The following is a 72,089-nucleotide window of genomic DNA, read 5'->3' on the forward strand; positions in this document are numbered from 1 at the left end:
ATATAACATATGTATAAAATATATGTCATGTTATAATCTATGTAAATATAGAATATTATATATAATATATTAGATGTAAGAAAACTCATTAAAAAATTTTCCTCAATTTTATTTTATTTTATTTTTTTTTCTTGTTTTTGTTTTTGGGCTTTTTAAGTCACAAGTTCATTTCATTCATCAACTCCCGGTCTCCCTAAAATGACAGCTGAGTCCACAAATGGGCCACATGTCTTGGATGCACCTGCAACTGCAAGGGTCAGGGGACCAGAATCTCGCCGGCATAGAAACCCTAATTCCGGCAACGGAACAGATGAAATTCCGGCATTATGCTTCATGGGAAGGGTGGTTCAAATCCTCGTGCTCAAATGGGGTATAAATATAATATGAGGCTTTCTACTAAAATGCGCTTATGTACTTTGAAAACCCTACTTATCCTGTCATCTTTAATACTAGTGTATCAACGACCGATCTAGAGTGATGTTCTTGTCAAGTCATCGGAACCACACATCTGGCATCTCAACCATGCCTGTGGGCCCACAGTAGTAGAAAGTAGAAACACCTCATATGAGGGAGGACAATTGCCTCATCGCTGCTTACTAAGCTCTGTATATAAATATAACCCATGGTTTTCAAAATCGGACCAGAAAAACCGGAAATCGGTCAGGCGATCGATTCTATTTTACCTCAAAATTATTATTTCGTCAAAAACTGTTGATATGATTAGTAAATCACTGACCCGGGTGATCAAACTGTTAGAACCATCTAACGGTTTGATCAATTTTTATTTTTTTGTCAGAATGGACCATTCATTCGATTCAAACAATCGGACCATTCGACCCAAAAATCAAACTCTGACCGATTTATTGTCCAGTTCGATTTTAAAAACCTTGATATAACCATGGTTTTGAACGGATTGATTCTCTTCATATATGGCGCGTTTGTTGCGACATGAAAACCACATGATTTAACTGCCACTTCAAACGCTCTCAGCCGTTCTTCAAATGAGAGAGAGAGAGAGAATAAGGGTCTTGAGTCTTGTCTGAATAATCTTTTATTGGAAGTTGTTTCAGTGGGAGTTCTTGCTTGAAGAAAGGTAACATCAAGTCCATGTTTATCTTTTTTTTTTTTCTCTTTAAACAATATTTGGATCCTTAGCTCGTTTTAGAATTTTAGAGCTTGAACAAGTTGGTATTTATCATCTCTGCATCTCTACATCTGAATGAACTGAAACAGGCTTTCTTTTTAAACTTTAGTTTTCAAAGGATTTCATGTCTGTGTTGTTATTATTATTATAATTACAAAGTGGACATACGAGAAATACTAAAGTTAGCAAAATTAAATGAATCAATCAATCTTTGTGGACTATTTTGATCTAACTGATGCTTATGTCTTTTCCTGATACTGAAATTATAGTAATTATTCAGAGAAGTGGAAAAACAAGACATGTGAGTCAGAGTGAGAATGATAAGTTAAGGGCTACCCCAATGAATATGTGAAGAGAGTTTTTTTCTTTATGTCATTTAGAGGAATACTCTAGCCCTATTGCCCTAAGGCCCTAAGGGCTACTTCTATATCAAGAGAGTTCTGTTAATACATGGGGTTCAGTGGTTATCCTTATGACCCTGTAAAGCATAAGTAAAAAAGTAACTTCTACCTCTTTTCTAGGGTTGATTTGCTTTTGGAAGTAGGCTGCAAGGCTATAATTCAAGGAAAATGATACTGATAAGGCTCTGCATTTAAATCTTGGTTTGATGGACTCAAACAAGTTCTTCTGCCATCTCTGAAATGTAATCTTGCCTTAATGATACAATAAAAAATGGTTTGCTGAGCAACCCAAATGAGCATAGATGATCTTAAACCAAAAGCAGAGCTATAGGATTCAAGTTTTGTTAGGGAAAGGAATTAATAAAGTATCCCTTTTGGTTATGATAGTTTAAAGTTTAAACCCTACTTTTAGTTAGAAGGAAAAAAAAAAAAAAAAAAAGTGATATTTTCCTGAATAACCCCCCAATAAGCCTAAACGATCTTAACTCAAAAATAGAAGAAATCAATTAAGGTATCTTTTTTGGGGGGTGATTCTGATAGTTTTGACCCCAGCTTTTAATTAGAAGGAAATTTGTGATGTTTTCCTGAATAACCCTAATTTGGGGTTCTGGTAGTTTAATCTATACTTTTAATTAGAGGGAAACTAAAACAGTGATTTTTTTCCTGAATAACCCTCACCAACCTACAAGATCATAAGCCCAAAATAGAGCCTGTAGATCCAAAATTTGCTCTGTGTCATTGTGGTTATGGCCCAATATGTGTGGCCTAGAAATTATTGGGGCTCTTTGAATTAGCCCATGGCACAATTCCAGGAACAAGGTGTAAATGAATTTGGATTAACTGAACAATGGGCTGTAGAAACAATGATAATGCCCCGCGTCAGTAATAAAATATATGGGCCCACGGTGAGAAACTAAATAGTATCGATGTGGGGAATTATCATTGGTTTCACAGCCTGTTAAACAGCCATTGTGTTCAGCTAATCCATACACGGTGTGAATAAGGTGACAATTTCTCTCCTCAATCACCAACCGGTACAGCCTTTCTGGGTTTGTTCTAGCATTCACGTAAAGCCCGGGCTGCATTTACCATAAATCTTAGGGTAAATTACATATAGCCACCCTGTACCTAGTGGATGGTAACACTTACCTCCCCGAACTTTTGTTTTGCAACAAGGACCCCTGAGCTTCTAGATTCCAGCACTTTGCCCCCTAACCCATTAATGGGATTGATGGTGAAGGTAAAATTATTAAATTGCCCATATCAGCAACAAATATCAAAATGATGAAAATAACCGTTCTAAAGCACAACTTGATATTATTCCCAAGTATTCTCAAGATGAACCTTATTGAAAGAATGTTGAGAGGCAACATGTAAGAATTAGGGTTTAAAAAAAAAAAAAAAAAACAGAATCAAAAGAGTATTTTAGGGTTTTAAAAACATCTCAATCAAATATTTCAATAATTCATGTTAACTGATAGAATGATAACAATACGGGCAAAATGTTAGAACCCAAAAGTTGAAACAAAGTTCGGGGAGCTAAGTTTCATTGTCCCCTAAATACAGGGTGGCTGTCTGTAATTTACCCTAAATCTTGTGCTGCATTTTAACAGCCTTACCAAACAAATTCACAAATTCAACCAAACGAGTCTTGACCTTCGGGTCAAGAGATTTCCGACCCGACTAACCCGACCCATTATTAATACCTATATGTTCTCCATACTCGAGAGTCCATATCTTTTTCTTGAATACAGTAATTGCATGACAAGTCCTACTCTCACATGATATGTTCCACTGCACGTTTTGAGGTAACGATTTTGATGGCTATAAGACCTTGAAAGCTAAACTTAACCACATTTTTCCTTTTTCTTCTCTGCCTTGTGTAAAAGACACATCTCTAAAGAATAATAGCTATATCCAGTTCTAAGCTATATTTGTTCTCTCTTATTTCCATCCACATTTTCATATACATTTTAAGAATGAAAAGTAAATATAAAATAAATGTACATTACAAATAACTCTATGATGTTATAAATATGGACCCCTTAAGACTTATGAACTCATCTTAGTTCAACTTTAACTCTTCTCTTGATTCTTATTCTTTCTTCATGAAAACCCTCATGAAGCTAGTTTGTGATAGGCCGCTGCAGCTGGAAAAGAAGCCGGCAGCCGGTGTCCGGCAATCGGTATCAACAGTTTGGCCGTGGCAGCAGTTCGACGACGGGCCAAAGAAAATGCGGGTCAAGCCAATTCCTGGAAAGGCCATCTTTGTTCTCTGCATTGTGAGCTTTGTTGCAGGGTCACTCTTCACTAGCCGAACATGGGGCCGCAGCAGGTCAGAAAACAGAGAAAGGGTTCCAATGATCGTTGCAAATCATGTACAGAAACTCAGTACAGCCATGACACAAGATTGTGATAAAAAACCAGTAAGTTCATACTTTGTATTACCCATTCACCCTAGTCAATCTGTCTCGGGTTCAATCGAAATAACTATAAACATGATTCATGGAATTCTACATTAAGAGTAACAATAAACCAGCTGAAGTGGCCGAACTGAATCACTGCTTAATGGGTGAAGCTGAAGTTTGGTTGGTTACTTCAGCCATTTCAATGGTTGTTATCAAACAGACCCTTGATCTTAGCACCACAGAAATAGTAAAATGCTTTGAGAGCTGGGTCTCAAAATCTCAACTTTTGTTTTCTGTAACATTTATCTACCAGAAATTGGTTGAAGGAAATTCTGGAGATATTATGGGAGAAGTCACAAGGACCCATCAAGCCATTCAGTGAGTACTTTAGACCATTTACTTCATGATTTGCAGTCTCTAATATAATCTGACATCTGGTTTATATGATTCACGTTTTCTCTTTCAAATTAATCAAAAACACAGATCACTTGATAAAACAATTTCAACGTTGGAGATGGAACTAGCTGTGGCTCGTACCAGCCACATGAGTGGCCTGGGTTCACATGAAGGAGCAACCGATCGCAGTTTGCAGAAGGCATTTGTTGTGATTGGGATCAATACTGGCTTCAGCAGCAGGAAACGGAGAGACTCCCTTCGAGAAACATGGATGCCAAAAGGTCAGTTCATTCTCTTATGGTCTTACTTCATTTGCTCAGAATAAATTTGTTAATTAATCTTTTTCAAACTAAATATAACTTCTCGTTTGATTTTGTTTTTAGGTTTTACTTCACTTTGCTTCATGTCTTAATTTACTTCATTTGTATTGCAATCGAACAAGATAAGCTTAAATTTAAAACAAAAATAGGTCAAAATTTATACTCAAATCATTTGCACTGTCATAATTTTGCATCACTGTAAATTCATTTGCATTGCAACCAAACACAGCATAAGGCTAAGTTTGGAAGGAATACAAATACAAATATGTAAAGTGCAAAACCTTATAGTTTGTATTATTTTGTATGTATTTTCACTGTACATATTTGTATTTGTATTTGTACTCCTTCCAAACTGAACCTTAAAAAAAAAAAAAAAAAAAGCAATTCATTCAATTCAGCCTCTTCATTCGTTACCAAATGCCCCCAACTTCATGGATTCTTGAGGACACTTGAATGTAACATCCCTCCTATTAATAAATAACTGATTAAAAAAATGAATATAATTATTCATATTCCTTTTTCTCTTTGCCTAAGGCTACAAATGGGGTGTCCATGCAACGTCATATTAGGTTCTGTTTGTTTGCAATACAAATCTGAACCAGATACAAATTTTGCACCTATTTGAGTTTTGCATCCATTTGTTATGACAATGATTGCACTCCTTGTTAATACAAAATTTGTACATTTTTACATTCGAGTAATCTGCCTAAGATGGGGAACTTGGTCCACAGTCTGAAGTCAGTGACCTTTTTTTGTCGTAAAGTTCAATCCAAGAAGCCCATTTGCTTATTGGCCTGGAAAACTAGAAGACACCTCTTAGCTTAGCTATTATAATGAATCCCCTTGTTTACATCTTTTTAGCTATCAATAGTTTCTTGTTGGACTCATCTGCCTAAGATGGGGAACATGCATGGCCCACATTCTGAAGTTTATGACCCTTTTTTCTGGTAAAGGTCAATACCAAAAGCCCATTTGTTTAATGGGCTCCAAGACTAAGGACACAAGATTGCATCCATAGATGATAGACTGAAATGCTCAGAAGAAGGCCCAGTCCCCTTCTGAGTTGTTGAAAGAAGTCTGAAATGCAAACTAGGCCCATTAACTACCCTGCTCATTCCATGAATCCATCTTTCTGTTGTTGATCAGCTTCACACTTAGGCCTCGTTCATTTTGCAGATTCTAGTAGGGAGGAAAGCCGGTCATGGGATTGTGATTCCCATTGGTCGATTATCCCATGTTCTCTTTGACTTTGAGGACTTAGGTGGGACTCACAGTAAATATGTTTTTCCCAGGTATCACTTAACCTGGGAAGTGTTACCCTTCTCCCACTTGGGAAAGTTAATTCTCCCGAGCGGAGAGTAAACGCTCAAAATACAATATGCCAAAATTATCCATTAAAACAATATAACCCAAAAGACATGAACTTGGGCCCAAGAGTAAAAATGACAAAAGAAAGAAAAATTAACCACTTACCCGGGAAAGTGGGTGAAGCAAAAGAACATGGGAAAGTTGAGAAGTCTCATTTACCCGAGTAAATTTAACAAAAAAAGAACAGGTAAATCGGATAAATGGCCTCTTGGTAAGCAAACAATGCCTTAAGGCACAACCAATCCAAAACTGGGCCCACACACACCAATCAATGACTCTCCATGCATGCATGCAGGAGCCGAACTTAAGAAGCTGGAGAAGGAGAAGGGAATGGTTATTCGGTTTGTAATTGGGCACAGTGCGACACCAGGAGGTGTACTTGACAAAGCAATTGATGCTGAGGATGCTGAATACAAAGACTTCCTTCGACTGAAGCATGTAGAGGGTTACCATGAGCTCTCCACAAAGACCAGGTTGTATTTCTCCACTGCTGTCTCCATCTGGGATGCTGATTTCTACGTCAAGGTAGATGATGACATTCATGTCAATTTGGGTAAGCTCTCATCGTTCTCCTTTCCTTTCCTCCAGCATATATTCATTCATTCAACATGAAATCTTTTGGAAGGACTGAAATGCAACATTTTGTGAACAAGGCCATAGTTATGATTCTGGTGAGTTTTGTAGGAATGCTTGCAAGCAGACTAGCGCAATACAGATCCAAACCAAGAATATATATTGGGTGCATGAAGTCTGGACCGGTTCTTTCCCAAAAGTGAGTCAATACAAACAACCCATTTAGTTTTAAAAACTGACCTAAAAGCAGAACCATTTTGGTCACCGTTTCCTGGATCAAACAATCCAACTGCCAAAACAGGACCCATAGCCATGACCGATTCCCAGGTCAACGTCTGATTCGGTCCGGTTTTCAAAACCATGCTAAATATTGAAAATTATGACATGTGACCACTTTTGAAGGATAATACCCTTCCTAGAGATGTCCTGGCTCAATTCTTGAAGGTTGAAACTTAAGACTATGTTTGGTTTGAAGAAAAAAGTAGGGAAAAGGAAGGGAAAGATATGAAAACCTATGCAAGGCTTGTAAAGGTTTCCCTAAATTTCCTTTCCTTTCCCTACTTTTTTCCTTCAAACCAAACACAACCTATGTGCATCTGCCATTTCCAAGGATCTTGCTGCTTATGTATCTATCAATGCGTAAGTTCCCCCCTGTAAACCTATCTTAAATCTTAGGAGATCACATCTCCACCCCACAGCACATCCCCGTTGTGTATTGGGAACATCTGCCAATGATGACATCATCGGGACTGGTACTATCATCAGGAGATGTTCCAAATACACAGCAGGGATGTGTTGTGGGGCATTGTGGGGCAGAAATGTGAACTCAAATCTTAGTGCCCATTTGGGATTATGGTGGCTTTACCAGATGGGCCCAATCCAGACAGCCTACAAACCATGTTTGGTGAAAATCCCATAAAGCCCAACATAAGAAAGCCAAAAGTTAGAGGCTTTCTGCTGAAGCTTCTTTTAGTGGTTTCTCCAAAGCAGCTCAGTGAAAGCAGTTCAACCAAAGTTCCAACCCTCCCAAACGGATCCTTAGATGTATTTCTTTCTCACCTTCCTCTGATACTTTTTTGCAGACCCATTTTGCATAGATATGCCAATGAAGATGTTTCTCTGGGGTCATGGTTAATCGGCCTAGAAGTCGAACATATTGATGACCGTTCGATGTGTTGTGGGACCCCTCCAGGTATGGACAGTTCTAACAGTGTTTAAATTGAATTCCAAGCATGCTTTTTCTAATTATCCATGGGAGCCTAGAAGCAACAAAGACACAGAAAGTTTATGCACTCACACATAAGAACCATCCTTGGGCACAGAAACACAGAGTAAACATGTATGTAGTAATGTACTATGGGAAGTTTTCACTGTTCACCAATGAGTTTTGATTTTTTTTTCATCCAAAAAATGCCACATCAGAAATCTTGAATATATGCTTTCTTAAAACAAAGCGAAAATGTTCTGAGTTTTCTACTAATATGTACAGTGCAAATACAAATATGTACAGTGCAAATAAATACCAAAATAATACAAAATACAAGATTTTGTACTACACATTTTTACTTGTACTTCCAAACTGAGGCTAAGGCTCCATATGAAAGGAATACAAATACAAATATGTAGAGTGCAAAACTTTGTATTTTGTATTATTTTATATCTATTTGTACAGTACATATTTGTATTTGTACTCCTTCCAAATGGAGCTTAAGGCTCTATTTGGGAAGAGTGCAAATACAAATATGTTCAGTGCAAAACCTTGCATAGGGTATTTCTAAACCATGTATATGTACTGCACATATTTGTATGTTGCACATTCCCCAAACTGAGCCTTGATTTTAAATAAAAATAATCTTATTTCTAAAATTGGCAAAAGAGACACACACATCAACTAATATCCATTCAATCAGAATTTCTATCAGAAAATTGCACGCTTTCTGAAACATAAATATCAAAGCATGAGAGGAAATCATGCTAATCGCATTTCTAGTTTCAGTTTTAGAGAAAAGAAAATACAAAACCAAGAAAATGATTTTGTTTTAAGAAGATGATATTCCTAAGCCATTTGTGGGACCTAGTTTTCTCGAAATCACAATAAGAAAAAAAAAAAACAATTCATATGACAATATCCACTTAGCTTAGCATGTACTAAGAATAAGCACAAGAACATGGTACATAAAAGCATTTATTTTTCTTCCTCTAATGAAATGATCAATTAATTGAAGTTCTGTTTTACTTTTGCCTTTTAAATCTCCTCCTGTAGACTGTGAATGGAAGACACAGGCAGGAAATGTATGTGTAGCATCCTTCGACTGGTCATGCAGTGGAGTATGCAAGTCTGTGGAGCGGATGAAAGATGTACACAATACATGTGGGGAAGGAGAGAGGGCCGTTTGGAATGTCGATATTTTCACAAAGAATTAGAGAGAGAGAGAGAGAGAGAGAGAGAGGCAAGTTTGCATGCTTTTATGTGTTTTAAAAGTACTGATCAAAATAAGGTTAGAGTTTATTTCTTCCATCCTTCTGCTTATTGCTTATAAAAGACTGTTGGAGGTTGAGCCACTAGCTTTTTTCTTAGTGAGCCAAACAAGGCTTTGGATTACGTAACTGTTGTTCCTCAAGATTTTGTCTTTTTCTTTTTTTTTTCCTTGTCATGAACAGTGCTGCAAAGGAGAAAAGAACAAAGTAAAATGTTATACAGTGCTGCAAAAGATTTACGAGTAACGAGGACAAGGCAGAAGTATAAATTAAATTTTAACGAGCTAAACAAATAATGACCTCGTTCTGACCACTGTACATATAGAATTGTGGTTTGATTTGATTAGAAAACTAACTGGGCTGGAAATGGAATCAAAACTAACTGGTTTGAGAGATAAAATTTTTAACAAGTGAACCATTAATAACTTTATTATATTTAAATTAAAATTTTGTTTTTAACGATTTTTTCTTCACAAGGGGCAATGAGATATTTTAAAGATAATGGTTTTAATTTAGAATTGGATAACTAACAATTCCGAGGGGAAATGTTTAAGATAGGAGGAGACCCACAATCCGCATGACATTTTGTGTTCAGGCATCGCTGGCTACCTGTGAACAACATAAAACTATGGTTGCATTTGGATAAGATTCAAGATTTGTGCTTATTAAGTCTAAAAAGCACAAAACCGACCATTTAACTAATATTTTATTGTTCTTTAATGTTAAAAATAAGTAACTAACTAGAAAGAATAATCTAGGATAAGGATTATCTAGTTAAGGAAAGACTAGGAAATCAGAGACTAACTAATTCGGTTCAGTTCGGTTCGGTTTCGGTTTTTACATAAAAACCGAAACCAAACTGAATTACCGGTTTATCCCTCTTCACAACCCGAAACCGACCGGTGGTGAAAAAAACCGACCAAATCGGGTTGGGTCGGGCCAGTTTGGTCAGTTTGGCATTGTTTGTGAACAGCTCTACGTACCATCCCTTCAAAATGCAGGATGTACATTGATAGTTCTGTTTAAACTTGTTTTGATGGTAACCTTGAAGTCATTACAAGATTGTTAACCCCTTACCTTTTCACTTATACCACATGCAAAAAATGTCCCTTCCTGTTTATAAGAAGAAAATACTTGAGAGAAGATGGAGGAGCCAGGCCACTCTACCTGAATCAAGAAGTATAGTAATACAAGGTCTTCAATGGAACCAGGCCACTAAAAAAGACCCATGCAATGCACAGAATAGTGTCCAAAGATTCCTATGCTCCACGAGGGAGTGGTTAGATTCAGTCAAGGTTAAAAGTATCAATATGATATATCCAATAGTGTTTCATATCAATTTTCAAGGCCACTGGCAGTCTATCTTTGTAGTTGTGTTATCTTAATGTTTTTAAATGGTAAAAGACATCATATGGCAAACTGACAAATTGCCAGATCAAAATGATATCAAATCCTCTCTCTCTCTCTCGTAGGAGAGGAGTTTCCCTCAAAGAAAAACCCTAAGGTGAGCAGCATCTCACCACATTCCTTGTATAGCTACAGTAATTGCTAGATCATTTCCTCACATAAACTTGGCAGCTTCCTCGTATGATTTCTAAGCTCCCAAGAACCTTCTTGCTTGTTTCTAATCCATTCCACAAAAAATCACCTTCCAAGACTAGGTTGTGAAAATTATGATTCGTTGCTATCTTTAGGCCTTAGAGGGACTCCAACAATTCTGCTCATATGGAGGCCCTTATGACAATAGGCCTTCAGAGGCTAAAGATGTGTTCATTACCATCTCTCAACACCCCCAGTACAGAATTTCCAGGGTTGTTAAGGCTGCAAACATCAAAATTCAATTTAACTTGATCAGTCAATAGGTGGGACCCACATCATGGAAAGAAAGATCATCAATGAAGAGAAGTTGGCAACCACCTGCCACCCTCTACAAATATCAATAATAAACGCCAAAAAATATCCAATGGCTTCACCTGAGTGAGCAACCTTTATAGAGATGTATTTTTAATAATAGTCTCCTTTGAAAGGCTTTCATTCTTCTATTCTTTGAGTAATAAAAATCCTATTTTCCTTTTCTGAAATTGTTCACTCTGATGTACGAGGGTCAATGGTCATATCATCTGCTTTCTATAGGACTTTTTTTTAGACTTCTTAATACACATGGCTTCACTAGATGTGTTCTCATGATGAGGTATCCAAATTAATTTATCAATTTCATATGATGATGCTCACAAAAATCGATACTTGGATCAAAACATTCGAATCAAACAATGCTAGGGAATATATTGATAGGAGAATTGATGCATATTTATCAAATTATGGACATTATACATCACAGCTCCTATGTTACACCCATTAGAAGAATAGGGTTGCTAAGAGAAAGAATCATCACATTCTTGAAGTAGCCCACAATATCATATAATCCTCATGTTCTCATTTGTTTTTGGGGTAATATTGTGCTTCTTACTACTATTTATTCCATTAATAGGATTTCTTCTTATGTTCTTGAATATAAAACCCCCCATTAGTCTCTTGTATCCAATGGTGATCTATTTTCTATTCTGTCAAGTGTTTGGGTGCATTTGTTATGTCTATATCATGGTCCCCATTAAATCAAAGTTTGACCATAAGTCCAGGAAATGTGTTTTTCTTGGTTATCGTTGCTTTGATCCTATCAGTGGTATCTTGTCCACCACCAGTCACTACTAGGATGATAGATTCTGGTACTCTTCCATCTTATACAACTCATTTAGCTGATCTCCCATAGCCCTCAAGAAAGGTAAATATCATTCTTCCAATGCCCATTGCATCCCCAAGTACATTTCCTATAACCTTTTGTCTCCTACATACAAGTCCTTTCTTGTTTCTATTTTTAACGAGTCTATACCAGAAATGTATTGAAAGCACCATGTATGTCTAAATGGAGGTATGCCATAAGAACTGAAATGGCAACTTCTAAATGTGCTTTGCTCCCTTGAAACTTCCTATTCATGGCTACTTTACCAACTTGATGTGAAACTTCCTATTCATGGCTACTTTACCAACTTGATGTGAACCCATCCAAGTCCAAAGCTCTGAATTCGTCCATGCTAAAGATAGGTCTTCCTATCTCATCTTCCTCAAAAATTTTGTCTTGGGGCCTTTAGTAGAAGATATTATTCGCCTCTTTCTTTAGAGAAAGAAATTTCCTAATGACTAAATCACATTTCTTTCTTTCCTTTAATACATGTGTATTCTTTTCTTTTCTATTTCTTTCCTTCTTTTCACTTTGCTCTCTCCTTTCTTGGGGAGTTGTCACATCTGTCATCACATCTATGCTTTTTCCACTTCTAATCAATGTTTTAAAAGGCATGGGAGGTGTACACCTGTAGGTGCAACTCCAAACAAAGGCACCCTCAAAACACCCCAAGGCATATGTCAAAGGTATCGATGCCTCTAAGGCGTGCGGATGTGGCATACACCTCATACACCTTTTGCATGAGGCATGCTAGAGGCGTACTCCTCATGCATGCCTCATACAAAAAAAGGCAAAGAAAAAAGAAAAAAAAAGGAAAGAAAGAAAAGGGAAGGAATGAGAAGAAAAAAGAGAAAAGAAAGAAAAGAAAAGGGAAGGGATGGAAAGAGGAAGGAAAGAAATTTTGGGTTAGGGGCAGATGACTCACTTGCCCCAACTTTGACAAGCCCCCCCCCCCCTCCTCAACTAGTGTTGTGTATCTTCATTCTATGGAGATTCTGTAATGTTCTCGAGAATGATTGGGAAGCAGCAGGTGGTTAGTGGAGATTCTGTTGTAAAGAAGCAGGAGCAGTCCAAGGAAGTAGCAGGAATGCAGATTACAGGTCAAGCAGCAAAGGACTGTAGAATAGTCTGCAATGTTCTCAAGAATGATTGGGAGAAAAAGTCGACAGCCCCACCAAAAGACTGGAAGAGAATTGCTGAAGTGTTGTTAAAGAAGCTAAAGCTGAGCTGCACTATCATTTTAACCCCCTTTGACAAGCATAAGGAAGGCTCTTCTTGAGTTAGCAGGAGAGGAGATTGAACTCCATGCTGTGTGCTATCAACTGGATTTAGATTCAATGACTGTTTAAAAATGGACCCCGCATTCCAACTCAAGGGACTTGCATGCGAGAGACAATAATCATTCAGATCTTGGGTCTACCTTTTCGTCTTTGGACTTCAGAAGTATTTGATTCTATAACTTCTCTGTGCAAGGCAAGAATGGATGGTTTTTTTTCCGTTAAAGATCTCCACTCAGCTGCAGTTTATCTGACTAATGTGAACCTGGAAGATATCCCCCATTCAATAAAGGTGCTGGTTGACAGAGTATTCTACTCACCCTGGTTGGTAACAGCCACTGAAGTTGACTTGTGGAGAGACGGGAGTAGGAAGGAAGATGAGAAGGTAGAAGGAAAATTGTTATGTGGAAATTTGGGATTGACTCATTCAAATTTTGTCGAGGATTTCATTAATGTGACAAGCCTTGGGGAGAAGGAATTAAAAGGGAAGACACAAGCTACCAAATGGGAAGAATGAATAGGAAAAAAGGAAAAGGAGGCGTGTCACAGGTCCTATGCTCAGGTGCTGACAGATGCTAGCTGTAGGCAAATGTTGGGTCAGCAATTTTCACCAAAGAAGTAACCGAACAGTCAAGGAGGTCAAATAGAGCTAAAAAGGGATTAAACTATCATGGAAGTCAGCTGGTTAGGGCTATCATGGAAGTCAGCTGGTTAGGGTGGAGGGCCACATGGGCATGAGTAGAAAGGATGCTTGTTTAAATAAACTAAGGGGGTGTTCTGTAGTGTGGTTGAGAACACACCACGCCATAGCAGAATATTTGTTCTGTACTATGGTCAAAAACTGGTAGCCTGAACCACACCACACCCACATATGTGTTCTGCAAGGTGTTGGGTGTCGTGTGGTTCAGGCCACACCCTGTATTTTGATTCCAGGTATCTCATATACACAATGTGAGGTAATCTACGCCATCAATCAAGAGTGATATTTTTTGACGTTTTAAATTAATAATACAAATTAATTCAACATGTGATCAATTATTAACCATGACTAAACTCATTTATCAAAACAAAATTATTAACCATGACTAATACGAATTAATAAAAATTAGAATATGAATTGAAAAAAAAAAACTAATATTGATTAAAATTTAAAGGTGATCGACCAACCCCCTTTAGGTTTGAGAATATGTGGCTACTTCAGCCAGGGATCACTGAGAAAATCAGAGAATGGTGGGAGCACTACAATCCTTTGGTAATTTGGGGGGGTATGAGTTTCCACAAGAAATTACAATATCTAAAATCTCAGATAAAAGAGTGGAACCTCTTGAAGTTTAGGAGATTGGAGGAAAGAAAGCAAAGTTTGATGGAGCGGATTGAGGATTTGAATACGAAAGAACATAGGGGATCTTTTGGAGAGGCTGACAGGGAGACTAGATGGAATCTGAGAAGGCAATTGGAGGACCTTTTGCATAAAGAGGAAATAAGTTGGAAACAAAAATTGATATGCAAATGGTTAATGGAGGGAGACAAGAATACTAAATTCTTCCACTCTGTGGCAAATGGTAGGAGAAGAAAGAATTTTATTTCAAAATTGGAAGTTGAGGGTGCAGTTTTATCCAACCCGGTAGTGATATCCCAGGCCTTTGTAAATCACTTCAAATCCATCTTCAAAAGGCCTTTAAATGGAAGGGTTTGGATAGACGGACTAGAATGGCCGAATTTGGAAGAAGAGAGAAGGGAGTGGTTAGAGAGGAGTTTTGAATTGGAACAAGAAAAGGAAGCAGTTTTCTCAATGAACAAATCAAAAGCTCCAAGCCCTAATGGCTTCACAATGGCTTTCTACCAAGACTATTGGGAAATTTTGATATAGGATCTGATGTCAATTTTTTATGAGTTTCATAGAAGGGGGGTAATTAAACATGGGGTTGAATTCCACATTTATTACTTTGGTCCCAAAGAAGAAAGAGGCTTCACACCCAAGGGATTTTAGGCCAATCAGCTTGGTAAACAGTTTGTATAAAATATATGCAAAAGTTCTACCTCTTAGGATTGCAAGTGAGAGTCTGGAGAGCTTTAGGAAATCAAAGAAGGGAGTGATTTGCAAACTAGATCTAGAGAAGGCCTATGACCTAGTGGATTGGTCCTTTTTGCTAGAGGTGTTGAGATGTTTTGGGTTTGGGAACAAATGGTGCAAATGGATTTGAGGTTGTGTTAGAAGCTGCCATTATTCAATTTTGGTTAATAAAACTGTGGTTAACTTCTTCCCTGCCTTGAGAGGGATAAGACAAGGTGACCCTCTCTCCCCTTTTTGGTTCACCCTGGTTGCAGATGTCCTAGAGAGACTAATTCAAAGAGCTAATTCAAGGAACTCATTGAGAGGCTGCAGAGTAGGAAGGCAGAAAGTTCCACTCACCCACTTGCAATTTGCAGATGATACTATCCTTTTTGCGAAGGTGGGGACATAAATTGGATTAGAAGTTTAAAATTAGCAATACAACTCTTTGAGCAAATGTCTATCTTCAAACACTCGGTCATTCCTCTCCTTCCACAAGCACCAAATAAAGCCAAGGGCAGCAAATTCCAAAACACCTTACCTCTTCCACTAATGGCTCAAACATGCCAAGATGAAAACAAAGGAGCCTACATCAGGAGGGGTTACCCAACTCATTCCAAACAACTGCAGAGCATGAGACCACAGGCTGTAGGAAAAGCTACAAGAGACTGGGAGGTGCTCACTAGATTCCTCATCTGAACCACAGAGGTAGAAACAATTAACAAGGACCATACCTTTCTTCCTCCGCACATCAGCGGTAGGATTCTTTCCTTTTTAGAGCAACCCAAGCAAAGAAAATGGTCTTGGAGGGAGCTTTTGATTTCCAGATCCAAACCCAAGGGGGAGAGACAGCTTGGTCTTCGGCTAAGATATGAAGCAAAGAGTTAACAGTGAAGATACCAGATTTGTTGTGAGACCACCAAAGCTTATCTTCCTCTGAAGGATGAGGCTTGATCCTTTCCAGAGACAGCAGCAGGGAGCACAAAGTGTTCAAATCCCAATCATTCACATTTCTTCTCAAACCCAAGGGGGAGAGACAGCTTGGTCTTCGGCTAAGATATGAAGCAAAGAGTTAACAGTGAAGATACCAGATTTGTTGTGAGACCACCAAAGCTTATCTTCCTCTGAAGGATGAGGCTTGATCCTTTCCAGAGACAGCAACAGGGAGCACAAAGTGTTCAAATCCCAATCATTCACATTTCTTCTCAAACCCAAGGGGGGAGAGACAGCTTGGTCTTTGGCTAAGATATGAAGCAAAGAGTTAACAGTGAAGATACCAGATTTGTTGTGAGACCACCAAAGCTTATCTTCCTCTGAAGGATGAGGCTTGATCCTTTCCAGAGACAGCAGCAGGGAGCACAAAGTGTTCAAATCCCTATCATTCACATTTCTTCTCAACAAGGAATCCAAATAATCTGACTTGACCTCACCTCCAAGCAAACACAAACTCTTGCATTTCTGTCTGTGCCTTGGGCCAGAGCAAAAATGGAGGGAAAGTCAACACACATAAAGTTCACTGAACCTTTTTAGGGTAATTTCCATCCAAGTACTTGTACACCAGTTGAAGAAGCCAATTCTGCAAATAGGTAGAGGAATGCTATGACAACATAGATGATAGAATACAGGGCTGGATTAAGGGTGTCTTTTGAGATACAGAAGATGAGATATTAGCACTGTACTCGGGTCCTGTAGAGCAAGGAGACCCACTGACAGCAGAATTACTGGCTCTGCCTCAAGGGCTGAAATTTGCAAAGCAGTTTGGTTTTCAGTTGCAAGAAGTGGAAGGGGACTCTCAGCTGGTTATTTCCTGGACAAAATTTCACAGCCAAAACCCTTGGGTTTACAGGCACAGGATCAGGGAAATTGAAAGCCTAATAAGGTATTAAATGTTACTTTTAAATGGGTGAGAAGAATTGCAAATGGCATGGCAGATGCTTTAGCTAAAGAAGGGGCAAATAGGCAGCAATTATTTTGAGCTAAATTGTCAGGCTGGGTATAAGGACTGCAGTTCTAGTTGTATTTGATTATCTCTATGGTTGTGGGTAACTTACCCCCAGACTTGTAACCTCAAGTTTGACATATTGCTTACTAAAATTTATCCTTACTGATAAAAAATAAAAATAAAAAATAAAAAAACATAGATGATAGATACACTGAAAATTATGGATGTGAAACCTATCTACAGAGGTAACTGTAATATACCAGGCATTACATGTTATCCATATGGGGTGCTTTCAGCTGGAGAGATTCCTTCCCTAAATCTGTCCTACGAGTTTTGAAGGCCTGGCAGCTAGATGGAGCCACTGGACTTAATGAGAAGAGCACAATGATATGGATAATAACACAGTTATTTCTGCAATGAGAACATTTCCGAAGGCAGAGTAAATTTGATTGATGTGGTTGTAAACAGATTCAAAGGCACCTCGGGTTCATGGTTATCTACTCATAGTTTGTTTCAATATAAGTTTTTATATCGATACTTTATTTCAATAGAGCTCTGTTTTGTAAGGGGAAGGGTAGTTCATTGGTTAATCTTTTTTTGGTTTGTACAGGTCTTTGGTGTACAAAGGGTCTTTTGTATCCTTTGTTCAGTTCAATACAATACAATACTTGTTAAAAAAAATAATAAGTTATCCATAAAAATTAGGGAAAAAAAAAAGCAAACATAGAGAAAGAAAAGTGACCACTATATTCAATTAAAAATAATGCCAAATATAATCAATATTTAACCAAGAACAAAGACATAATTGCACTTGAAAATTATCATTGTATCTATGATACCCATATACCTGTACAAGAGTGCCAATATCATGTCAGATACTTCAAATTCTAGTGCAAATTCTGTGGGAAAGGGATGACGAGGATTATTCCTTGTGGAATCCGAGTCAGAATCTTTCCTATTTTTTTTAGTTATTTATTTCTTATTTAGGCTGTGATTATTTTACTTTTTTAGGCTGTGATTTAGTTTCCTTTTTTTCTGTAGGCTAAATTAGTGGGTTAGTTTCCTAGAATAGCTCCTAGATTGATTCTTAGAAGTTGTATATATTTGTACAGATCTTCTCAATGAAATTAGAACAGAAATCTTCAACCATTTGTTTCTGTTTTCATGGTATCAGAGCCTGCGACGATGTCTGGAACGAGCCATTCTTCATCAACAATGGACTCGACAGCAGTAGATTCAACCATGAATGCATCGAGATCCCTTGGAACCTCCTTCACCACCTCTGACATAAGCCATTCTCTACAGATTACCCAACACAAATTAAATGGGTCCAATTTTCATGAATGGTTTCGATCCGTTTTGTTAGTGATTCAAGGAAAAGTAAAAGTGGGTTATCTTACTGGTGAAATCCCTCCTCCAGCGAGCAGTGATGCGAGTTACAAGACATGGGAAGCTGAAAATTACATTGTCATGGCGTGGTTAATCAATTCCATGGAGCCGCAAATAGGATGCACATATCTGTTTTACAAGAATGCTCACGAAATATGGAAGGCTGTTCAGGAGATGTACTCAGATCTTGTAAACACGTCTCAGTGTTTTGAAATTCGTTCTCTCCTGCGCAACATAAGGCAGGGATCAATGTCAATAACAGAGTACTACAACAGGCTGATTGATCTATGGCAAGAAATGGATTTGTTTTATACAATTCCATGGAAGTGTACTGATGATGGAGTATTGTACAATCAAGTCCTTGAGAAAGATCGAGTATTTGATTTTCTTCAACGACTCAATAAAGACCTGGATGAAGTACGAGGTCGTATTCTTGGAATCAAACCCCTCCCTTCACTTTGTGAGGTGTTCTCTGAGGTTCGTCGAGAAGAAAGCAAGAGGAAAGTCATGCTCAACCCATCCTCACACGGAATCCTAGAGGAACAATCAAAAGGATCTGCACTTGCATCTACTTAGTCTCAACCTCAAAATAAAAAAGAAAACCACCAGTGGTGTGAACACTGCAAAAAGCCGTACCACACAAAGGAGACTTGCTGCGACATTCATGGAAAACCTCCAGATTGGAAACCACAGAATCATAGGAAAGGCAACCCTTCAGCTCATGTAGTCGAATTTGCTGAGACAAAGAAGCCTAACACAGCAACTCTCACACCGGAACAAATGGAGATTTTAAGGTCTCTTCTTCACCAGCAACAGATTTCTGAGGCATCAGGTTCTACACCTATAGCAGCAATTGCACAACGAGGTAATATCTCATCATCTCTGTTATCACGAAAAGATGATCTCAATGATTGAATTGTTGACATTGGTGCATCAGATCATATGACAGGACATCATACAACTTTTTTGAATTGTAAAAAATGTGATGGTGAGATAAAAGTCTCAGTGGCAAATGGGAATACAATAATTGTGGCTGGAGTTGGAAATGTTTTTTACCAAGGACTTTATTTGAAATCTATTCTTCATGTTCCGAGTTTAAGATATAATCTCCTTTCTGTTAGTAAGTTAACTAAGGATCAAAATTGTAAAATAACATTTCTTTGTGATTGTTGTATTTTTCAAGATCCGTCTTCAAGGAAGATGATTGGCAATGCTGAAGAACGACATGGTCTCTACTATCTCGCTGATTCTTCTCCAAGGCCAAAACCACATCTATCTCTTTTTCCGTCTAGTTCGTTGAATTCAAACTTATTTGAAACATTTGTATCCAAACTTATTTCTCAATAAAGATCCTTCTACTTTCCATTGTGAGTCATGTATTCTTGCGAAACAGTCCAGAAAAAATTATCCTATTCACAATTACAAACCTTCCAAACCGTTCCACCTTGTTCACAGTGATATTTGGGGAGCATCACGGGTTGTGGATTTAACAGGCAAGAGATGGTTCATCACCTTCATAGATGACCATACTCGTGCTTGCTGGGTCTATCTCTTGAAGAACAAATCTGATGTCGGGTATGTGTTTCAAGAGTTCCATAAAATGATAAAGAATGTGTTCCAATGCCACATTCACATACTCTGCACAGATAATGGAGGAGAGTACTTTGCACAGATTCTTGGAGATTACCTCATTCAGAATGGCATATTTCATCAAAGCTCATGTACATCTACCCCACAACAAAATGGGGTTGCAGAACGAAAAAATCGTCATTTGTTGGAGGTAGCTCGATCACTCATGTTTGCTAGTGCTGTTCCACATCATTTTTGGGGAGAATCTGTATTAACTGCTGCCTATTTAATCAATAGACTTCCATCAAAACCCCTCAAATTCCGTACACCAGTCAGTTGTCTCCAAAAAGAATTCCCTCATACTCTCCCACTAAAAAATGATATAAATGTTACAATCCAGTCACAAGAAAATTCTATGTATCCTATGATGTTACATTCCTAGAAGATCAATCCTTCTATTCCCATGATTCCCTTCAAGGGGAGAACTTAGTTGAAGATAATCATTGGGATCCTTCGATATCTCTTCCTGTGTCTTTGCCCCAGTCTCCATCAGTGTCCACTTTACCATCCTCTGAGTCTCCACCATTACCCCTACCAGATACAACCACAGGTCTCGGTCAAGGGGGAGAATCAGTCCAACAACAAAGTGAACTAATTGTTTACTCAAGGAGGCCCCGTGTTACTCAACAAAACCAATCAACGTAACCTATGGCGGATTCACCACAAGATTCACAAAGAGGTGTTGTTACAATTGATGATCTGGATGTTCCCATGGCTATAAGAAAGGGGGTAAGATCTTGTACTCAACATCCGATTTCAAATCATTTGTCATATTACCGTTTATCTAACACTCACAGGGCATTTGTATCTCAACTAGATAATGTAACAATTCCTGCAAATATATATGATGCCTTGAGAGATTCAAAATGGAAGGTTGCTGTTTTGGAAGAGATGAAGACACTAAATGACAATAATACATGGGAGGTTGTAAACATGCCTGAAGGGAAGAAGTTAATGGGCTGTAAGTGGATTTTTACAGTGAAAGTAGGCTTGGAAGGGAAAATAGAGAGATACAAGGCGCATTTGGTTGCTCAAGGGTATACGCAAACATACGGGCTTGACTACGAAGAAACTTTTGCACCAGTTGCAAAATTGAACTCTATACGGGTTCTCTTGTCTATGGCAGCCAACTTCGACTGGGAATTGCACCAAATGGATGTTTCAAATGCTTTACTGAATGGAACTCTTGATGAAGAAGTATACATGAAGTTTCCTCCTGGCTTCGAAGACAAAGAAAAACCAGGATCAGTGTGTAAATTGAAAGTCTCTGTAGGGTTAAAACAATCTCCTAGGGCATGGTTCACTCGATTCAGCATACTTATGAAAAGATTTGGATACACACAAGGACAGGCAGATCACACCCTATTCATAAAACAGTCAAGGGATGGAAAAAAATCAATCTTGATTGTGTATGTTGATGATATGGTAATCATGGGTGATGACAATGATGAGATTACGAATCTCAAGGGCCTATTACAATCTGAGTTCGAAGTTAAGGATCTTAGACAACTTCTGTATTTCCTTGGGATGGAAATTGCTAGAAGCAAAACTGGTATTTTCATTTCTCAAAGAAAATACATCCTAGATCTGTTAAAGGAAACCGGGAAGCTTGGTTGTCGTCCAACTAGCACTCCACTGGAGAAGAATTGGAAGCATAAGATCTCTGAGAATGATCCTCCAGCTAACAAAGAGAGATATCAACGTCTTGTGGGAAAACTAATCTATCTATCACTTACTAGGCCCGATATTGCCTATAGTGTTAGCATAGTTAGTCAGTTTATGCATGCTCCAACCGAGAGACATCAGTGTGCTGTTGATCAGATCCTTAGATATTTGAAAGGAACTCTTGGCAAGGGTATATTGTTCAAGAAAAGTGATAACCGGTTAATTGAGGGATTTGCAGATGCTGATTGGGCTGGTTCGGTTGAAGACAGTAAGTCTACTACAGGATATTGTACAAAGGTTTGGGGGAATGTTATTACATGGCGAAGTAAGAAGCAAACTGTTGTGTTCAGAAGTAGTGCAAAAGCAGAATACAGGGCACAAGGGATTTGTGAGTTAATATGGCTTGAACGACTACTGTCAGACTTAAATGTTCCACTTGATAATCCAATGAAACTGTATACTGACAGTAAGTCAGCAATAGCAATTGTACACAACCCTATTCAACATGATCAAATGAAGCATGTTCGCATTGACAGAAATTTCATCAAATCAGAGATCGAAAGTGGAAAAATTTGTCTATCCTATGTGCCATCTGGATCACAAGAAGCAGACATCCTCACTAAACCATTACTTAGGGTCGGGTTTGAGACAAATGTATCCAAACTGGGAATGATTGATATACATTCACCAGCTTGAGGGGGAGTGTTGGAAAGGGATGACGAGGATTATTCCTTGTGGAATCCGAGTCAGAATCTTTCCTATTTTTTTAGTTATTTATTTTCTTATTTAGGCTGTGATTACTTTCCTTTTTTAGGCTGTGATTTAGTTTCATTTTCTTCTTTAGGCTAAATTTGTGGGTTAGTTTCCTAGAATAGCTCCTAGATTGATTCTTAGAAGTTGTATATATTTGTACAGATCTTCTCAACGAAATTAGAACAGAAATCTTCAACCATTTGTTTCTGTTTTCAAATTCCAGATCTGACACTGTCCTTGCTGTATCTGGGTAACATAGCTTTGCACTACTGAAACAGCTAAACCTTTGGTATATGAGAATCAGGAAATTTACTTATTATTCCAATTTCTCAATTGATACAGAAGTCTTCCTACATCACATGCTAAGATGCAGCTAAAGAGCTACAACAACCAAGAAAGGACATAAGTACAAACCTGAGAGCTAAGTTTAATTATATCAAGAACAGACAACAAAATTTTCAAGACCTCCGTGACAGTCCAAGGAACACTGCAGCAGATGCAATTTGCACCTTTAGATCAGCAATATCCACATCATGCCCACCTTCAACAAGCCCCCACCGATCAACCTACGTCAAATATGAAAGGAAGCTTACAACCAGATATCCTGATGTGTGTGTGTCTGTGGTCAAATATGCATGCATATGCATATATATAAAACTGATACTAAATGCGCCGTACATCCTATCTGCTAGAAATATTAATATATGAATAAAATATATATATGTGAATTTCTGCGTGTATATATTGTCATTATCATCAACATCGTAAGCCTTGTTCAAATGATATAGGATTGCCTACATGAATCCTGTTTGCCATTCCATTGTGTTCAGTACCATATCTATTGTTAAATTATGGGCCTTAAAATCATTTCACTATTTCAACTCATGCCCTTTTTGGTCTGCCCCTAGGTCTTCAGCCTGTTCAATTTGTAAGAATCAGTTCTATTTACTAGTGCTGTACATAATCTTCGTTGCACGTCATCAAACCATCTTAGTCTACATTGCCTCAGGTTCTCAACTATTAGAGTTACTCCCAAGTTCTTCAAATAAGTTCATTTCTGATCTTATCTTTTCTGGTTGTAGTGACAATGGGCCGAATGGGACTTAGTAGTTATATTTCTTTTACGCTATGTTTTAAGTTTATGTTCTTTTAGTTATGGTCCTCTTTTTGTTTATTTTATTAGTTCTTTAGTGCTGGCTGTGGCCACCCTATTAAGGATGTAGAAGATCAAGACTGTAATCAGTCTTGAATCCTAAAAGGTTTTAGGTTTGTAAAACAGAAGAGAAGATGAGAGAAAATGAGAGAATAGAAGAGAAGCAAGAGAACACAAGTTGCTGAAAGGAGGGATAGATTCTAACAGATCTGCCGCCGCCACTCTCTTAATATTTATAGGTTTATGTTTAGTACATGATGAAAGGACACATCTGCCCTTGGTACTTACATAATAAAGAAAGTAAATAAAACTGAAATAAATAACAGCTGAATTAGCAAACTGACACTATTATAACTGAAACAAATACTGTTGTCCTACGAACACAGTGGGGACCACTGCAGTGGGGCCCACATCAGTGTTCTCTACACTCCCCCTCAAGTTGGGAGTAGATATCTATCATGCCCAACTTGGATAGGTCTGTCTCTAACTTCTTCCTTGGTACAGCCTTGGCGAGGATATCCGCGAGCTGCATATTGGATGTGATGTACGGAAGACACTTCTTGTGATATAACTCTTTCTCGCACAAAATGTCGATCAACTTCGATATGTTTGGTTCTGTCATGCTGCACTGGATTATGTGCTATATTAATGGCTGCTTGATTATCACAATATAGCATCAGAGCTTCTCATACTCAATACCCAACTCCTCAAGTAGAGATCTTAGCCATAGAATTTCAGCCACTCCGTTGGCCATGGACCTGTATTCTGCTTCAGCACTCGACCGGGAGACAACACTCTGCTTCTTACTTCTTCAGGAGACATGGTTTCCTCCCATAAGGGCACAATATCCTGAGGTAGATCGTCTGTCATCAAAACTCCCAGCCCAATCGGCACCCGTATAGACCTCCACCTTCATGTGGTTATTGTTTTTGAACAGTATACCTCTACCCGGGCATCTCTTCAAGTATGCTAGTATTCTTTCTGCTGCTAGAAGGTGCGTGGTTCTAGGAGAATGCATGTACTGACTGACAACACTAACTGCATAACTGATATCTGGCCAAGTGAGGAACAGATATAGGAGCTTTCCCACTAACCGTTGGAACATGACTTTGTCTTCAAGCAGCTCTCCACTCTCTGCACTAATCCTGTGGTTCTGTTCAATGGGTGTATCTGCAGGTTTGACACCCAGCTTTCCAGTTTCAGCCAACAGATCTAAAACACATTTCCTCTGTGAGACAAAGATCCCCTGTTTAGATCTAGCAACCTCAATACCCAAAAAATACCGTAGTGGACCCAGATCTTTCACCTCAAACTCTTGATGAAGGAGCTATTTGAGGGACTCAATCTCATGGTTGTCATTTCCTGTCACCACAATATCATCAACATATACTGCGAGTAGTGTCAGTGAAGACTCCACCCTCTTGATGAACAGTGTATGATCTGACTGGGCCTGTACATAACCGAACTTCCCAAGAGCTAGTCTGAATCTGTCAAACCAAGCTCTAGGTGACTGCTTCAAACCATACAATGCCTTATTGAGTCGGCAGACCTTCTTACCTGTCTCTGTATCATAGTATCCAGGAGGCAACTGCATGTAAACCTCTTCCTGCAAGTCCCCATTCAGAAAGGCATTTTTAACATCCATTTGGTACAAAGGCCAAGTGTGGCTTGCTACAAGAGATAATAAAACCCGAATGGTGGTCATCTTGGCTACCGGGGCAAACATCTCCAAGTAATCTATACCATAAGTCTGAGTGAACCCTTTGCAACTAGTCGAGCTTTGTACCTCTCAATGGAACCATCTGCATTGTGCTTTACAGTAAATACCCATCTGCATCCAACTGGTTTCTTTCCTTTGGGTAAGTCAACTACCTTCTAGGTATTATTTTTCAACAGGGCATCCATTTCAACTTGCATTGCACCTCTCCACTCCGTGACTGATAGAGCCTCTTGCACTGTTCTTGGAATAGGGACATTGGAAATAGAACTAAGGTAGGACCTGTAGGTAGGTGAGAGGCGCTCATAGGATAAAAAATGGGAAATACAGTGGGCTGTATATGTGGTACAATGTCATTTCCCTTTACAGACTGCGATCGGAAGATCAAGGTCATCTGTAGAAGGTGAAATGGCAACAATAGAAGAAGTCTCTGTGGGTCCTGGGACTGTAATGCCTGGACCTGGAGCCGCAGATGAGATTGGAGCTGGCCTGGACTGCTAATGATCGGGATCAACCTGCTTGCACCGCCTGTGATAGACCCTCAACTCCTGATCCCTCTGACCACCCTCACCATTGCAGCTTCCCCTCAACTCCTGATCCCTCTGGCCACCCTCACCATTGCAGCTCCCCCTCAACTCCTGATCCCTCTGGCCACCCTCACCATTGCAGCTCCCATCACCCAATGGAATAGGTAAAGGAACTACCCCACTCTCACTGCTCTTCCCCTGAAGACATGGACCTAAACCCCTACTCTCATTGCTCTCCCCCTAAAGACAAGGACTTAAACCCCTACTCTCACTGCTCTCCCCCTAAGGAGAAACCCGAGGATAATAGGGTGTCTCCTCAAAGAAAGTGACATCCATGGAGACGAACTTCCTCCCTGAGACAGGATCATAGCAGCAATACCCCTTTTGAGTTCGTACATAACCAAGGAAAATGCATTTGGAGGCCGTGGGTTCAAACTTGGAGTGATGGGGTCCGAGAAGCTGAACAAAGCAGGTATAACCGAATGTCTTAAGGGGAATAGAAAACAACTCCTCATGCGGGTATAGAAGGGAAAAAGGAGATCGCAAATCAAGAACCCGGGAAAGAATCCGATTAATAAGATAGACCGCCGTGAGGATAGCATCACCCCAAAAGCGAATAGGGACATTGGAGGTAAACATAAGACTTCTAGCCACCTCCAAGATGTGCCTATTCTTCCTTTCTGCAACCCCATTCTGTTGAGGTGTATGAGGGCAAGAGCTCTGATGGATAACCCCATGAGTAAGAAGGTAAGATGCCAATGACTTAGCAAAGTACTCCTTTGCATTATCAGATCTAAGAACTTTAATCTTGGCATCAAACTGGGTTAGGATCATTTGGTGAAAGTTTTGGGTCAGGGCGGGAACCTCATCTCGTGAACGCATAAGATAAACCCAAGAAAATCGGGTATGGTCATCAACAAATAACAAAAAATATTTGTACCCACCCATAGAAGGAATGTGATATGACCCCCAAACATCCGTATGCACGAGATCAAAAGGACGATTACTTCTTTTATTACTCAATGAATAAGAGTTTCTACAATGTTTAGCAAACTCACAGCTTTCACATTGCAACTGGGACAACTCAACAGACTCAAACAAAGTAGGAAACAAACTCTTTAAGGATCGAAAAGACAAATGACCCAATCGGTTATGTCAAAGCATAACCGAACTCACACTCTGGGAAACAAGTGACCTCTTACCCACTGACTCTTCCCTACGAGAACTCTCCCCGAGCAGATAGATCCCATTCGTCTCACGGCCAGTCCCAATCACCTTTTTCGTCTCCAGGTCCTGAAAAACACACCGGTCAGGGAAGAAAGTTACTGAGTAGTTCATGTGTTTGGTAATACTACTGACTGAAATGAGGTTAGTATCAAGCTTAGGAACATATAAGATAGAAGACAAGGAGATCATATCTGATAACTTAATGTCCCCCTTCCCAGAAATAGGAACCAGGGAGCCATCAGCAATAGATACTCTATCCCTACCAGATGACAAATGGTAAGAGGTAAACAATGAAGGCAAGCTAGTCATGTGGTCGGATGCACCTGAATCTATTACCCAACAAGGTTCAGTAGTACCTGGAGCTGAGGCATGGTAGGCTGAAGCTAGAGTACCTGAATTTATAGTTGTAAGCTGACAACCCATCTCAGAAACACTACCATAACTGATGCTCCCAAAGTTGCCTTCTGCCTGATTTTTAAATTCCATCTCGGTCAAGTCTTAAAACAGCACTTGGACTACCAATCACAACCAAAAACAGTATAGGCCTGATTTGTATTCACGGTGTATGTGCACAACTGGAATAACTCTGATATGAAACCAACAAACAAACACAACAGTGGCTGTCCGTAGAGCTCTAACCCCTTTAAGAGAGTTCAAAAACCCCAAAAAAAACTCTGAAAAACAGCTTAGGAGGTCTGATTTGCCTTTGCAGAATTAGGGTTTTAATCAGTCCTTAAAGTGATCAATTCAGTTGCATAATCTAATCAGTACTGTATAGATAGACTTGTAGTAGGGTTAATATGAAACCCTAGAATCTGATCAATGCCAACAATAAACCTGAGGACAGCTCTAGGTAGATCACAAGGTTCAGTCCAGCACTAGGGCTTGCCGCAAGATCACTTTAACCTATCTTTTCTTAGAAAAGTAAATGACTTGCAAGAAAAGAATTGATCTGAAAGCTGAAAGCTGATCCGAAACTGATCTGATCTGAAAAGACAATTACTTTTCAAACAGAGTCAAGGAAGTAAGTCTGAAAGCTTATCCGAAACTGATCTGATCTGAAACTGATCTGATCCGATCAGAAATACCAACACAAAACTGATCTGAAATCAATCGCCTATCAATCTGAGATGTTATTCTCTGAAATCACTACTATGGGACCCACTACTGTGAGAGCAAAAATAGGGTTGCAACTATAGGTTTGAGGAAAATTAGTGATCTAAAATCACTAAAGTGCTCAGCTGCACTCTCCAAGCAGTCCGCACCAGTGGGACTTGTCGTAGGGCACTGTGAAACCCTAAAAACTAATCCCCTTTGAAGAGGAGGGTTCGGCCCAACAATCAAACCCTAGACACAAACTTAATCACAGTTCGGCAAACCAAACCCTAGAGAAAACTTGAACACAGTTCGGCCCCTCTTTCTAGATAGGTCCAACCTATCTCGGCTGATTGCAATCTCTAAAAATCAGTAAAGAAACAAACTTACTTACTGATTACCTGCCTTCGGTGTACTGTCTTCTAGGGTTACCCGAACCCTAACCTTCGCTGCCTCTTCCTGATTACCAACTCTCTGCAGGCTGCGGCAAGTCTTCAACTGCGGCGAACCTCTCCTGGTAATCTCCAAGATTCAGCCGCCGAAAAACTTCTTCAAGACTTCCAGCCCTAGCTAGTTCTCATGTGGTCGGCTGGACTAGATACACATGAGAAGCCCTAGATAGGCTCTGATACCATGTAGAAGATCAAGACTGTAATCAGTCTTGAATCCTAAAAGGTTTTAGGTTTGTAAAACAGAAGAGAAGATGAGAGAAAATGAGAGAACAGAAGAGAAGCAAGAGAACACAAGTTGCTGAAAGGAGGGACAGATTCTAACAGATCTGCCGCCGCCACTCTCTTAATATTTATAGGTTTATGTTTAGTACATGATGAAAGGACACATCTGCCCTTGGTACTTACATAATAAAGAAAGTAAATAAAATTGAAATAAATAACAGCTGAATTAGCAAACTGACTCAAACTGACACTACTATAACTGAAACAAATACTGCTGTCCTACGAACACAGTGGGGACCACTGCAGTGGGGCCCACATCAGTGTTCTCTACAAAGGGAATCTAAGGAATTGTACTCCGTTTTTACATTAAGAAATAAAATATATCTTGAGAGGACTAGGGAGGGGATCAAACATCTTCTCTTCTCTCTTCCTCTTCTTCTTCCACAAGCTTTTACTGAAACCTTTCATTCTTCTTTCTCTATTTTTCTGATTTACTGCAGGTGTGTTTCACAACTCTGGTTTTCCCATCCATAACGTTCATGTTTCTGCCACGTTCATTTTTTTTGGACATGTTCTTCTGCCTAACATCTCATGTCACATGAGACTCAGGACGCAACCCTCCATTTTGCCCACCCTGCACTAATTCTATGGGTGATATCCTACTCAATTTCTCCCTTGTGGGTTATCAAACCAAAGTAATAAAAGGGGTCACATATTGATGCAATAGGGCTGAAACAAACTATCACAAGACAAAAAGAGAGAGAGAGAGAGAAAGACAGAAGTTAGAGTTAGAGAAAAGGGAGAGAAATCCCAAGGAATCACTCCAAGGGTCCTAGAATCACTCTAGGGTTTGTAAGAATTACTCCATACAGCAAACTTGCAAGAGAGCTCTAAAGAAATCTTCATTAGCTTCAAAAGGAAGAGAATACATCTATTTATAGAGTGACTTGTGAGGGCCGGAATATTGTTCACCATAATTAGAAAAAGTCATTCCTTGTCTTGTGCATCAAGAAACATAATAACTTTCTCCCTACTAAGTACTAATGCAAATAAACTGAAAATTGAAAGAGAAGCACTACTAAGCTAGAGGAACAAGATGCTATAGCCCAAGCCCACATGGGACTGGTCAAATTGACGAAAATACCCCTGACCAGATCAGTCCATGTCCCAAGTGTCTTCCCCGTGCCACATCAGAACTTGTTTGTTGGCCTTCTTACGAGAATAGGTCTAATTGTGCCTGGACCGATCCCCATCACATATCTCTTGGTCTCCGAACCCAAGTGTACTCTGATTTCCATTCCTACTACCATTAGAATTACATCGCATATATTCTATTGCATCCTACTTGTTTTAGAACCTCTTTTCCTGAGGTATTTCTCTACAAATCAAACTTTGCATTTAATCCTTTTTTTAGTCTCGTCAATTAATACAATGTTATCAGCTAATAACACACACCATGGGAACATGTTTACTATGTAGACAACAGTGTTTTAAAAGAGCAAGGGGCAATTTGTGCCTGAGGCACAAGGTGCAAGACAAGGCACGTGCCTTTCCGAAGCATGGCACAAAAATACAAAAAAAAAATGACAAAAAATTCCAAAAAAATGCAAAAAAATAAAAATAGTAAACATAATATTAATAAAAATGTAAACTTAAATTTTAAAATAAATATTTTAAAAAACCTATTATCTAAAATTAAAGTACATAAACATAACATGTAAAGCATATTCAAATGAAAGTTTAAAAATAAAATCAAACATATAAAACATTTTCAAGCATGTAACACCCACAATTTCTTTTTATCCTCAATTGCATTACTTCAAATAGCTAATGTGATGCAAAAGATCTTGCATTCTTGATTCTATGGGCCGCCTTTGTACTAGGAGCCTCGAAGGCAAGCCCAAAAAAGTCCATGTTAGGCTCAAAAAGAACAAAAAGTGCAAAAAATAAAGAAGGTGCACGCCTAGGCTGAAGCAAAAGGTGCACCAAGCACGTGCCTTTTGAAAGTGCTGCACCTAGGGCCTAGGCGAGGCGCATTTTAAGGTATGTGCCTCACCTGAGCACCTGGGCATGCCTTTCAAATCACTAGTAGGGAAGAGCTTTTTCTAGTCAAGTTGTTTAGTAGGCTTCCCTAAATGACCTAGGAATCTTCCATGCAGCACTCTTTTGTTTGGATCAGAGATTAAAAGGAATCTTCTTATTCCTTTACCCACCTTTTTTCACTCTTGGAAAAGTTTTGACCCAGAAAGATGAAGCAGTTACCACCTATTCAAAATAGAACATCTTTTAGGGATAACTTTAAGGCTAAGTTTGGGAGTGCTTAAGAGTAATTGTTTATTCGAATAAGAACTTATTTTGGACTTGGACTGGGACCACACCAATAAGCACTTATTGGTGTTTGGGAAATAAGCCCAAAATAAGTGCTTAATCTAAGAATAACCGTTTATTCAAGAAGCCCAAAATTCCTACTTATATAGAAGTGTTTATACAATAAACGCTTATTCAAGATTTTCCTTCCAAAACACTCCCTAATTATATTTCAAAATGCCAATATCGCCCTTTGCTTGAAGAACAAAGGATTTTCTCTATTTGGTGAGGCTTTCTTCTCTACTCTTCTTCTCACAAACTCCATAGCAGCAGCAGCACTACTCCAAGATCAAAGCTGAATCTCGTGCATCCACCATCCAGGTTGGTGAACATTCTTCTCTACTCTTTTTTTTTTTTTTTCATTTTCTATCTTCAACCAAATAACCACTACATTTGTCCAGCTCTTTTACTCGTTCTTTTCTGTGAATACCAGTTTCTTCTTCCTAAACATTGGAGATTTTCCAAGCTCAAACCAGAAGCTCAAGCATCCAGGTTGGTAAACATTCTTCTTGATGCAGCACTCTTAAAATGAGGGTTAAATTTGTCTTTTTAAATGAACAAGTGTTTATCGGAGAAAAAGACCACCAAACACCCAATATGAAATAAGTGCTTACTTTTTAAAATGAGCACTTGAAAATTTTGGGTGCCAAACACAAATAAGTGTTTATTCGAGTAAGCACTTATTTTTCAAATATTCACTCCTAAACTTGGCCGAAGTATGGGCCGCTATTATGGATTAGGCAAAACTCGTATACATGGTGAGTATATGGAAGATATGAACTATGAATTGAATATATGGCCAATTGAGTGAATCCAGTGTTTTAAAAGCGCAAGGCACAAAAAAAAGCACAAGGTGCAAAAAAAAAAGCGCAAGGCGAGGTACGCACGCCTTTTTGAAGCAAGGTGCAAAAATACAAAAAAAAAAAAACAAATGTAAGAAAATTCAAAAAAAATGCTAAAAATTAAAAAAAAAACTAAAAAAAACATTAAACATAATGCTAATAAAAAATATAAACTTAAATTTTAAAATAAACGTTTAAAAAAAAAACCTATTGTCTAAAATTAAAAATACATAAACATAACATGTAAAGTGTATTCAAATGAAAATTTAAAAATAAAAGCGAACATATAAAGCATTTTCAAGCATGTAAAACCCACAATCTCTTTTTTTCCTCAATTGCATTGCTTCAAGCCCGAACAAGGCGCACGCCTGGGCTGAGGCACATTAGGCACGCCTGAAAGGGGTGCGCCCAGGACCTGGGCAAGTCCCATACCCTAAAATGCACCTCACCTATGTGCCTAGGCGTGCCTTTTAAATCACTAGTGGGTCCTTCATCTAACGGTTGATCTAGATCATCTGTAAAATCCCTCAATGTTGTAAAAAGAAGCATGGTCATTTAATAAATCTCCCTACTTTACCTAGTTAAGAAACCTTTTATTATACGTATATAGAGAATGAGAGAGAAACAAAAACCTGCAAATCTTCTTCAAGTCTAATCAACTCAATGGCCTCCTCAATCTGCAACTTTCCACGAAAAACCCCAATAGAAATTATTAAAGAGTGCGATGCTGCAATCATTGCATCTATTGCAGCCAATTCACAGTCATCTGTGTTCTTCAGAACACTTTCTATTGCTTTCACGAGACCATCTACTTGCTTGCCACCAAAAAAGCTAGAATACACAACAGGCTTGAAACCAAATTCAGATTCCACCCAATTGAGTAAAGGATCAATTTTTTCCACCTGTCGTTCTGCAAATTAGAATGTAATCCAAGAAAAGGATAGTTGTAAGATCACTTAAGAACTCGGTAGAAACCTAAATCTAAAATTTGCAATTGGCAGAGATACTGTACACATCATGCAAGCTAAATGCCTGCGTCACGTCAAAATGTAATCTAGAGCTACAACAAGAATTCCATTACTAAGAATGTTTATTGGACAAAACATTAAAACATACAACAAAACTAATATTGCTATCTCAGGATACTACAAAGCAATTCAGAATCAACTTGGAAAATCTGAGAAAGAAGCAGGACCAACATCCATGAAGACCAGTTTATGCTTAATCCATATATTCTTTCATGTGTTTAATTTCCATGATAGCTGTAAAGAAAAGATACACTCAATTTGGATCTTTCTTATAGTAAAGTAAAAAAACTTCAAATTTGCAGCAGGGCACACCCATCTTTTTTCTTAAATGATGACAATAGAAGCTTCTATTAAAAATCAAAAACGACACAAACAAACAAACAAACAAACAGCTTATCCTCCAAGAGAAGAGAAGACAAGACACAAAAACAGCTTATGCAACAAAGTTGCCCATCCATAGAGTAAATTACAGGCAGCCATCCTGTATTTAGGGGGCAATGACACTTGGCCCCCCAAATTCTGTTCTGTGACAAAGACCCCCCCCCCCCGTACTGGATTCCAGCACCTTGTCCAATACTCCATTAATTGGGTTGATTTGTGATGATAAAATTATTAAATTGCCTATTTGAGATCCAATGGTCTAAGAGCAAAAGCTATAAAAATGACAAAAATGGGCATGCTAAAGAATAGTATCTCTTTTGAACTAGGATACTGTGCTTCCAAACCCTTGTCAAAGAAGAAACAGAGTTCTTAAGATGAATGAGACACTCTGCTCTAGCATACCCATTTTTGTCATATTGACAGCTTTTGCTCTCAGCCTATTGAATCTCAAATAAGCAATTTAGTAATTTTTACCTTCACCATCAACTCCATTAACAGAGTAGGGGGCAAAGCGTTGGAATCCAGATGTTTAGGGTGATCTTTGTGACAAAAGTCAAAACAAAGTTCTGGGGGGCTAAGTGTCACCTCCCCCAAGGAAGAAAAAGCCCAAAACAAGATACACTCACTCTATCCATCTATCTATCTATAAATAAAACATTGATGGAGTGTTTATAGGACTACTCCATGTATATGCAACCAAGGGCGCCCTAGAAGGACATTATAAGAAGTATCTACATCAATGACATCGAATAGGGTGTTCAAATAGCTCTCCAATTTTGACTTTTTAAAGAATGGTTCTCGATTCATTGTACCCTTTTTATTAAACCCTAGAATGATCAGATATGAAGGAGACAGTTGGAAAGGTGAAATACCCATGATTAATATTTTCTTCAAGGTCAAGAGGTTTACTGCATTTTCTGCAATCAATGTGTCACTTACTATGCCTGACATATACAAGAACAACTATGGTACTCTGTCCCAACCTGTAGATCTTCATCATCGAAAGAAACACATGCCATATATAAGGACACACCTTCAGAGAATTGGGTTGTAGTTCATCCCTAAATTGTTCAAGATTTAATTATGCCTGAATTAATGTTTTTCTCAACTCTAGAGAGAGTTGAAGGGCATTAATGACAATAGAGATATGTTTTAAGTGGGCAATAACATCATACTTGATATGTAATCTTATTTGACCCCCACCCAAAGAGCCATGTATACTAAATCATATTAAGAATTACATAAGAGTCCCTTGAGGACTAAAAGATTAAAAAGGAAAATACAAAAGAGCCCTTAGAGGGGCTGAAATAGAAATACAAAGAATATGAAAAGAAACAAGACTATGTACAGCAGGGACTATAGTAATACAGTACATCAGGTTTCTTTACACTCCCCCTCAAATAGATGCCGGAACATAAGCACCAATTTGCCCACAAGAAACAAATGTCTAGATCTTGTCATGGGCTTCGTAAATATATCAACGATTTGCAAGTCTGAAGCTACATGAGGAAGAAAGATGGAGCTAGCAAGAAACAAGTCTCAAATGAAGCGACAGTCCACTTCAATATGTTTAGTCCTCTCGTGGAACCCTGGATTGGATGCAATCTTTACAGCACTAGTGTTATCAGCATAGAAAGGAATAGGAATGGGAATATGGACACCAAGATCAACAAGGAGAGACTAGAGCCAAACTATCTCACTGCAGACAAAAGACATATCCCTAGGCTCTTGTAGATGACTTAGAAATTGTCTATCGTTTTTTGCATATGAGGGAGTCTCCCATAAAGATACACCACCCTGAGGTAGATCGTCTGGTGTCAGGGCAACCTACCCAATTTGTGTCAACATAGGCCCTCAACTGAATAAGAGAGGATGAAGTAAAGAATATCCCTGAGGTAAAGTACCATGAACATAATGAATAATCTGATGTACAGCAGTTATGTGGGGTTGACGAGGAGCTGAAGCAAATTGGCTCACAACCTGAACCGCATGAAAGATGTCTGGACGGGTCATGGTGAGATAAATGAGAGAACCAACAAGTTGTCGATATTGAGAAGCATCAGGAAGAAAGTTACCCTCTGCCTTAGACAACTTAACATTGAGCTCCAAAGGTGTATCAACCTATTTGGAGGCATATTTTTGCTGACAAACAAAGTAGCCTTGATTACGTTGAATCTCCAATCCCAAGAAATAAGGGAACCCAAGTCTATCATATGAAAGGAATTATGAATTTGAGTTCCTGAATTCCATCCTCATCATTTCCAAACAATAACATATCATTGACATGCAGAAGAATTGTGATTCCTTGAGATCTTTGACAAATAAAGAGAAAGTGATCTGAAGTACTCTATTTATATCCTACACCAACAGCAACATCCCAAAATTTCTCAAACCATGCATGGGGAGCCTATTTGAGGCCATATAAGGACTTTTTCAACCAACAGACAAGGGAAGGATCACAACTGTATCCGAGTGGAGGTTTCATGTGCACCGTCTCCTTTAGTTCACCATAAAGAAAGGCATTCTTCACGTCTAGCTGATAAATAGACCATGAATGCATAGCAGAAAGAGCCAAGAGAACACGGAAAATAGTAATTTTGGCAACTAGAGTGAATGTCTCTTCATAGCCAATGTCATATTCTTGGGTATAACCCTAAGCAACAAGATGAGCCTTGTACCGGTCTAATGAACCACCAAACTTCAACTTAACGGTGTAAACCCAACAACTCCCAATGACAAAAGCATTTGAAGGGGAAACCACGATCCCAAGTGTCATTCTCATGCAAGGCATGAATTTTTGCATCCATGGCTTCTCTCCAATGAGAACTGGTAATCACCTGCTTATACGAACAGGGAATATCTATGGTAGATAACACAACAGACAAGGAACTATGATTTGATAGAAAACCATAGAGATTAAGAGGTCTAGAAATACGAGAAGAACGATGAGGTACAATAGGAATGGAAACAAAATTTGAAGGAACATCACTTACAAAAGGATCAGAAGAGTGATTATCTGAACCGGTTGGAGGTGAGGTTGTAGGCATAGGATCTAGAGCACGTAGCTTTTTTGCAAGAGAGTACAAGAAAATCCTTCACACCAGCTAGAGATGAAACATCTTTTGAATTAAAATTCTACAAAACAGAGACAAATGGTGCAGATAACCTAGCAACAACAACAAAAAAGGAAATATGCTCAAGAAAAACAACATTCCAAAAAACACGAATCCAATAGGCAGAAGGGTCATAGCAAAGAAATCCTTTGTGGTCTGGACTATAGCCTACAAAGATAATACATGATAGATTGTGCAGATAACTTGGAACATTCACAGGATGGAAGATGAACAAAGCAAAGGCACCCAAAAACATAGAGAGTAGACAAGTTTGGAGTACAACCAAACAATTTCTGGAAGTGAGACATATTAGCAAGGACAGAGGAACATAATTAATTAAGAAAACAATCGTACTAGCAACCTCTACCCAAAAAGAAGGGGCAGGGGATTCTTTAAGTAAAGTTCTCACAACACTGAGCACATGTCCATTCTTACACTCAACCACTCCATTTTGCTAACGTGTATCTAGGCAACTCCGTTGAACTTGTATACCATGATTCTTCATATAAGATAAAAAGTCTCCATCGATGTATTCTCCCTTTGAGTCTAATTTATGTCAAAATGTAGGATAGACCTCTAATTTATGTTGAAGAAAATAAATCCATGGGTACCTGGTACAATCATCAATAAACAAAACAAAGTACTTGTATCCAAGCTGAGAAACTATAATTGAAGTCTAAACATCACCATGTATAAACTCAAATAGTGAAATGGCATGCTCGGGTGTGTGAGAAAAGGATAAAGTGTGAATCTTAGACAATTGGAAACACATGAAATATCAAAGGTATGCAAAGAGGGAACGTTGTCTTTAATAGAACCATAACCAAATAAAAACTTCATTTTTTCAAAACAAAGGTGTCCCAATCGTTTATGCCATAAATCCCAAATATTATTTCTTTGTTGAACAAAAGAACTAGAAGAAGATGAACTAAAGTAAACAGAAGATGTTGATGCTTAAGGATTCTTGAATTCCAATGCAAAAAGACGGCCCAACCTACGTCCCTTCCCTTTCACCTTCCTAGTGTATTGGTCCTAGATCAAACAACTATCATGAAAAAATGTAAGTGTATAACCTTCATCAACAAGTTGGCAAACAGTAATCAGATTACCAGTAAGGTTAGGAACAAAAAAGGTTTTGGAAAGGAGAAAGGAGGCATTAGGTGAAAACTTAAGGGACATGTCACTAGACTCATTACAACCAATGATATTCAGTTTTTCACCATTGGCCATAATGATGTCTATGGTTGGTCTTAGAAGTGTTATTTGGGGGTTTGGGGTAAGCACCAGTCATATGATTAGTTGCTCCTAAATCAATGATCCAAATGAGACTGAGAAGAACAATAACCAAAAAACTCACCAGATAGGCCGATAGCAAAAAAGGTAGAGGAAATAGCAGAGGATAACATTTGTCAAATTTTTTCCTCATCCATGGATGCAGACGGTTCACCCTTAGCAGAAGAATCACCCTTGCTAGAAGAGATGTCAACGGTTTGTCCCTCGAATACTTGATATACACGTGGCTAGTTCTTTTTCTGAGTACCCTTAGATTGCCTAACCAGACAATCTGGAATTATGTGCCCATGTTGTTTATAATACATGCAAACATTCCTTTTCTTGCAGTGAGTGGCAATGTGTCCAAATCCTTTACAACCATAACACTGAGTCTTTGAGAAGTCTTTAGCAACAGGTTTGTTACTCCCTTGAACAACAAATGCAAATATCAACTCCATAATTCATTGATTTCCCATCAATACTTACAGTAGTAAGAAGTCTAGTCCCTTCCCTCAAAAGTTCACCCATCACTAAATCTAAAACTGGAAGAGTTCCTCTACTCAATATGTTAGACTTGATTGTTTCATATTCAAGTCTCAATCTCATAAGAAAATGATTCACCTTCCTCTTCTCAAAATGTTTTTAAAGATACTTGACATTTTCTGATGAGTCTAAGGGTTCTATGTGGACAAGTTCATATTCTGCCCACAAATCAAGGAAACCAGCATAATATTCTTGAATCTTCCTATCCCTGATAATAAGCAAAAATCTCAGCCTCAATCTAATATTGCCTTGATATATTGCATTGATAATATATTTTCTCCAAGTATGCTTACATCTCATAGGCAGTACGCATTCTCCTCATGGGTACTTTGATAAGGATTTGTCACCCCCAATTGGTGGATGGATGAAATTGAATTGTGATGGCATTGTACAGGCAATCAAGGTCCCTCAAGAATTGGAGGGGTAATTAGGGACGAAGAAGGTAATATACATGCATTGTATTCAGGCCCAATTGAGCAAGGTGATGTGGTTAGAGCAAAACTCTTAGAAACAATTTTGGGGGTCAAAAAGACCAAAGAAATGGGTATTAGAATTTGGAACTTGGAAGGTTGATCTTTGAAGGTGACTCAAAGTAGTTGTGGGATGATTGAAAAGGGGAGAGGGGTGATTTGGCACCTAAGGAATGATTTCAGACACTTCAAATTGTTCTCAAAAGATATGACTATTCAAATGAGTTGGCTGAGAAGATCTGAAAATAGTTTGGTAGATGGCCTAGCCAAGCAAGGGGTTCACAGATAACTTATGTTTTGGGTACAATTGTAATCTTTCTGGGTGGTTTTGGATGTTTTGGGTTTTCTGGTTTTTTCACAACTTCTTGTTGTATTGCCCTCTTTTAATTTCTAATGATTTGCACTTTTTTGTGCTGCTGATCCAAGAGAGAGACTGAAAGACAGAGAGACAGAGAGACAGAGAGACAGAGAGACGGAGAGAGAGAATATAATAGGCTGGAAAGTAACCCATCCACCCAAAACAATATCCAATACAGAACAATCACAGTGTAAGGCTATGGGAATTATGGTCCAGGACAGTTTTCAAGGCATCTAAGTGATTCTAGGTGGCAATGGGGCGCTTAGTCACCTAATCCCCTAGATAATAAGAATTTTATAATATAAAGAACTAACTTTTGGCTAGTTCTCTAGTTTTATATACTATCCACCATGTATATTAATTGAAAAAATAGCAATTTCTCTTTTTTTTTCTAAAAATGTGGAAAATCATCACATAAAATATTTTACATATATCAATTTCATTATTTTTCAAAAACAATACAACAATAATAAAGTATTTAATAGTGTAGAGATAAAGAGAGTTAACCAAGGGCTATTTTTGTACTCTAACTTTCTTTCCTGTGCAGTAGTTTCTGTTGTACACCATCTTTTGTATACCAAGGGTAGTTTTGTCCTTTACCTTTTATTAACATAAATATCTTTCTTTAGGGTGTCGACAATTACATTTGACACACCCACCAAAGTGTTTGTCTCTCTCTGTCTCTTTCTCGATCTGACTCTGACATGGTATCAGAACAGGTCACAATCTGATCTGCATAAAGCTTCATTTCAATCTGTGTTTTTATTGTTCTCTTGAGGACTCCCTAACACTATTTGGGAAGCCCTCAAGTGCCCTTGAATCCCTTTTCTAGGGATGTTAGATCAAAACTTTACATACTAGTTTTCTGGACTGTTGTGCCATCAGAAAACTTTTTCTCCTTGGATCTCTTTGTATTTGTAGAAACATCAGATCAACCTGAAAATTTAGATTTTCTGTTGCCCAGAGGAGATCTATTGATTCACTTGGTTTGGTTTGGATCGGCTTTGATCTAGAAGGGTTTTGATCTACTTCTGGGTTCAGCAGACCATTACAGTTTCCTTTTCTAGGCATCAACTAAAAGGGACTCCTTTCTACCTTCTAACTTGAAGCCTATCTTTCTTTTGGAAGTGTGCATTGCTGTCTTTATCCCTCAATGGCATCAGAAACAATGGATGTTCTCCCTATCAAGTTCGATGGTACAAACTATGCATTATGGAAGTTTAACTTTCAATTCCATGTTAAGGCAAAGGGACTTTGGGATATCTGGATGGATCTGTAATTAAACCTAATGATTCAGATATTAAGGCTCTTACTCAATGGAAGATTGATAATACAAAAAATTGCACCATGGATCCTAGGATCAGTTGAAACTGACATTGCAATTCCTATGAGGGGATACTGGACTGCATATGAGATGTATGAGTACCTTGAGAAAGTATATCAACAATCAAACACTTCTAGACAATACCAAATAGAAGTTGATATCTTTTCATATTATCAAGGAGAAAGGAAAGTTCAGGAATACTATGCAGGATTCATTAATCTCTGGACAGAGTATGAGCTAGTACATATGGTAAAGGATCCATCATATTGTTGTGTGAAGTATATGAAAGATCACTTTGATAGAAAGAAGATTATGCACTTCTTAATGCATCTCAGACCTGAATTTGAAATTGTTAAATCCAATATCCTTAGCTGAGGAACTCTTCCTGATCTAGATACTATTCTTGGGGAAACCTTGAGGGCAAAAACCAGATTTGTTACACAGACCATTTGATGGAAGGAATGATCCAAACACAGATGTGTTTCTTGCAACAAAACCTAAGGGAATGAAGGATTTTTCCCAAGTACAGTGCTATGAATGCAAGGAGTTTGGGCATGTTGTCTCACACTACAAGAAGAAGAACACTTGTACCTATTGCAAACAGTCCAGACATCATTACAAAATGCCCCACTCGACCCCAAAAAGGTGGTGAGTCAAATCAGAAGAAAGGAACTTATAAAGCCCATCAGACCTCCGTAGAGAACTGAAATGCCTCCTCTACTATTACTTCAGTGGCTGGATAGAATGATACTTCTGGTGGTATGTCTAAAGAAAAGATTCGGCAGCTCATGTCCTCAGTCATCTCTTCCACCTTTTCTATAATCGGTTTGTCTAGTAAGTCTCCTACCTACTGCCCTTCACCAGATCACCTTTGGATTATTGACTATGGCGCCTCTAACCACATGACGAGGACCACCTTTGGTCAATATCCCAAGACCCAGCCCCCTAATAAACACATTGTCACTGCAAATGGTGAAAAATTACCTATACTTGGTTGTGATGATTTACATTTATATACCTCCAAGTCTTCTTCTTTTCACTGACCCAAAACCTTACTTGTACCCTAGTTAACTACCAATTTGATTTCGATTGACTAACTTATAGAAGATGGTAACACTGTTTTGTTTTCCTCTAATGGTTGTTTAATACGGGACCAACAAACTGAGGAGGTAAAGGGGAAGGACCTTAGACTGGGTCGGCTTTTTGCCCTGGAGTTTGAGAAGAATGTTGATTCTATTTCTACTTCTTGTTTGCTTTCTACTACTTTTGATTTTGAGTCTTTTAATTATAAATAATGACTGGCACTAGTGGCATAAACGCCTTGGTCACCCTTATTCTAAGAAACCTGATCATTTGTTTGCTTCTGGTAGTTTGCTGATTTCTATTGTTTCTCTTAAAAATGTTAATAAAGCATGCATTACTTGTGGTTTATGCAAGAGCAATATTTTACCTTTTCCTTCTCATTAACATGCTACAGTTCCTTTCTATTTAATACATAGTGATGTATGGTTGTCTCCGGTTATTTCTAGATTGGGATACAAACATTTTATAACCTTTATTGATGACTACACTCGGTTTACTTGGGTTTATTTTCTCCACAAGAAATCAGAAGTTTATCCTCTATTCAAACAAATTCAGGCTTACGTTGCTACCCGGTTTGATGCCAAGATATGTGTACTATGGTCTAATTCAAGCGGAGAGTATTTTGATGGGGGTTTTCAAACCTACTTGAAACAACAAGAAATTCAATCCCAAAAATCCTATCATGGTACCTCACAACAAAATGGGGTGGCAGAAAGAAAGAATAGACATATCTTGAGTGTAGTTAGAACCCTCCTGCAAGATTCCCATGTACCCTCCTGGTTTTGGGTGGAAGCGGCTAGCATTGTTGTGTATCTCATAAGCCGTCTTCTACCATCTGCCCAAAACAACACTTCACCTTTTCAGTCCCTTTTTCACAAACCTCCAAACTTTTCTATGCTCAGAGTCTTTGGTTGAGTCAACTTTGTTCACCTTCCACCCCATGAATGCACAAAGCTAACTGCACAAGAAGTTTTGTGTGCCTTTGTGGGGTACAGTCCTTATCACAAGGGATTTCTTTGCTATGATCCCTCAGCCCATCACATTCGGATCTCTTGTAATGTATTTTTTCTTGAGAATGTGTCTTTCTTTGAACATGTTGTTAAATTTCCTGCTCCATCTACCTCTTTGTTGCACAACTTTGATTCTACAGATACTCCCAAGTACATCGACATCACCCTATAACAACTTCTGACTTACTTCAGGAGGCAACGGTCTACATCAGTCTCAATGCCCCTCTCCTCTCTACCATCAGCTATTGATCCAGTCACTCCATTTGTCCATGTAAGCCCATCTGATCCTTCACCTGAACCCATTGCACCCACTTTACGTCGTTCCTCTAGAATTTCTCGCCCACCTAACCGCTATGGTTTTTCACCAAACAATAGCTCTTTTTCTGCTATTTTATCCACTACAAACATTCCCAAATTTTACCAGCAATCCGTAGCGATTCCTCACTGGAAAGATGCCATGGACTCTAAGATCCAAGCCCTTCTTGAGAATGACACTTGGAATCTTGTTAAAGCTCCACCTAAAGCGTCTCTCATTAGGAGATGCTAGGTTTATTTTGCGAAATTGAAGTTTGATGGAAGCCTAAATAGGTATAAGGCTAGGCTTGTTGCACAAGGTTATAAACAGGAGTATGAGATAGATTATGAAGAGACTTTTGCTCCTATAGCAAAGATAACCACTGTACAACTTCTGTTGGTTATATATGCAACAAACAGTGGACAATTCATCAGATGGATGTAAAGAATGCATTCCTCCATGGTGAATTGAAGGAAACAATGTACATGAAACCTCCTCCTGGATATTGCACAAATCCTCAGCTCGTTTGTCACCCAAAGAAGTCTCTATATGGCCTCAAACAAGATCCTAGAGCCTGGTTTGAAAGATTCAAATATATTATAATTGATGTTGGCTTTATTTAGAGCTCTTCAAATCATTCCCTTTTTACCTTACATCAAGAGAAGGGGGTGACAGTCCTACTTCGCTATATTGATGATATACTATTACAGGGAATGATGCAGGAGTTACTACTTTAAAACAATTGCTCAATGAATCTTTCAAGATGAAGGACCTAGGTCCTCTGACTTATTTTTTGGGCTTGAAATAAGCCATAACTCTCAGGGTTACTTTGCAACCAACATAAATATGCAATTGACCTTGTCAGAATGGCCAACCTCAGTGACTCCAAGATAGTTGATACTCCTCTAAAATTAAATCTAAAACTCAGTAAAGATGATGGTTCTCTCCTTGACGATCCTAATCTCTATCGTCAACTAGTAGGCAGTCTAATCTATCTTACCATGACTCGACCTGACATATCTTATGCAGTCCAACTTGGAGCCAGTTTGTGTCCTCTCCAAGACAACCACATTTATCTACGGTCCATCGGATTATTAGGAATGTTAGGGAGACTCTATCTCATGGCATCTTCTTCTCCTCTTCATCCTCCATTAGCATCACTGCCTATGTGGATGCTGATTGGACTGGATACCCAAACACCCGACGATCCACTACAGGTTGGTGTGTATTTTTTGGAAACTCCCTCATTTCATGGAAGTGCAAGAAGCAATCCACTGCACCCAAATCTTCCACTAAAGCTGAATACAAAGCCATGTCCTCAATATGTAATGAGATTACATAGATCCGAGCTCTCCTACATGACATTCTAAATGAGCCAATAACCTCTATTCCTCTCTTTGTAGACAATGTGAGTGAAATCAAATTTGCATCCAACCTTGTCTTCCATGAGCGCACAAAACATATCTAAGTAGATTGCCACTTCATTCGCGATCTACCTCTCGTAGGTGTTATTTCTCTTCCACATGTGTCCTCCGGTCTCCAACTTGCAAACACATTGACAATGGCAATGACTCGGGCTCGACATATATTTCTCATGGACAAACTGATGCTTATTCCTAAGCATCAATTTGAGGGGGAGTATAGAGATTAAGAGAGTTAGCCAAGGGCTATTTTTGTATTTTCATTTTCTTTCTTGTACAATAATTTGTGTTGTACACTATCTTTTGTATACTAAGGGCAGTTTTGTCCTTCTGCCTTTTATTATTATAAATATCTTTCTTTAGGATGTCAACAGTCACTTTTGACACACCCACCAAAGTCTCTCTCTCTCTCTCTCTCTTTGTCAAATAGAGCAATTTCATATCAATTAGCAGCTAAAGAAAATTAATTAACTTTATATGATAAATATTCAAGATGGAAAGTAAAATAGGAAAAAAACAAGGATGAAATTTCTATTATATTTAATAGAAGAGAGAGAGAGAGAGAATAGGAAAAAATAACCTCTCTATACTTCTATTTTTTCTTTCCTTCTTTCTTTTTTTCTTTCTTTTTCTCTCCTCAAAACCCTTTGATATTTTAATAAAACATTAAAACAAAGTATAATTTATAATAGCATATAATAAAATGCATTAACACACATTAATAAGATACATCAATATAAATGATATTACATAAGGTGCCCCCGCCTTGTCATTTTTGGGGCTTAGGTGAGCACTTAGTCGCCTAGAAGTGCACCTAGTTGCCATAAGTCAAGGCGTTTGGGCAAGGCACCCAGCCAAGATCGCCTAGTCGCCTAGGCAGTGCCTTGACAACTATGGTCTAGGTTCTAAAGTTGAGAAGGAGATGAAAATAATGAAGAGGGATTAAGATTTTCTAAAGAATAGAAGAGTGAAGAATGTTGTAAGGGATAATATCTCCTATTTATAGAAGAGGAAAGCTTATACGTGCATGTACTAAAGGATTCCAAAGGCAGTGTTACTCACTCAAATGCCCGAGTTGATTCAATAGGGACATGCGTCAGGTCGTATAGTGCACCTAGTTGCCATAAGTATATTAACATAGTTGTCAAGGCGTCACCTAGGCGACTAGGAGCCCTTGGCTGGGCGCCTCGCCCAAACGCCTTGACTTGTAGGAACTGGGCACCCTTCTAGGCGACTAGGCACCCGCCTAGGCAATTAAGCGCCCGCCTAGGTGACAAAAATGACAAGGTGGGCGCCTTTTATAATATCATTTATATTGATTTATCTTATTAATATATGTGTTAATACATTTTATTATATGCTATATATATATATATATATATATATATATATATATATATATATATATATATATCAATTATACTTTGTTTTAATGTTTTACTATTGAAATTTAAAAGAACAAAGGGTTTTGAGAAATGAAAAAGAAAGAAAGAAGGAAAGTAAAGAAAGAGGAAAGAAAGAATAGAATAATAAAGTTATTTTTTCTATTCTTTCTCTCTCTAATTAAATAAAATAGAAACTCCATCCTTGTTTTTTTTTCTATTTTACTTTCCATCTTGAATATTTATCATATAAAGTTGATAACCATCTTTAGCTGCTAATTAATATGAATTTTCTCTATTAAATACTTATTATAGTAGTATTATTTTTGAAAATAATGAAATTAATATATGTGAAAGATTTGTATCTTTTAAATGTGATAATTTGCCACATTTTTAGAGGAAATTTAATGTTCTTAATAATTGCTATTTTTTCAATTAGCATACATGCTGAATGGTATATAAAACTAGGGAACTAGCCAAAAGTTAGATTTTTATATTATAAAATTTTTATCGCCTAGGCAACTAGGCAACTAGGTGCCCCAGTCTCACCCAAAATCACCTAGATGCCTTGAAAACTATGGTATAATATATATAGTACCTAGTTGAATAGGGACATGCTTCGGGTCATAGAGTGCACCTAGTACCTATTTATAGAAGAGGAAAGCTTATACATGCATGTACTAAAGGATTCCAAAATTTTCCAAAGGTAGTTACTCGCTCAAATGCCCAAGTTGATTCAATAGGGACATGCGTCGGGTCGTAGAGTGGGGACCATTTGTTAGTCTGTACAGACTACAACTACCACTCCCTCTACGATCTTACCAAATGCCGCATGCAGGGCGTCTTCAGATCAAACACACATGCTTGTACCACAGCCTCTCTTTTTGTTCGTGCGTTTCAAGTGTACCACAGTTCAGCCTTCACCTATATTCTATAGTGAGGGACCACGGTTAGTTTACGAGGAAGTGACCACGGTTGCTCCTTGGTGAATGGCCATGGTTAGCCTATGATACTACCACTGTGATATATGAATACACCCTCTTACACACAGTTCAGCCCAAAACACTTGTTCCCTGAAACCCCTTGCTTGGACAAAGAATCTTATATTACATTTGCCATCCTTCTAAAAGTAGCTCCCACGTCCTTGGATAATGACTCAACTTTCCTTATTGATAATGACTCGCTTTCTGAAATACCTCTTCAAGCTTTCCCTCATTCCACAGGTACAAATGGTTTCTTCTATTAAAATTAAGGTAGTGTGCCATCGTCCTCTCAATGCTTTGGAAGGAACACCATCCAGACCCACCTTTTTCACTCAAGAGATCACTAGTCCCTATTTGTCATAAATGCACCTTATTGCCAAATGAAATGTCTCCCCCCTTTTCGAAATCCATCTATTTCCTCCAAACCTCTCCACTTCTCAAAGGCTGCTCTGCTTGCAACATAACATTACTCCAACTGAAAAATCAAAATTACACCTGTCAAGCAACTCCTTATCATCTTCACTCATCCATAACTGTGTGCCTTCACCCTCGTAAACTGCACTTTCATAGCCTGAGCAACTTTCATCCCAAATGCTTGAAACCCTCACCCACCTCTATTATATATGATTAAGTATTCACCCTCTATTATCATTCATAACTCCCCTCTACAAACTGTTTTTTTAAGTAAATAAAGAAAAAGGCTGTATTAAATCAAAAGAAAATTACAATATATCTTGAGGTGATGAGGTAGCACGTCAATACAAAATACCCAAGTTATCATAAGAACAAAAAATAATACATGTTCAATTATATCAACCCTCCAACAAAAGATGCAAATCCCATGATCTGTTCCTCCTATCTACAAACTGTAAATATAAAAAATAAGGAATTGAAGCAGGGTCATCTGATTCAATTAACTTTCTAGCCACTGGCAATTGATTAAAATGATCTATTCCTCCTATATATTTATAAAAATCTACCATAAGCATTGCCAATGGCCCAAAACTCCTATGTGCACCAGATGTGAAGGGGAAGACCCATAATGTATATCCAAAGCACTTTTTTAATAGAGAAGTGATTGAGCAAACCCACTAACAGATTCCACCTCCCTATTCTTAACTTTGAATCTAGCCATTGTTGACTTAGTCACTTCAATTTTCAAAATACTTTTTGCCTCCATCTTGTTTGCATGAATTAAAAGAAATAACCTTCCCCAAGCTTTCAAACCTCCACCAGTCACCAAGTGTTAACTCTCTTTTCATCCATGTGATGGCATCATTTACATCTGAATCTACTAAAAATGAGTCACTCTACAAAACATGCTTCAAGAAACTCATCTTTTGTTGAAGATTAATCAGTTTTATGTTGTTTTTCTGAGTAGATGTTTTATGTTAGTTGTTAGGTAGGAGGTGGGGACCACAGTAGTTATGTGAGTCCAAATTTTATTATGTTTTTGAGTCTTGTATATTCTGTTTTATGTTTTGCCGCCCTATAAGGGTATAGTTGTCTTTGTATTACTCTATTATTTTTAGTATAAATAATAAGTGAAGGGGGCGGTCAAATTATTGCTCTCTTTTCTTTTCAAGATCTCTTCTCTTCTTCTCTTCTTCTCTTCTTCTTTCTTCAAGAAACTACCTTTTCTATTCATATTTTTGAATTCAACAGATTTCTACTTGGTATCAGAGCATCGACTAGGATTTCTTGAAGCATTCTCATGCAGCCCTAGATTGGCCGACTGCATGAAGTAATAAAGGGCTGATCGATCTGCTATAAATTGCCCAATTCTTGGATTTTTTTGTGGGATCTAGTCATCAGGAAGGTGATCTACTGTTCAGCATCAAAATCAGGAAGAATTGGAGTACGGGGAAGAGTCATAGAAAAGTTGGACTTTTTGAAGAGGGCGGTTAAGTTTCTGGAATTTTCTGAGCCTCGTAGAGTGATCAATTCACTCCTCTCTGTGTGTGATATTAAATTGTTTTTTAAAGGTCTCCAATCTATTTTTTCCTATTGTTGAACTGTTTGAAGTAAGATGGAGAGTTGGAATACCGAGATGAAATCCACCAATATTGTGGGACTGAGTGTTGGAGGTAGTAGTGATATTTTTTGGTCTGGGATCATTACTACAGTAAAACTTAATGGTACAAATTATTTGGAGTGGGCACAATCAGCTAAGATGGCTATTGGTGCCCGTGGAAAATTAGGGTACATCACTGGGAAGGAGAAGAAACCTGATACAGACTCTTCCCGATGAGTGCAGGAGAATTACATGGTAATGTCCTGGCTGTGTAATTCTATGTTACCTCATATTGCAAAAAAATTCCTATGGGCTAATACTGCTAAGGAGATTTGGGATGGAGTGACTGAAACCTACTCTCAGAATCAAAATGAAGCCAGAGCCTATCAGTTAAGGAATTAGGTGATAAGTATGAAACAGGGAGAAAAACCCCTTGTTGTGTATTTCTCCATGCAATAAACCCTTTGGCAAGAAATAGATCACTTAGAAATTGTGGTATAGGAAAGTATAAATGATGCAGCAATCTATCACAGACTGGTAGAGAGAAAGAGGGTTTTTGAGTTCTTGGCAGGGTTGAACCCTAAATTTGGCATTGCTAGGCAGCATATTCTTTCTAGGGGGGGTGTGACACTCTCTCAAGCCTATGCCTTTGCCTCTAAAGAGGAGAGTAGGAGGAATGTAATGCTGAGACAGCCTGGGATTGACCAGTCAACTATGGTTAGTATAACCAAACCTAAGTCGAATGGAGACAGGAGGAGTAATGAGACTAGAAGGGAAGATAAGAAAGACTTGGTGTGTGATTATTGCAAGAAGCCTAAGCATACCAAGGACACTTGTTGGAAGCTTCATCCAAATCTCATGCCTACCCGGATAAGGAAGAAGAAGGGAAATGCAAATGTGGCCACTACAGGAGACTCTTCGGCCCCTCTTTCCCAAAGAGAATCCATTGCAATAGCAGCAGTTAGAACGAAATTAGAGAGGTTTGGACAGCTTATGAGTAAGAAAGATTCACCTAGCTCTGGCCTTTCAGATGGGCAGCAGAATGCAAGAGCCAACTACACCACTTCTTTTGCGCATATAGGTAGTTCATATGAAACTACAAATCTTGCATCCACTTCAGGTAAGGAGGGATCTCCCTGGATTATAGACTCAGGAGCATCTGAGCACATGACTAATGCCCCTACCCTTTTCAGCTCCTATCAGTTGTGCTCTGGTAGAGACAGAGTCTCTACAGCAAATGGTTCACATATTCCCATTGCTGGGAAGAGGACAATTAGAGTGACCAATGATATAACTTTATCCTCTATTTTACATGTTCCTAGACTTCATACCAACCTAACTATTTGTTAGCTCTTTGACATAAAATTTAAATTGTTCTTTGACCTTTCTTCCAAGTAATTGTGTTTTGTAGGATCTGGAGTCAAAGAAGACAAGTAATCGTGAGGTGAATGGAGTCTACCTTCTGGATGAGATTCCGAAACATCAGGGCCACCATGTTAGCAGCAACAGTAGTAGTGGGTCAAAGTCAATGAACCAGATTATTCCTTGGCACAATCACTTGGGACATCTTTCTTTTAGTTCTTTGAAATTTCTTTTCCCAAAGTTGTTTGAGTCTGTTCGGTTATCTATTTTGGAGTATGAGAGTTGTCAGTTAGGAAAGCATTGTAGACAGTCGTTTAAACCAAGTGATAAAAGAAGTACTTTTGCTTTTAATATTGTTCACACTGATGTATGGGGGCCATGTCATATCCCTTCCATGGGAGGATACCGTTACTTTCTCTTGTGTGTACTTCAGTTCCTGTGCATTTCTGGGGAGATGTAGCCCTTACAGCCATGCATTTGATCAATTATGTTCCTTCACGGGCTTTGAGGTTTAAAGTACCATTTAGTCTTCTTTTTCCAGATGGGGAGATATTTCACATACCTCTGAGGGTTTTTGGTTGTATTTCCTTTGTTCACATTCTTGGCCCCCACCGCAAGATATTGGATCTTAAGGCCAAGAAATATGTTTTTCTTGGGTATGCTCAAAACCAAAAGGGGTATTGCTATTATGACCCAGTGTCGAGGAGCAGATTTGTCACTATGGATGCTACATTTTTTTAATCCACCTTCTTCTTCTCGAGTGGTTTTCCTCAAGGGGAGAGTTTTGGGGAGGAGAACTTACAATATGTTCCTCTTCCTGTTTCTTTGGCGCCTCTATTAGTTCCATCATCAGTTCAGCCAACACCTCCATCATCAATTCAGCCAGCACCTCCATCAGTTCCATTACCTGAGCCACTACGGGCAGCCTCACAGAAATATCAGCACCAGCAAACGATGGTTGACCCCATACATCCTCAACCCACACCACTCTCTATCAGTCCTTCTGAAACTCCAGATTCAACAGATACAATTCCAGGTATTCCTCTTGAGCCTGAGCCTGTTATGTTTTCTAATGATAATGCTCCTGTACCTAACACCATTGTTGCAGTTAATCCCATCGATCTTGATCTTCCCATTGCACTTCATAAAGGGAAGAGAAAGTGTACAACCCACTGCATTTCACACCATCTTTCCTACAATGCCTTATCACCCTCCTACCGTGCATTCCTTTCTTCCCTGGATTTTGTGTCTATACCCAAGAATGTTACTGAGGCTCTCTCCAAACCTGAGTGGAAAACAGACATGCAAGAAGAGATGGAAGCCTTGGTTAAAAACCAAACTTGGGAAATAGTTGATCTTTCCCCAGACAAAGAGACAGTCGAATGTATTTGGGTATTTACAATGAAGTATAGGGCCGATGGCAAGATAGAGAGGTACAAGGCAAAGTTGATGGCAAAAGGGTATACTCAGACCTATGGTGTTGATTATCTGAAAAACTTTGCACCGGTAGCTAACATGAGTTCAGTTCGTATTTTTTATGTCTAGCAGCCACCTATTCATGGCCTTTGTTTCAGCTTGATGTCAAAAATGTTTTCCTCAATGGTGATTTACAAGAGGAGGTATATATGGACATTCTAGCAGGCTTTTATGAAAATGTTGGTAAAGGAAATGTGTGCAAACTCAGAAAATCTCTGTATGGACTGAAACAATCACGTAGGGCTTGGTTTAACAGGTTTAGAGGGGCACTTATCCGTTTTAGATACACACAAACCCAATCTGATCAGACCCTCTTTGTAAAGAGGAGAGGTGCTCTGGTGTCAATTTTGATTGTGTATGTGGATGATATAGTGGTTACAGAAAATGATCTGGAGGAGATTAATGATCTCAAAAAATCATTGCAGCAAGAATTTGAAATCAAAGATCTTGGCGAGCTCAAATACTTCTTGGGGATTGAAGTTGCAAAATCCAAGCATGAAATCTTCATCTCACAAAGAAAGTATGTACTTGACCTACTGCAGGGGACTGGGAAGCTAGGGACCAAACTAGCAAACACTCCTATTGATCCAAATCACAAAATTAATGGTGTGGATGGTGAGTTGGTAAAATATGTGAGGAGATATCAAAGAATGGTGGGCCAATTGCTATATCTGTGCATGACACGACCAGATATTTCTTATGCTGTCACTGTTGTGAGTCAGTACATGCATGCACCTCGGGTTCAGCACTGGGAAGCTATTGAGAAAATACTTGCATATCTAAAAAAGCACCCTGGCAGAGGCATTCTTTTCTCAAATCATGACAATCTGAAGCTAGAATCCTATACAGATGCAGACTGGGCATGATGCTTAGATGACAAGAGGTCTACATCAGGAGTGTGTACCTTTGTAGGTGGAAACTTGACCTCCTAAAAGAGTAAGAAGCAAGTGGTTGTGGCAAGGTCAAGTGTAGAGGCTGAGTATAGATCCATGGCTCATAGTGTCTCAAAATTTCTTTGGGTTAGATCTCTTCTGAATGAGATTGGGGTAAAAGCAGAGGAACCTATGATGTTATACTGTGACAATCAAGCTACAATCAATATTGCCCATAATCCAATTCAGCATGACAAGACAAAACACATTGAAGTTGATAGACACTTTACAAGAGAAAGGGTAATGGTCGGAGAAGTCTGTTTGCCTTATGTCTCTTCAAAGTTGCAGCTGACTGATGTTCTCACTAAAGGGGTGGCAAAGAACAAGCTTGAACATGATCTACACAACCTAGAAATGTGTGACATTTACTCCCAACTTGAGGGGGAGTGTTGAAGATTAATCAGTTTTATGTTGTTTTTTTGAGTAGATGTTTTATATTAGTTGTTAGCAATGTCTTATAAGGCATGGGGAGGCGCTCCCAAAACGCCCTGAGGCGTATGCCAGAGGTGCTGACACCTCTGAGGTGTACGCCTCAGGTGCAAGAGGCGTACGCCTCTTGCGCTTTTCTCATGAGGCATGCTAGAGGCGTACGCCTCTTGCGCCTCATGCACATCTAATATGAAAATATAGAAAAAAAAAAGAAAAAAAGAAAAAAGGAAAAGGAAAGGAAAGGAAAGGAAAAGAAAAGAAAAGAAAGGGAAAGAAAATGAAAGGAAAGAGAAGAAAAAAAGAGAAAAGGAAAGAAAAGAAAAGTAAGGGAAGGGAAGGGAAGAAAAGATAAGGGGAAAGAAAATGGTTTGCACCCTGTCCCTTCGGCTCTTCGCTTCGACAAGACCCTCCCTTTGAACTACTATTATGCATCTTTGTTCTTCTTAAATTAAAAGATTTTTATTAAAAATAAAGAAAAAATGAGATCCCCCCTTCCTTTTCATCCTCCTCATAACCCCCTCCTCTTAAGGAGGCTTACGCCTCCTTGTGTTCAGGAGGCTTACGCCTCTTGCGTTCGGAATTATGCCTCATGCCTTTAGGTTGTGGAACGCCTCGCGTCATGCCTCCGCGTTTTAAAACACTGGTTGTTAGATAGGAGGTGGGAACCATAGTAGTTATGTTGTTTTATTTTTGCCGCCTAATAAGGGCATAGTTGTCTTTGTACTGCTCTATTATTTTTAGTATAAATAATAAGTGAAGGGGGCAGCCAGATTATTGCTCTCTTTTCTTTTCAAGATCTCTTCTTCTCCTTTTCTCTTCCTTCTCTCCTCATGAAACTACCTTTTCTATTCATATTTTTGAATTCAGCAGATTTCTACTTATTTCTTTAAGCTACCATGCTCCAAAACTTTAATCTGGCATACAAAGCTCTTAGTACACTCATTCTGTTATCTCTGCCCAAAATCAAGTTGGGTCAATCAGGTTTTGGGTTCACAAATACCAAGTTGCATCCCTAAAGCCAACTAGGGAAGGGATACATGCATTGGACTTTACTCTCCTACACACCCTTATCATGTGCCCCTCCAGTTTTATTAATTTCCAACAAATAATTTCAAAAGGGAGGTGGTTACCTCACCCCTAAAATTTATAGTCAACTCATCCTATTATCAATTATCCTAAACAGGACATGAAGTTGGTAAACATCTCTAAATACATAATCACAAATCTCACAAACTGAAATTTTAATCTTAGGTCTATTCTCGGGATATATTAATATTCTATTTACTTTCATCTATTTAATTTGAAAATTTTTTTGGAACCAAAAAGGACATTATAGGCTATGTTAGGTTCTGTGGGCGTTTCAAATAAACATTAAAAAACAGAAACGGTTGGCTTTATGTGCATGAGGCGTTGGGAGAAACTTCAAATTCTGGTTCCTCCCAATGCCACAACATTTATTGAAATGAAGTACTTACCTGAAGCCCAACCAAACAACAAAACAATAAATGTTTAAAGTAATGTTTTCAATTAAACGTACAAAACACCCCATCTATAAATGCCCATGGAACCAAACACATACATAATCTCTACATCCACAGTCAAGTTAAAAGTGTCCATGACCAATTAACATTTTTGCATGGCCTTGTAGCAACAGAGCTTAAAGAAGAAAAGGAAATTTCTTAGAACTACAAATGGGTAACAAAATAGTAGGTCTAGTGACAGACTGAAAGTAATATTCATAATCATGCCAAGAGGTGGTTTATCTCCGAAGTCCAGGCAATTTTCTCTTCTAGAAGAAAACCATTTGACAATTCTCGGTGACTCTGCTTCCATCAAGAACTTGAAAATTCACATTATAGATGATGGGTAGGCAAATTACACAGAAAAAAAATAGAAAAATCAATTGATAGAAGAACACATTGTTTTCAAACCCACAGAAAGAAAGAAAAAATCATTCAAAATGTTCATCTGGTGAATATCAGATTGGAAGCATAGAACTTTCATCACACAAAAATCCAACAAAACCACGTAAAGACTAAGAAGAAAAGAATATGATCAGAATACTTACCAAGAACTCCACTTGTTAGATCGTTGTCACCAGGAAAACGGCAGAATACCAAATCTTGATGAAACTTGTTCATCAGGTGTTCAATAATTTTCATCCGCGTCAATGGAACTCTCTCCAATGCAGTACAAGCAAGTTTCATGAGAGGCATTGTAAAGGGTCTGATCCCATCTGTTTGCTATCAAAATTCATTATACAAGCTCCATTAGACAAAGGACAATAGAAGAGTAGAACCAAAACGCATATTAATTAAACAAAAGACAATAAAAGACGAAATGAAATTTACATTAGAGGAAGATAAGATTGGATTTTTATTTTTTGATAAGTAACAAATTTTTATAATGGACAGGAAATATATATATAGCATCCCATGCAGAGGTAGATATTACTACCTCTCCCAATTACAAATTACAATTGATTCCTATTAACCTCTTGCTTGCTTGGATAGTATATCAGCTAGCCCATTTGCAGATCATTGTACCCATTGTATTTTTACCGATATGTTCCTTGTTAGCCATTTGATTTTTCTAGATTGGAATTTCTCAAAACCACTCTAGAATTATTGTGAATCAGAATTTACAACAAATCCAACAAACAACTAACCAAGTTGGATAAATCTACCGAAAGGAATCAGATCGTTGTCACCAGGAAAGGAGAAGAAGAAGAGCACCTGATATTCCCATTCAGCTGCAATGGCCTTAGCAAGGGCAAGGGTAGGGAGCTTGAGGGGTCTCTTGGAGGGTGTCTTAAGGGTTCTATAATCGAGCATAACAGTCCACCCACACCCATCATCAGCTTCTCTTGTATTGACCTGTTTGTAGAACCGCTTGCCGACGATGGACCCTGTCATGAACGACATCGGCATAGTCACCGACGATGAAGACGATGACGATTCCCGTTGGGAACTTGAACCCGGTGCCTTAACATAGATATTATCATCTCTCTTCTCCACATTTTCTCCCGCTCCGCCAGATGAGAATGTGAATGATGTCGAGGATGAAGTATCCAACAACTCCTCCTTTCGGACTGTTGAGACGACACTGAAATGGTAATTGTTAGAGTAACGTGTCGGAGAGAGAAATCTCCTGATCAGAGTGTTTTTAGATTTTAGCGTTTTCCATGCGCCAACGGCAGCCATTGACCCTTCTTTATCTTCCCCAAGGAGAAAAATTAGAAATGTTTGAGATGGATCCTCTGTTCTACAACGTTGTCAAAAACCTAGATCAACCTCACCTCCCAAACCTATAACTCCCCAACCAAAAACCCATTTATTGTCCAGACAAGCCTAAAACAAGCTTTTAGTGATGTAAGGGTAAGTGTAGGTCCATTGATGATTCATCGAGGTAAGTGGTATTGATTATTGAAACATCATCTCATTGCTAAGAATAAGAGCAGGCTATGCCAACAATGACTAGGATAAGTTTTTTAAACTTTTCTTATAGTTTTAATCAATTGACTAACTCAGTCCTTACCATTAATATATTATTTTTAACTTCTCTATTTCTAACAATTGACATCAAAATGAAATGCTAACTTTGTCATTTACTATTGTTCAAATTTTCAAAATAAAATTCAATTAATAAAAATATAAAAAAAGATAATATAGTGTTTGATGAATGGTGATTTGGCTCGACCTCCAAACTAGGTGACACATGTGCGTGACTCAGCATATACAACAGCTCGGCATAGGTGAACTGGTATGTAGACATGACTCGACGCAGGTGACAACTCAGCGTATCAGCTCGCCACAGAGCGAGCGCAGGTACACCAATGTCCCGAGATGCATTCCGAGTTAAGTTCATACCAGTTCGCGAACTAGAACAATAAGTTTGCTCGAGCCCAAGCAAGTGGGCCACCTCGAAGACAACTCGCCTCAGGCAGAATCACCTCGACACACCACTAGTAGCTCGTCATAGGGTAGCTCGCTACAAGGTAGCTCACTACAGGGTGGCTCGGCATTCTATGGGAAGTTTCTCATCTGACAAAGTCGTACCTGCCAAACTGCTCCCGCGTCCCTCGTCTAACGGCACAGCGCCTACCAATTCAGAAGGCTGCACTCCTGTCGCCCACCTGGCAGCATCGTGCCTACAGGTTGTCTCCCAGCTGGCAAGACTGTACCATGCAACAGTCACTGTAGCCCACTTGCTCTCAGCCCTAACAGTAACGGCCAACCACTCCGAGGTACAACCTGATAGCGGATCGTCGTAGCAGGGATTCGGGATCAACCCCACCGAACCTGTTAGACGCCAATATATAAGCACTCTGACCCCTCAGAGGCAAAGGTATCGCATATTCACCACTCTCTAGCCCTCATCTTCTTGCGTACTCATTCTCTTTCTTAGCTCGCTACCGAGTTTTAACTTAAGCATTGGAGAGTCCCTGCCGGGTGTTTAACCCTGGGTCCCTTCGCCCTTCTTGCAGGTATCTCTTGCCCGTCGCTAGCTCCATCTAGGAGTGGCCGGATTGCGCATCATCAATTGGAACCGTCTGTGGGATACGTTTCAAAAGGCTTCTCTACCAAACTTTCACCAGCATCAATGGCGTCTTCTAGCAACGCCAGGCTTAACAACGGAACAAACACCTCTATAGGGCACCTCCAAGCTCCCACTGTACGTATTGGACAGTTTACTGTACCCCTCAACACCTTCAAAGTCCCCATGCTGGACCTACCCTAGGTCGCCGAAACTGTGAACTCCCCACTCCCTTATACGGTGAACACCACCTTCGTTGAACCCGTCGTGGTCCCCCCTGTGGTGGGGCAGAGCCAGCTTGGTGACTTAGTGCAGTGCGTACGAGTCATGCAAGCCCAAATGCAACAAGTCCAGCAACTTCAGCATTACCAACAACAAGTCTTGTGTCACTTCTACCAGCAACAGTTCCCAGCGCTGCAACAGAGCCAGCAGCCAGCCCAACCGAGGTGCCCCATAACACTGTTGAACCAACAACCATTCGATCACCACCGAAGTAGCCGACCTCCCCGCAGGGAGGGAGACCTCCCAGGCCTCGTCCCACAACAGGAGAGGACCAACAGACCCCGTCGCCTCGCAGCAACAAGGCAGGCCGGGGAGCACCCGCCCCACCAAGGTCGGTCCATCCCGACACGTGCAACTGAAAGCCTCGTTGACCGGCAACCGGTTTGAAGTCCTAGCGACAAACTCTAGGCGAAGTCCTTCAACTCACGAAAGCCAGTTCCAGTCAGACTCTCACCAGGCCAAGGCCCAACCCAGCAGCACTGAAACAACCAGCACTAAAGCGGACTCAGCCAAAAGGCAGCGGAGGCGGCGTCCCAAAGCGTGCCATGCACTAATCCCTGAACAGCTCGCGGAGCTCGACCAGCCCGAGCAGCCCGAAGGTAAGGTGGGAGCGGACCTGGGGGTCACAAAGGCCACGCCCCTCTTTTTAGTACCATCTCCCCTCTCTCCTGACCTCCTAACAGATCTCATGCCAAAAGGCTTTAAAATTCCCCCTCTGGACAAGTACGATGGGTCGTTCGATCCGAATGACCATGTGGACTCCTTTCAGTCCCAGATGCACCTCGCTGGAGCTAGCGAAGCCTACATGTGCGTCGCCTTCTCCACGACCTTCAGAGGAGTAGCGTGCACATGGTATAGAAATCTCCCATCCGAGACAATCCGGAGTTGGGCGCAGTTCGTGCAAGCGTTCACCTCACACTTCATCACTAGCAAGAAGTGTCCGAGGTCGCAGGAAAGCCTTCTCAGCATCATCCAGAAAGAGGGAGAGTCCATCCACAGCAACATCAAGCGCTTCAACGACACTTGCCTCTCGATCCCGAACTTGGACCTCGCGGTTAGACTCACCGAGGCCAAAAGAGGGGTCACTCATCGGGAGTTCAAGTGGCACGTGGTAGCGAACAAGCCTAAGGACATCACCGCCTTCCTCAAGCTCGCTGACCAGTTCATCGAGACTGAAGAGGAAATGAACTAGAAGGCGGGAGCCCCAGTGGAGAAGAGGAGGAGAGGTGACGACAAGACACACCACGAAAATAGTAAGAGGAAGAAGAACAAGTCCCCGGCCAGGGGAGACAAGTCAGGTTGGCACCCCCGATCCCCTCCAGTTGAGAGGACGAACTACACCCCTCTCAACACGAAGGCGAGGGGAAATCTTAATGACAATTAAAGATGCACCATTTGTAAGGTGCCCACCTTGAATGAAGGGGGACCCCGCCACCAGGAATAAGAATGCATATTGCCATTTCCATAAAGACCACGGTCATAGTACCGAAAACTGTAAAAGTCTCCGTAATGAGATTGAGGAACTCATCCGTCGTGGGTACTTAAAGAATTTTGTACAGAAAAGTAATAAAAGCCAGGCAGATCGGCAAGGGGAGCAGAGGAGAAACACCCCCGAGTGCAGTAACAGGTGAGTCGAGCAGAAAGAACCGCCCGAAGAAAGACCAGTCCGCGGGGTGATAAACACAATTACAAACAGATCCATCATCGCGGGATGCACCTCAACAGTAGAGAGGACCTCGGTCTGTGAACTAGAGCATGAAGAACGGAACCCACCAAAGAACCCACGGCCTGTAGAACCCATATCTTTCATCAAGGATGATGCGCGAGGAGTCCAGTACCCCCATGATGATGCGTTGGTAATGACTTCGAGGTCAAACGTGTCTTGGTGGATTCAGGAAGCTCGGTCGATATCCTGTTCAGAAGCACCATTGACAAGTTACAGCTCCGAGAGGATAACCTCCAGCCCGCGAGCACCCCTCTAGTGGGATTTAGTGGAGAGGAAGTTAGGCCACTCGGCCAAATCTCATTACCTGTAGAGATCGGGACATGGCCCAACATCGCAAGATTTGAGCACACCTTCCTGGTAGTAGCCACGCCTTCCCCATACAACGCTCTTATAGGAAGGCCCATCACCCACGTGCTTCGTGCTGTGATGTCCACCTACTACCTGACGATGAAGTTCCCCACGGACTTCAGCATAGGAGTAGCCCGAGGTGATCAACTCGAGTCCCGAAGGTGTTATGTGGCGGCCCTCAAAGGGAAAGCCAAGCTGACGAAATGTGTTGAGCTCGAGCGGTCTGTGGAATACCCTGAAGAACGAGCCACGCTGATTGAGGAAACGGTCTCCATCCCGACTTCAAAGGAAGACCCGAACAGGACCCTGCAGATCGGAGCAATAGTAGTGGAACCCCTTCGAACTCGACTAGTAAGTTTCCTACTAAAAAATTTAGACATATTTGCATGGTTTGCGACAGAAATGCCCGGCATAGACTCAAAAATAATTACTCGCAAGCTAAATACCGATCCCCTAGTCAGGCCCGTTAGGCAAAAGAAACGCAACCTCGCCTCAGAGCGCTGGAAGATAGTCAACGAGGAGGTCAGAAAACTTCTCGCAGCCGATTTCATCAGGGAGGCCCATTACCCGAGTTGGGTGGCTAACCCCGTTCTAATAAAAAGACCAACGGTAAATGGCGCATGTGCGTCGACTATACCGACCTAAATAAGGCTTGCCCAATGGATTGTTTTCCGCTCCCCAAAATTGCCCGTCTGGTGGATGCGACCTCAGGGCATGAGTTGTTGAGTTTCCTAGACGCGTACTCGGACTACGACCAGATCAAGATGGACCCTGCCAACGAAGAGAAAATGACTTTCATTACCGAACTGGGCTTGTACTACTATAAGGTCGTGCCCTTTGGGTAGAAAAATGCCAGGGCGACCTACCAGATGCTTGTAAATCGAATTTTTGAGCCACTGATTGGCAACAAAGTTGAATGTTATGTAGATGACATGGTCATCAAGACCCGACTTTCGAACTATTTAATAAGTGACCTGCAATGTGTATTTGAAATCTTGCGCAAGTATAATATGAAACTAAATCCGAACAAGTGTGTCTTCGGTGTCACCTCGGGAAAATTCCTGGGCTACATGGTTAGCCGACGTGGCATTGAAGTCAACCCTGAAAAAATAAAGGCCATTCTGGATATGACCCCACCTCACAAAAATAAAGGCTGAAATCTTGGGTCCAACGACCTATCTACTATGTGAGCAAAGTTTTGCAAGATGCAGAGACTAGGTACCCAGAGATCGAGAAACCAGCATATGCGTTGATCATAACTACTCGGAAACTTCGGTCGTACTTCCAAGCCCTCACGATCGTTGTCCTTACCAATCAGCCTCTGAGGCAAGTACTGCTCAAGCCCGAGGTATCTGGGAGGCTGACTAAGTGGGCTATAGAGCTCAGCGAATACGACATTCGGTACAAACCCCGAACGACAATTAAGGCCCAAGCCCTGGCCAACTTCATGGTAGAATGCACTTTCAGCACCACAACGCCCGAACTGATGGAAATCAAGTACGTGAAGGAAGCCTCCAACAGTGCGGAACTAGCCCCAATTAGAACGAAGTCAACTTGGGACGAAGAGCCTTGGATCCTCCACGTAGACGGTTCGTTGAACCAACAAGGAAGCGGCGCCGGAGTCATCCTATACGGACTAGGTAGAGCGAAGCTGGAGTATGCGCTCTACTTCGAGTTTGCAGCATCCAACAATGAAGCGGAATACGAAGCATTGATAGCCGGAATCATGCTAGCAAACGAAGTACAAGTAAAGTACCTTGTCATCTGCAGCATCTCGCAGCTCGTGGTTAACCAGGTAACCTGCGATTACGAAGCTCGCGACCCCACCAAGTTCGTCTACCTTGCCAAGGCCAAGGAGGTTCAATGCGGCTTCCAATCGTACTTCATCAGGCAAATTCCAAGATCTGAGAACGCTGAGGTCGATGCATTATCCCGGTTAGCCAGCGCAAGCAACAATTCCATTAGGACCGTGTTTATAGAAAACTTGCCTCGGCCTAGCATTCTAGGGGGGAAGATGAGGTAGCTTATGTTAAGTAAGCGGAGCCAAGCTGGATTGACCCACTCGCGAGCTACCTACTGCACGAGACCCTCCCAGCAGATCACAATGAAGCCAGAAGGGTAGAGCGACAGACAGCCAAGTACGTCACTATAGACAGATAGCTATACAGAAGATCCTACATGCTCCCCTACTTGCGCTGTTTATGACCCTCAGAGGTCGAGCTCGTTTCCACGACACTCATGAAGGGCTGTGCGGCAAACACTTGGGGGGCAGGGCCCTCACCCAGAAAGGATACTACTGACCAACAATGAAAGCAGATGCACTCGAGCTCATCAAGAAATGTGATAAATGCCAGAGGCACGCTAATATCCATCACCAACCCGCTACCGACCTAAAGTACCCCACTTGCCCATGGCCCTTCGCACAGTGGGAAATCGACATTCTTGGACCATTCCCACTAGCGATAGGACAGAGAAAATTCCTGGTGGTAGTAGTGGATTACTTCACAAAATGGGTAGAGGCGGAACCCCTAGCGACAATCACAACTCGAACGATACAAAACTTTTTCTAGAAGAGTGTAGTATGCCGCTTCGCTCTACCTCAAGTGCTCACCTCAGATAATGACAAGTAGTTCGAAGATATCAAGTTTTAAGACTGGTGCGCCAAGATGGGGATACAACAGAAATTCACCTCGATAGCACACCCTCAAGTGAACGGGCAAGCAGAAGTCACGAACAAAGCTATACTCCGTGGACTGAAGGCCCACTTAGCCCGAACTAAAGGATTATGGGTGGATGAACTACCCAGTGTACTATGGGCCTACCGAACTACCACCAAGACTGTCATGGGTGAAACCCCTTTTAACCTCACCTACGACACGGCGGTGGTAATCCCAACTGACATTGAAGTACCCACGTTACACTTAGAAGTGTACGACAAAGAGGCCAACGATGACGAGTTCCGCACCAACCTCGACCTAATAGAAGAGGTATGGGACACTCGCGTATATCCGGACCGCAGCATACCAGCAAAAGATGGCTCGGTACTATAACAACCGGGTCAGGAAGCGGCACTTCCATGTAGGCGACCCGATCATTCGGAAAGTAATGGTACCGGAGCCCAGAGCGGGTAAGATGGGGCCGAACTGGGAAGGTCCCTACTAGGTAAAACGAATACTTTGGGAAGGCACATACGAGCTCAAAATGTTGGAAGGAAAGAAGGTACCACGAGCCTGGAACATTAGCAATCTAAGGCAGTACTACCTGTGACCGTTGGCCCAGAGTGGACACCGAGTCGCTCCGCCTGGGCAAACTAAGTCTTAGTTGCCTCTACGGCATGGGCGAACTAAGTCCCAGTTGCCTCTACGGCATGGGCGAACTGAGTCCCAGTCGCCTCTACGGCATGGGCAAAGCTTAAGAGTGGACTCTGAGTCGCTCCCAGAGCCTAAGGGCCAAAATGCCGAACTGATAAGGACCTTGGAACCAACTAAGTCCTAGTCGCCTCTACGGCATGGACAAAGCTTAGGAGTGGACTCTGAGTCGCTCCCCGAGCCTAAGGAATACAAAACTGAACTAACGAAGGCTCCAAATAATGCGTAGGACCTCACCTCCTCGCCTGCTAGAGTCAAAAGTGCAGATAACTCGGGCATCAACCCTACGATACCTACATCACCTCGGCAACGATCACGATTCGGGTCCATCAGAGGACCTATGTTCAAACAGATGGATTCTATGCAGACAGCTCGAGGCAAGAAACTTAGGAAAAATCCTACTAAGGTTACCCTCACTTGCTACCAAGCTCGGTGGCCTGATAGTTCAAGGTAACTCGCGTAATTCATGACGACTCCCACTTTAGTTACCTTCGCTTGTTGCCAGCTCAGTAGCTCGACAGCTTGGGTAACCTATATATGTATGGCTTGGACCATAAAGGAACCATTCTAAGCAAAAAATAATATTTCGTTAAGTATTGAAGTTTTTTTTTTTTATAAAAAACCAGGCCTAACGACCCGGGAAAATACATCAAAAAGAAAAGGAAATCGGGCTTAGCCACCCGGGAACTTGCACTCAAAGTTCAAAAAAGAAAAGAGAAGAACAACCCCAGCATCAAGGGTTCACCACTTCCACGTCCTCGTCGGTCTCCTCCAAAAAATTGGGATCCTCCTCCTCCGCCGCATCCGCCGTCTTCGGGGCCAGACCCTTCATTGTGATGCCGTCAAGGCTAAGGCCAAAAAACTTCTTCCGGACCAGATACTGGCAAAGCTTGAACCCCGAGTGATAGGAGTTCGTGTCGTACTTGACCTGAAGGTTGCAGAACTCCGAGGACTCTTTAAAGCGGTCCACCGCCTTGACCCTTTCTTCCTCAAAGGCAACGTCGAAGGTTCGAGTTCGTTCGTGGAGGGTGACCTCCCGACTTCGAACCTCTTGTCGGGTGCTCCCTATCCTCAGCCGTCCTTGAGGACTCCTCCCTGTAATGAGTGTTCTCCTCGATCAGCCGAGAGATCCACGCTTCCTGGTCTTGAACAAGTAGCCCCTGAGTCATGCTCCCCTTCTTGGCCTGAAGGACCTCACCCTGAGCCCGGTCTAGCTCGCGATTGAGCCTCCGTACTTCCGTCCTCTGGGCGTGGCATCCCTAGAATGAACGGCCATCCGACAGGCCATGGCATGGAGGACAGAGTTCAATTGCCAATAGAAAGCCGAGGTAAGTAAAAAAAAGGGGGGAGAAGGAGAAGAGAAGAAAAAGAGCAAGCACTTACCACCATGTAGTGAGTCGTAGCCAGCCCCAGGAGCCGCCTAGGGTGCATCCCCGACCATTCTGCGATCTCCTCGTGGAAAATCGAATCCCGGCTCCTCTGCGTAGCCAAGACATAGTTGGTGATGCTCTCATTTCGCCCCTCAGTGGGGAACATTGGCATGGCAGAGGGGTCGGTTGGCGTGGATAGCGGGTACAGCCCCGAAGGAGGAACCTCTTCTTCACTGCCTTCCGTGGCTACTCCCTTAGGGGGCGTGGGTGGCCCCTAACTCGAGGAGTGAGGGGCAATTGATGAAGGGTGATTTGGCCCAACCTTCAGCTAGGAGTGGCTGGATTGCGCATCATCAGTGTCTGTCAAGTTAAATGAGTGATCTACTAATTAACTTTTTGGTAGAAATTTCTGGACAATACCTCTCTCCACTCATGTCCCAAAACCATATCTACCCATTCTGTAAGTCTCACGTTTCTATTGTTTCTATTATATTTCTATCTTTCTTGAAAGGAACAAAGTTTTGATTGGGAGGTGGGGTACATGGGAGCAGCTCTTCCTAGGAGGCACCATTCGTAGGGACAGGAAAACCACCTTGGAGCTGAACCCTTTTAAGTAATGAGAACATTTACCCACAACTATTGTAATTTACCCCTGAGGCCCCAAATAAAAGGACAACTTATCATTGAGACGCGAGAGTTAAGGCATGTTCGTTTTCTCTTAACTTTTATCTCTTAAGAGGACTCTTTTAACTTTAAGAGAAAAATATTTGTTCATTTCCTCTTATCTTTTATTTCTTAAAGTGCAATCATACAATTTTTTATTTTCCAATGATACTCCCAAAAAGACAAATAAAAACTCTCATATGTAGAGTCAAAATGGATTTTTAATAATTTTTTAAATTCAGAATTCAGAATTCATAACAACATTCACTACATTCAGAGCTTAGAGGAAAGAAAAGTTCACTAAAACCAATATACCTCTTAATGTAATTATTGCACTTTCAGATGTCAGACTTTAGAGCAAACAAGCAAGGCCCTTAATCAATCAAACTAGTTTGTGCCCATGGCTTCTAAGCTTCTTCGTGGATGGCAACAATGGAACACTATTCATCGAACTATTTATTTCAACAACCAATGAGCAATGTTAACACGTTTTGAATATCTACTTTAATTTCTTTTTGGTTGGATATCAATGGCAATGGACTGTTTCAACAGCAATGAAAAGTTCACCGATCCAGCATCACCCTTTTTTCTCCACCCGTTTGTAACCTAGGCACCATTCTTGTTTTGTGTCCTTTAAAGGGGAGAACTATCCTACTTGGAAATGATCCGTGATGAACACACTCTGGACCAAGAACAAGGTAGGTTTCATCAATGGATCAATTGAGAAACCAGACTCCTAAAAAATCGTTGAGTTATTGGCATGGAAGAAATGCAATTCAATGGTTATTTCTTAGATTTTCAATGCACTGGCTCGAGAGCTGCATGAGAGCATTGCGTATATGAAGAATGCTCGTGAAACCTAGCTTGACTTGGAGGAAAGATTCTCACAAGAAAATGTTCTACGCATTTTCCACCTAAAGCGAGAGTTGATCTTGTTACAACAATAAAACTTGCATGTCTCCATCTATTATACCAAGATGAAAGCAATTTGGGATGAGCTCGCAACATACACAATGACTCCAATGTGTTTGTGCGGTGGAACAAGAAAGGAATTCTTGGCAGATAAGGAGAAAGAACACGCATACCAGTTTCTTCTTGGACTTAGTCATCGATTTAATTCGACCGGATCAAGTATACTCAGCATGGATCCTCTGCCTAGCATAGGACATGTTTATACACTTGTCTCTCAAGAAGAGAAACACCAAGCACTAGCTAGCAATCGGACCCCTACCATTGAAGCATCAGCACTACACATAGCTAGATCTTCTCGTCCCCACAACAAGAATCCGAAAGAACAATCCAGAGTTCAATGCGAGCATTGCAAGAAATAGGGGCACTCTAAAGATCGATGCTATGAACTTGTGGGATACCCTGCAAATTGGGAAGTAAAGAAGAAAAAATCCAAGGAAGCAAGGCATCCTTAATGGACGAGTTGGTGGGTCTGGCAATTCCAAGACACCAACATCGATTTAAACTACTACAACAACTGAAACCTAATCACCAATTCCTGGCCTCAATCTTGAACAATATCTTCAACTCCTTCATCTACTGAATGGATAAAAGCTAGGAATGTTAGCAAACTTTGTTGGTAAGCCTTCCCAGTCTCACTGCATTTTGTCATCTAATTTTTGTCTTTTAGATAGTGGAGTTTTGGACCATATGGTTTTTGCCAAATTCAGCCACCAAACTATTACTTCCCTTGAGGGAAAACCTCGACCAGTATAATTACCCAATGAAACTCTTCTTCCTATCCACTCTCAAGGAGATGTTTCCACCACAAGTGATTTTATCCTTAAGAATGTGTTAATCATACCAGAATTTTGGTGTAACCTCTTGCCAATCAGTAAGATTACACCACAACTAAATTGTGTTGTTATTTTCTTTCCCACATTGTGTATCTTACAAGACCTGGCATCCAAGAAAGTGATGGGGGTGGGCAAGATGCTTGATGACCTCTATCACTTCAGTGCGCCTATGCCTTCACCACTAGTTGTTCTGATACCAACTAAAAATATAGACTATAGTTAAAAGAAGGTAAATTATCTTCTATTCAATGCCAATTTTATAATTGGTTACATGTGTTTAAGTGACAACTGTAATAACCGTTCAATAACAACTCAAACAAATTCAACATGTGTCTAATATTTACAACTGCATCATGTACCACTAGTTATTCCCTTTGTTGTATTAAGCTTTTTTCTTTGCAACTCCTTGTTTAGTGTTGTTGATCGGATTAGCCTTGACACTGGTTGAGAATCAATCTCGAGAATACAAAATTGAGCTCATTAAGTCCAAAATTAAGGCAAGATGTCATGTACTTGAGAACACATGTGCTAACCCCAACTAGTTCCTCCATCAAAACCTTGAAGGGGAACTAAGAGTGTACGACTATGGCTACTTGCCCTCCATCCGTTCAAGAAAATTCATAAATTTCCTAAACTTGAAGATGACGATGATGATCTATCCTAAGAATCTCTGCTACCACTATGGCCAAAATTCCACCTGCCAGTGCCACCACTACCGGTTCCACCGCTAGATTCGCTACCTCCATTGCCTCCAGCATCCAAAATGCTGAACTTTCCGAGGGAGCTCACATTTGAAACTCTAGTTTTCCCTATGGCACCAGGGAAGAGAACGCAAGGGAGAGGGAAGAGGGGGAATTCAACAAGGTGTTCTCTGCTCCATGAACGAGATTCCATTCTTCTTCTTCTTCCCTTTCCATGCAAAGTTCCATTTATCCACTTTGTGTGAGGGATGAATCCAAAGTCTACCTTCAGTCCCCTCGACAATGGCTCTTTTAGAGGAATCAACGAAAAAAGTATGCCCCATAAGAGCCCTCCTTGGATCTCTTTCTCTTTTTGACCTTTGCTTTTTTGCCAATGTTGCTTTTATACCTGAATTGGACCATTGCCAACTAGATTTGAGAAGGAAGCCTAGGATTTGAGGAAGAATCTACTTACCACAGATGTCCTGGAACCCTTCCTCTTCCCAGAACAATCTCAAAGCAATGTCTCAGATTCATCACTATCAGATCATTAGACTAACCATCAAGTTGCAAGCAGCATTTTAGGAATTTTAAAAAATATACCAGCCAAGTGATGTTACATGCGAACGGAGTGTGACAGAAAATTAACGATAAGGGAGGTTTTAGACAATTGTCAGAAATAGTGGGGATACTTTAAGATAATACGTAAACAATAAGGGTGAATTAGTCAATTAACTAAATCATAAGGATAGTTTAATAAATTTGCCCTAAAAACTATGCTAGGCACCAACTAGGCCTTGAACACACCCAAGTAGTAAGACATATGATAACTAAATTAACTTAAACGTGGGACTAGCGATACCATGGCTATGGCTAACCCATATGCAAAGCCTCCCTCTCATACATGGTGGACAATGTCGATTCATGCATTGTCCCCATGAGCATTTGTGTGCCTATGAGGAGCTCTAGTAGCTATATAGCCCTTAATTAGGGCCACCCCATGAGGGATGTGATTTATTGGGAGTGCCAAGGGTAGGCATTAGAGTAGGTCAACCACTGCTCATAGAGGGCGTTAAGCTTTTGAGATCCCACCAAAATATAACATTAGTTAAAAAATCATAATAAAGAAAATTACAATAATGCCACTCAATGTAGCCCACTAAGCGTAGGTAGACTAAGCATGCTTTTCAATCGTGATAGCTTCCCCACTCAATCGATTGTCATCCTTGAAAATGGCCTTCTTAGTGAGTGGGCATCTGTTCTAGCCACATCCATGTGTGCTCCAATTTTGTTGCTCATTGTTGCAAACAAGGTCGCCTAGTTAACCGAAATCTTGCTTATGTTGGTTTATTTCTCTATGGCGATCCACTTCACCTTGTTGCCCCGTAAATACTTCATCCAACTTTTCTAGGGTTATTCAAACCATAGTGGTTGTGCTCTTTGTGATAGCTATAAATATATAACCCTAGCAAGTGCACTAGTTATCAAGTAGTATAATAATATCATTCCCACGGGGATTTAACAAAATAAGTATTAGAATCATAGTTTTTCTAATTATTTGGACAATCGAAATTTAGGATTGAGCAAGAACTATTGAAAATAAAATTGGAACAAAGAAAATAAAAACAAGGGTGATCACTAATCGAATATGCAAATGATGAAATCGCTAGGACTTCAGGTCCACCTAACCAATGTAATGAATATTGATGGGTCCAATTATCCAAGACTAATTGTCATTCCCATAAGCTGAGGTTTTCCCAAATTTATTTAATATTCTCTCTCGAGATATACTAAACCTACGCCCATCAGGTAACCCTTCGATCTCTCGAGTAGAGCTCTCAAAATGGAAGTGCATTAAGTTCAAGAAAACCATTAAATTCAGATGTATATATATATATATATATATATATATCATTCAATTCACACTATGAATTATTCGGTCAATTATGTGAATTCCTCTCTCAATTCATTCACATAACCCAAATCAATTAAGAGGTGGTCAAGCTCTTAATTGTAATAAGCACAATAATTTATAGACTATATGAAAATCACAATCTTGGATAAATCAAGAAGATAATAAATATATTCAGTAACATGGTTAGGCTTTCCATAGCCCTAGCAAGAAAATAAATCAGTTCATGATGAAATAATTAAAGCAAACAAATGGGAAGAAAGAACTCTTGAATTCGCCGATGGTGCTGAGATCTCCTCTTCTTGCCGCTACCTTCTTCTTGAAGTTTCTTGAATTCTTGAACCTTTCTTGAACCCTTCTTGACTGGTTGCTCCTTGCTTCTTGATTCAAATCAGGAAATGAGTGATTGAATGATCCCCTTAGCTGGTCTGCCCCCTCCTTTATATAGATTGAAGGGGAGGGGGTGGTCTCCTACTTCCTCTTGAAGTTTATCTTACAAGAATAGAAAGTCATATCCTAATTCTAATCTTATCTCTTTATCTAATGAACTCAATTCCTTTATCTCTTTAAGATTACATCAAGAACTTAGATATGGAAGGATTTTTCCTAGTTTCTTGTTTTTGGATTCGTAATAGACCTCATATGCGAATTGGACTTCAGTCAGGCTTTTCTGCGAGTTGGGCTTCAGCTGCGGATTGGGCCTTCTTGCGAAATTGCCCCAAATTCGGGCCCGGATTTGACTTCAATGCAGGCCGAATCTGTAAAAGCCCAAAACATGAAAGTTGTAGCTTTTTCTCTTATCTTTCCAGTGTATTTTGAATCAGCCCATTCGGAGTTTGGAGACGTGAGTTAGGCCTAGATCATTGAATGATGTCGAAACTATGAAAAATCATCCGATTTGTCTTTCTTTGCTCTTGATGCCTTCTTTCATACCCTGAACCAAAATACAAGAGATATGAGTCCAATTAGATGCTAATTTAGTATAAAAGACAGAATAATTGGAGATAAAAATATGATAAATTCTACCCTCATCACTTTGTGGTGGTCCATTTTTCTTTTCTACCTCAAGGTTCGACCCAATTGCTGATAGCTTTTTGGTGGTGCTACCAAACACACTATGAAGTGTAGGCCCATTGATCATGGCCTCATTATGCATGGTCATGGCTCTCATTTGGCTCATGTTGATCCATGGCAAGTATTGCTTATGTTCCAAAATAGGGACTATGGAAAGTGGTTTGCTAGGTAGCCCATTAGCCTTGAACACACCCAAGTACTACAACACAAGATAGCTCAGTTAGCTTAAACATGGGGCTAGCGAAGTGAAGGGGCATGGATATGGCCAACCTATATGCAAAGCCACCCTTTCATGCATAGTGTGTAGTACTGGTCCATGCACTATCTCCATGAGCATGTGTGTGCTCATGCCCTGGTAGCCATGTAGCCATTAACCAGGGCTGCCCCCACAGGGGATGTGAAGTATTGAGAGTGCCAAGGGTAAGAGTCCGAGGAGGTCAACCACCCCTCCTCAAAGATGATGTTAAGCTTTCGAGATTCCAAGAGAAGATAACATCAATTTTCCCAAAATTCATATTAGAAAATTTTTTAATAATGCCACTCAATGTAGCCCACCAAGCATAGGTAGACTAAGCTTGATTTGATCCTAAACATTCATAATTTGAGTGATGTAGAGTGACCATCTCAGTTATTGGGTCATCAACAAAAAATAAAGGACTAGCCATCTATCCACCACGTTCAAACATTTTGTATTTCAAAATTCAATTGAACAATATCTGAATGTTATATACTTATTCCTCTTGAATAAGTATGGCAAATCTGGGCTTGTAAATTGAACAATATTAATATTGATCTTGACAGGATTATAAATTGTAACTAATTTATTTAAAGAAAATGGAATAAAATTGAAATAAAAAATAAAGTGATTTTGGCATCATAAAAAATGGTGGGGAGTGGGGATCCAATGAATGAGGATGGGGAAATCCTATCCTTGTTGGTTGGGGTTTATTGTAGTGATGAGATGGAGAGTAACTCCTAAAGTGGGTTGTGTTGCCTGTGGACCGGCATAACCCAGCATGATATGGGTCGTGCCAGGCCTGGCTTGTCATCTTAGCAACTGGGTTGTGTTGCAGCCCGGTCCATACCCTTGAGTTGTGTCAGGCTTGGATTTGAGGCCTACATCACAACACGACACAACCTGTTAGGGGCTGCTTTGGCTTGCTTGCTAAAATATAGCCATTGGGGGGTCCCCCAATATCTATAAATAACTAGTTAGGGGGTATTTATGTAATTTGGCTTTGGAGGAAGGAAAATGACAATAATGCCCCCAATAGCTATATAACAACTAGTTTGGGGGCATTTTGGAAAAGTGAT

At 40.0% G+C, this 72,089-nt stretch overlaps 1 protein-coding gene and 1 pseudogene across 5 annotated transcripts; one reads left to right on the forward strand and one right to left on the reverse strand.

The window, feature by feature from the left end:
- Positions 1 to 3,592: 3,592 nt before the first annotated feature.
- Positions 3,593 to 9,212, forward strand: LOC148852976 (putative beta-1,3-galactosyltransferase 8; annotated as a pseudogene). Its single transcript, XR_016099305.1, has 8 exons — positions 3,593 to 3,971; positions 4,267 to 4,331; positions 4,437 to 4,630; positions 6,333 to 6,590; positions 6,722 to 6,869; positions 7,187 to 7,249; positions 7,693 to 7,802; positions 8,874 to 9,212. The product of XR_016099305.1 is annotated as a putative beta-1,3-galactosyltransferase 8 (transcript).
- Positions 9,056 to 56,485, reverse strand: LOC148852977 (ATP12 protein-like protein). 4 transcript variants are annotated; one of them, XR_016099304.1, is made up of 6 exons: positions 55,747 to 56,348; positions 55,080 to 55,254; positions 32,768 to 33,045; positions 22,948 to 23,099; positions 17,358 to 17,445; positions 9,056 to 9,273 (listed from the first exon to the last, which is right to left on the reverse strand). XR_016099304.1 is itself a non-coding variant. In XM_088944953.1 (5 exons), exons 1-4 carry the CDS (start codon positions 56,212 to 56,214, stop codon positions 22,992 to 22,994), a joined length of 1,029 nt encoding a protein of 342 aa, XP_088801079.1. In that variant the 5' UTR covers positions 56,215 to 56,485; the 3' UTR covers positions 9,056 to 9,273; positions 22,948 to 22,991. The 4 variants fall into 4 exon arrangements, 3 of the variants coding, with proteins under 3 accessions (XP_088801079.1, XP_088801081.1, XP_088801080.1); XM_088944953.1 differs by lacking the exon at positions 17,358 to 17,445 and having other exon boundaries at positions 55,747 to 56,485; XM_088944954.1 differs by lacking the exons at positions 9,056 to 9,273; positions 17,358 to 17,445 and adding an exon at positions 10,378 to 10,909.
- Positions 56,486 to 72,089: the final 15,604 nt, after the last annotated feature.

Source organism: Nelumbo lutea, chromosome 5 (assembly GCF_056320005.1).
Source record: "Nelumbo lutea isolate HS-2025 chromosome 5, American lotus-T2T, whole genome shotgun sequence".
Classification (NCBI taxonomy): Eukaryota; Viridiplantae; Streptophyta; class Magnoliopsida; order Proteales; family Nelumbonaceae; genus Nelumbo; species Nelumbo lutea.

Coding starts and splice junctions, on each gene's coding strand:
- LOC148852977 (XM_088944953.1), bottom strand. CDS start 56,214: ATGGCTGCCGTTGGCGCATGGAAAACGCTAAAATCTAAAAACACTCTG. Junction 33,046..55,079: donor TCTAACAAGTGGAGTTCTTG/GTAAGTATTCTG, acceptor TCTAATTTGCAG/AACGACAGGTGGAAAAAATT. Junction 23,100..32,767: donor GACTTGAAGAAGATTTGCAG/GTTTTTGTTTCT, acceptor TATTTGACGTAG/GTTGATCGGTGGGGGCTTGT.